The following is a 72,089-nucleotide window of genomic DNA, read 5'->3' as shown; positions in this document are numbered from 1 at the left end:
CAATTTTTCAATTAAGCTCTTGATTTGGATACTAAAACTAATCCAAAGTTTAATTAAACCCTAAAACTTCAATCATTTTGCCCTTAACCCAAATTTAATTTATTCTTCATTTTATTTGTTTTTTTATCATTATTTTTTCATTTTTTTTCATTTTTCAGTAAATAAAATAATAGTAGTAATAATAATAATAATAATTAATAATTAAAATAAAAGGGTCTAAAATTGGGTTATAACACCTACTAATAATTAAAATATAAAAAAGAAACAGAAAAATCTTTATTTAATCACAGCAACACGGATAATACCTGGCTAGTTATCACTTAATAAAAGACTACAAGTCTACAAGAGATGACAATAAGAGCAAGGCTGCTACAACTGGAGGATTTACAATGGAATTAGAAATAAAATTTAAGTCCAATTATTAATCGCTTGGTGTCTACTTGTCCATTCAATTGACCTCTTACAATCACATGATGAGCTTGTTATTGTGCTCAATTAGGGCTCGATCTTCAAAAGCTCAATCTTCGAATCTTTCTTCTAAAAATCTTTAATTTTGCTCTGATATTTATGAAAATGTAATTCATTATTAAACCCTAAAAACTTCTATAACTCCATTCTCAATCCCAAAATTTTGACTTGATTTTGTCATAAGTTTTGATTTAAATCAAAAGTTAATTCTAGTCAAAAACTTGTACCAAATATAATTTAAATTTTGACTTAAATCAAGATTTGTTATAAAATTGAGTCAAAACTTTACTTTAATAAAAAAATAAAATTTTAAAATTTAACTTATGATATAATTTTTTCTTGAGTAAAAAGTAAAAAAAAAAAAACAACTTAAATTAATTTGCAAAACTTAACCATATACAATCAAAATTTGGACTTAAATCAAAAGTTTGTTATTACACAGTTAATAATCGAAAGTTGCTTTAAATTATGACTTGAAGTCAAAATTTACTTTTCATAAATGTTGCCACAGATACCCTAACTTCAAGTCCACAAATTAACCAATGCTCTTCAATACTACAAATAATGTAATCAATGGTCGTCCTCTATCTGTAGCAATGGCAATGACAAAGACAGTTGCATTTTCTTGAGCATAGTTGTTTAATGAGGTTCGGTTAAGATATAAAGGAGAGATTTTGACGAGTAAGTCCAAATAATGTACTTTTTTATTGTAATTCCAAATAATGTCTTTTTTTTATTGTAATTTCAAATAATGTCCTTGATTTATGAATCTTGATGGAAATAATGAGTAATTTAGTCTTCTTCTTCCAATAACTAATTGTTCGTTTATATGAGGAGGTGATGGTATTGAAATTTATCATTATCATTTCAGAATAAGAAAATCAAAGATTCTGAATATAAAAAAGATTTTTTTATGTGATTGTTATCTTAAAAGTACTAAAATTTATTCCTAAATTATCACAAAGATATATTTATTTTTTATTTTTTTATTTATATTTTTTTAATCAAATATATTTGTATTTCTTGTCCCTTGAATACTAACCAAATATAACCTACATAACCATTTTTTTTATTTGATTTCTAATTTGTTTTTAAAGCATTTAATTATTACATCATAAAATAAAATAAAAGTTGAGTAAAAACAAGCACCCACACCCCTGCATATTAAAATGTGCTTATAAAATGGTTCATTAGGTAATTTGGGCCACAAATACCAAAACCAAAATAACCTCAACCAATATTCATTACTCCAAATTAATTTTAGAATTAGATTTATTTGACTTATATCTAAAAGATATTTATCTGAATTTCTTCCTGTAAAAATATTTGTGAGTGGAGTATTTCATGAAACCCGATATGTCTATCTTGATAGAAAAAATGAGAAATATAAAAAAAATATGAAAAATTAGATTATGACACCTACTAGTAATTAAAATATAAAAAAGAAACAGAAAAATCTTTATTTAATCAGAGCAACACGGGATAATACCTGGCTAGTTATCACTTAATAAAAGACTACAAGTCTACAAGAGATGACAATGAGAGCAAGGCTGCTACAACTGAAGGATTTACAAAGGAATTAGAAAATATAGAAAATCTACACTTGTTGACCTGCTTGCCCATCCCTTTTTTCTACTTCTTCCTGACCTCCTATTTGACTCTCATTCTCACTCATACAGTACTTCTTGAAGAAATAACCAAAACACCTCATCACGAAAGGCACTGAAGCTGCAATCAAAAGATACCGAAAACGCACAGATTCATTAGGAGTAACAGCAAAAACCGCAGATGCATAGGTTATCATCATTGAAGCTGTAGCAGCCCATATTTCAAGATGGAAAGGGAACCTCTAAGTGAGAGATGTAATGACAAGTATACAAGTGGAGAGAGCCAAAGTGTTTGATACCAAGAAAACATACAAAATGTTGTTACTCATTTTTTTGACCCATATTTTTGATATATTTTTAAAAATATTTTAAAAATAAAGAAAAAAAATGAAAATTCAAAAAAATATGTTTTTAAATATATTCGTGTCATTTTAGCATTTTCAACGTCGTCTAAAAAAAAAGAATTAAATTTTTTTTTTTTAAGGGTCTTTTGAACGCGTTCAACTTTTCACGTGTTATTTTTAAAATCATTTATTTTCCTCATTGAATCAACGTTGATATTTGCTCGTTTTTAAAAAAAACAAATAAAAAAAAATTAAAATTTACAAAAAAAAGTTAAAGGAACAATTTTGAGGCCGAAACAGTATTTTTGCCTATGTATAGAGAATTTTGAATATTGAAGGGAGAGGCAACCTAAGAGCTTTTTTTTCTTCACCCGAAACCAGCCGCTCCCCCTGGCCCAAGACCATTTTTTCAGCTGAAAATCAGGGACTTAGCCCCCCACCCATGTCTTCTTTTCCTTGTTTTCAGCCGACAATGGAGGCCCTCCTCACGATGAAAGCTCTTATTTCTTCTCATCCCCAGCTTTGCAAAAGAGAGGAAGATTGGAGCCATTTTGGCCGGATCCCAAGAGCAGTGGGCAGAGACCCACGGTCCCCAGCCCCTTTGGGATTTTCTCCTTCTCCCCCGACTGGAACTCCTTTTCACTACCAGCTCCACACCGTTTCCCCCCATCTTCTTCTCCTAGCCAGCCAAAGTTTGTTCCGGCCCCTTGGCTGAAACTGAACCACACACACCCAAACCAAAACCGAACAGCCCCCTTCTCACTGCAGTTCCCCCTTGACTTTTCCCTTCCCCGGTCAAAACCGAAACAAAACACAAGCCTCACTTCTCCCCCACACACTGCCTCCCTTTTCCTTGCATCTTCTCTGAAAACCGCCGCCCCCATCTCTTCTTCATCGGAGCCCCTACATTTGAACCCAGCCGGTCCAACCATCTCCTTCTCCCTTTTGAAACCGAAAGCCAGCAGCCGTCTCCCTCCCACATAACCCCGACCAGCTCAATCTCAGCCGGCTCCTGCCCCTCCACAGATCCTCCCTCTCAGCTGCTCCCTTTGCTCTTCGCAGCTCCTGAACCGGCCTCCATCTAACCCGAGCAGATCAGCCTTCATTTCCCCTTCAACCCACACTGGTCTTCTCCCATTTCCTCTCATTTTCAGCCAACAACGGAGAACCCATCCCCGGTTTGAGTTTTCTAAGCAACCGGACACTCTCTCCCTTACTGCAAGCTCTCAACCGCACGCCGGATAGGAGGGAGCTTCTCCTCTCGCCGCAGCCGCCGTCACCGATCGCCATCCCTTCCTCATCCGCCATAGCTGCTCACCTTCTTCAACCAGCAGCGACGACCCGCAGCCATCACAGCCCGATCCAGATCTCCACCAGCCGCCGCCGAACTACCCGAAGCAGAGGCGAAGACGGCGAAGCCCCAAGAACAGACCGGAGCAAGAAGAATGTGAAGTAGATAACGATGGAAAGCAGAGGAAAACAGATCTAAAAATTAATTAAAACCGACTGCTTGCTGTGCGTTTTTGTTCTTGTTGCAGGTGACAGTGACCCTCCAGTGGCATGAGCAAAACATTATTTTAATACACACATTATTTTAATTTCATATGCTTTGAAACTTTTTCCCACCAGTGGCATGAGCAAAACATTGTACTAGGCAGAGGAGTCAGGCCTGGTCTGAAAATATGAGTAGTCGTCAAACTCCAACGTGGCAAAGCTCTCTCTACAAAAATCTGTTTATGATGCTGCAAGTTGAGAGTGCAAGAGAAGATTTACTAATTGCATATGCTACAAATATTACTCTCATCAGTTTCAACACGAAGAAACTGTAGCATGTTGAAGAGCCAGATTTGGTTTGAAAAACATTGAGTAGACATCAAACTTCAACGTTGTAGAGATCTCTCGGCAGGAATCTATTTGTGGATCTGTAAATGGGAAATCCGAGAAGGGATGCAGTGGTTTCAGATTGTCCATAATTTTCTCCTACCAGTATTGGCATTACAACGCAAAAGTAGAGAGAAAAGACATGCCTAGACTGAAAAACATGAAGAAGACTGAAACTTCAACAGAGCAGAGCTCCCTCTATTGGTGCTTGTTTGCTGCACCGTTCGAGAGAAATCGAAGAAGAAATAGAGGAGATTCATGTTCATCGTTTTCTTCCAATAGAGACAATGTGTGATTCCACACGTCGGTAGTGGCGATAATACAAGTTTCTGGGCGCTGCCAAGATTACCAAGCTGTTGGAAAGTTTTCTAACAATCCTCAACCAACCACAACAACATTGGAAGATTGAAATAATGTTGTGAGGATTTGCCGAAGAATTGAACAAGCTATGAAGAGAGGAAAGATTGAAGGATCTACCATGGATTCCAGAACAATGATAAGAGGTGAATTAGGAGATGACTTTGACAGTGTGAAACCTTAATTATGTGGTCTAGCCAGGTCTCACGGTAGCATCAACTACTCCAATGTCTTTGCCAAAGATAGACATTCCTTTGCCATGTGGGTTTATTTACTAGCACTGCCAGATTCCAGACTTAGTGTCCCAGACATCGACAAATTGCATGCAACCACCGTGTTATTATTCAAACCAGATGTGAATATCATGGAGGGTTCCTGGACCATTTCAGTTGAACAGACACAAGAGTTTCAAGAATCGAGCTGAGTTTGCAAAAAATGATGTCATCAATCATTTTCAGAATGACAAGTGATCGGAAGTGCTTGGCAGAACATGGGGGCAAATGAGAGATGTTGAAGACACTAATAAAGTTAATGGATAAAAAAAAGGCTTAGAACAAAAGTCCAATGATTGAGAGAGGGCTGCAAGAAAACACATAACACATAAACTGGGGGCATATAAGAAATTTTGAGGAAGGCTATGAGTTGAAATTGCCGTCACTTAAAGACAAGTTAAAGATAAAGGAAGGAGAACGCCTATCAAGTCTATGAAGAGCAAAAGAAATTTCAATCAAGGAAAGACACAACAAAGGTCAATACCAGAAAAAGACTAAGCTATAAACGTGACTTTTGGTGTCCATTATAAAGCCTCTGATGTTATCAGATGATTAAGGTTGTTTATTCATCAAGGAAAGGTGGATTTGCATTATGACTTATGTTAAGAAAAGTCTGAACTTTGAGGATTAACAAGGTTATATGTCGTTTTCTCTACAAAGACAACAATAGAAAAGAGTTGATGAATAGTTGATGTTGATCCTAGGTCTTTGAAACCCTCAAACACCGTTTGAGCCTTTGAAATTCTTTTCTTTCATAGCCATGAACCATAGCCTGCATTACATGCTTTTAAAAGCCCTTTTTAATCAAGCAAGCAACTTGAAACGATAAATGCGCTCTCAAAACTTGAAGAGCTTTTCCATAAGGGTTGTGACTTCATGGATTAAGCTACTAGTTATTATGCATGCTGATAAAATAAATGCTAAGAAAAGAAATAACCTTTCTTGATAAAGCCTGAGCATCTTATTTTTGAAATTCATAAAAATGTCACCTCATCACAGACCATCAAAAGATATACCCAAAATCAGAGTTTAAAGTGGACACAAAGAACCATGAAAAAGTCATTTTAAATCTTACAACGGTTCATTTCTGTTTTCAAGATACAAGACAATCAAAGGACTGCATTGAATAGTGTGTTGGGTCTTTGACCAAAGAAGTTTGAATTTCAAAAAAAAAAATTTCAAAAAACAGACATCTCTCTTATTTCATTTCAACAATTAGACTTGAATAGACATGATCGTTGAAATGTGAGATTTGATTCCAGAACAAGAAAGATTTTCAAACAAGAACATTTATTGAGTTTGTGGAATCCTTGACATAAAATGACATCAACGCTTCTCAAAACTCCTTGAAAGGTTGACCACTTGGGGGCAATACAGTGGACCTTAAGAAGGAAAACATACAACATTCTGATCAGCTGGGGGCAAAGAAAGAATCAGATGATAAGTCATCAAAATCCCAGAAAGTTATGTTTAGCATCTGACAATGACAAAGGAAAACCTTCTTGAGTATAAACTGATGAACGAACCTTCAGATCATATTGGGGGTAATCCATGACCTAGTGCACTTCAACAACAATTGATGAGTAACGCTGCACTAGAAGGATATTTTCATATCTTCATTTTGGTTTATCATCTTCAACATGGCTATGACTTTTGATCGATGTTATCACATAGTAGCATGTGAACGAATGCTGGAAGGATGCACCCACCAAGACTGACTGTGGGACCATTTGTTTTGAAGCTCAAATGCACACTTCACCGCATGAATATGGGTGATAAAATGGATCATTGATGATGCCAACGCATTTCTTTTTACGATCTGATTTGACAAGCTAAGAGGAATTTATAGAGAAATACATCGCGCTTACAATGATGAGCTGTTTACTGCAAAGCATAAGATTCATGTCTGGATGACTTGGTAGTTCCATGGAGGCTGGTGACCATACATACTTGAATGGTGTTTCAACCGAAGGCAAGTTCATGACTGATTAACAATCTTGATGGGTGTTGGCATGATGCACACAATCAAATAGAGGATAATTCTCAGAAGAAGCCAGGAGAGAAAATCCTTCATGATGAATCAAGCAGTACCACACTTGGGGGCAGGGTCAAGCTGGATGAACGATGCATGCAGTAATTGTTGAAGACAGCCTGGGATGGGCACTGCATTTACAGCTGAGTGTATGGCCAGTACATGAATGAGTCAATGCCTCAGAAGAACAAAGAAAGCTTTGGGATGCAAACCAGGGCACCCTATGACGATGGAGCATCAAAGAGGGGGGGGACCTATATTTCAAATCAGGTAAGGATGCATGCATATCATCTAACCTAAAAAAAAAAAAAAGAAGCATTGTGGTGATGATAATGAAGAATCGGTTTTGATCATGGAATAAAAGGACGATGGGATGAACCCTACCATTAGGAAAATCCCAAAGAAATGAATAGATCAACCTTGCAACCGGGAAGCCTCGAGGTTTCAACCCTTGCAGTCAGGAAACACCGAGTTTTTTTTTTTTTCAAACCCTATGATCGGGAATTATCAGGAAGCACCAAGTTTTCCAGTCCTTCTTCTGTCATCCCTTCAGAACTTCACCAGGTAAGTCCTATTTTTCACCACTTCATCATATTTTTTCATCTAGGTAGGTCACCCATTACAATGAGACCACACTTCATATTTTTTCCATTTTTGGGTAGGTCACCCATTACAATAAGACCACTCTTTCCTTTTTCTTTGGGTAGGTCACCCATTACAAGGAGACCGCACTCCACATTTTTTCTATTTGGGTAGGTCACCCATCACAACGAGACCGCTTTTTCATACTTTTTCCATTTGGGTAGGTCACCCATAAGAATGAGACCATTCTCCATTCTTTTTTTACCTGGGTAGGTCACCCATAAGAATGAGGCCATTCCTCCCCCTAGGTAGGTCACCCAAAGAATGAGACCACTCTTCCTTTTCCCACTTGGGTAGGTCACCCATCACAATGAGACCATTATCTTTCCTGGGTAGGTCACCCATAAGAATGAGACCGTTCTCCATTTTTTTTTTTTACCTGGGTAGGTCACCCATAAGAATGAGGCCATTCTTCCCCCTGGGTAGGTCACCCAAAGAATGAGACCACTCTTCCTCTTTCCACTAGGGTAGGTCACCCATGACAATGAGACCACCATTTTTTCTGGGTAGGTCACCCATTAGAATGAGACTATTCTCCATCTTTTATTTTACCTGGGTAGGTCACCCAAAGAATGAGGCCATTCTTCCCCCTGGGTAGGTCACCCAAAGAATGAGACCACTCTTCCCCTTTCCATTTGGGTAGGTCACCCATCACAATGAGATCACCATTTTTTCTAGGTAGGTCATCCATTAGAATGAGACCATTCTCCATTTTTTTTTTTTTACCTGGGTAGGTCACCCAAAGAATGAGGCCATTCTTCCCCCTGGGTAGGTCACCCAAAGAATGAGACCACTCTTCCCCCTTTTCCACTTGGGTAGGTCACCTATCATAATGAGACCACCATTTTTTCTGGGTAGGTCACCCATTAGAATGAGACCATTCTCTATTTTTTTTTTACCTGGGTAGGTCAGCCAAAGAATGAGACCACTCTTCCTCCTTTCCACTTGGGTAGGTCACCCATTATAATGAGACCACTTTTTACACATTCTTTTGTTCCAGTTGAATGAGGTCGCCAGATGGGATCTCATGTAACTTCTCCCCCACACACTACCTCCCTTTTCCTTGCATCTTCTCTGAAAACCGCCGCCCCCATCTCTTCTTCATCGGAGCCCTTACATTTGAACCCAGCCGGTCCAACCATCTCCTTCTCCCTTTTGAAACCGAAAGCCAGCAGCCGTCTCCCTCCCACATAACCCCGACCAGCTCAATCTCAGCCGGCTCCTGCCCCTCCACAGATCCTCCCTCTCAGCTGCTCCCTTTGCTCTTCGCAGCTCCTGAACCGGCCTCCATCTAACCCGAGCAGATCAGCCTTCATTTCCCCTTCAACCCACACTGGTCTTCTCCCATTTCCTCTCATTTTCAGCCAACAACGGAGAACCCATCCCCGGTTTGAGTTTTCTAAGCAACCGGACACTCTCTCCCTTACTGCAAGCTCTCAACCGCACGCCGGATAGGAGGGAGCTTCTCCTCTCGCCGCAGCCGCCGTCACCGATCGCCATCCCTTCCTCATCCGCCATAGCTGCTCACCTTCTTCAACCAGCAGCGACGACCCGCAGCCATCACAGCCCGATCCAGATCTCCACCAGCCGCCGCCGAACTACCCGAAGCAGAGGCGAAGACGGCGAAGCCCCAAGAACAGACCGGAGCAAGAAGAATGTGAAGTAGATAACGATGGAAAGCAGAGGAAAATAGATCTAAAAATTAATTAAAACCGACTGCTTGCTGTGCGTTTTTGTTCTTGTTGCAGGTGACGGTGACCCTCACCGCCGGTGGAGGAAGGAAGGGGAGAAGAAGGTGCTCCCGATCCACTGTTTTTTTCCCTTCATCGGCGGCGGCGCGTGAACCCACGCGCCGCCAATGCTCCTGCTGTCCTTTGTCTTCACAGATCCGTCCCTGCACTGTTATCGATTTTTTAAGGTTTATTTTGTAATTTTTTTTAGTTGTTTGATGTAGCATTTGTTTAATTTGAATTTGAATTTGAATTTGAATTTGTATTTGTATTGTGATGTAAAAGAAAAGAAAAGAAAAGAAACAAAAAATAGTGAAAAGTGAATGTATTGTGTTTGTATTTTTATTTATGTCATTGAATTAGAAAAATAAAAAAAGACAAAAAGAATTAATTGTTAATTTAAATATAGTTAAATATCTCAAGGACAAATAAAATCAAGTTGTATGTAAGAATAAGTTTTACATATATTCGGGATTTAATAACTGATTTATTCAAGCCTTAGAATTTAATTAATATTTTAAATTTTCAAATCACATCAGAACACAAAGCAGCTTACCGGGTGCGTTAGGGGTGCTAATACTTTTTCTAACCACAACCAGTATCTTACCCGCGATCTCTGACAAGACCAGTACATCAGGTTTTCTAGTCGCCAGCCCGATGCCGCGCACCGGATTTTTTTGGGGTGCGACAGAAAGCACGCTTTTGAGATGCATAAATTGCTCTTCCTACACGATCTCCTTCTTGCCAGACCCCTCCAGGAGGGTTCACCCCAGCCTGGAAAGTCACTGCTGCAATCAAGGCCACAACTACTAGCAAAACATTTCTAGCATCGCTTGGTGAGTCTCTCACTTCATCATACTGAAATTTCTTGAACCAGCTAGCACTTCTTTTAGTATTGTTTTTTTTAGGTTGAGACACTTTTACTTGGGCAAAGATACGTGGGAGATACCAGCACTCTGGCTCTCAAGAAGTTACTTATAAAGAGCCTCCGCCTCCGTTCTATTTGAGTCCACTTATTTTAGTAGATTTTTTTTTATATATTAGCATACCAACTTTTTTTTATTTATTATATCAATTAAATACCTTTTTTCTTGTTTACTTTGATGTTGTAACTTTGATCCAATAAAATTGAGTTTGGGTTTTCCTATAGAATAAATAATTGTTTTGATAAATAAATAATTATCTCTCCATCACTAAGATGGCTGTAGAGACAAATTTGGTCAATCTTTTGGTTTTAATTCCATGGCTTTGGTTTGATTTATCTTTTGTTATTTTCGAATATCTTTGTTTCTTGATAGATTTTTTTTGTTGATATTTTGTTCCAAATAAAAATTGGATAAAATTTTATTTTTTATTTAAAATTAATTTTTTATATTTTTAAAATTTTTAATGTATATTAAAAATATTTTTTAAAAAATAAAAAAGTATATTATTTTAATATATTTTTACATAAAAAATACTTTAAAAAATAATTTTTTTTGTTTTTGTATTTGTTTTCTGGTTATATTTAATTTTTCATCAATATTCCTAAGATAAATTGCTTTGTATTTTGAATCTTGAAGGCCTAAGAGATGGTAGACAAAATACAAAAAGAGACAAGACAGTTCAAAAGAAGGAAAAGAAAGAACAATAGTGAATAATATTTTTGTATTTTTTGATGTGTTATGTCAAAATATTTTTTTAAAATTAATTTTTTTTTCATTTTAATATATTTTAAAAAATAATCATTATCCACCTTCAAATATCATTAAGATGAGGCAACCCTTCTATTGACTCGGCTAGCCTACTGTTCTGTGGGTATATTTTATTGCTGCATCATTTTCACTATAATTTTCATTATAGTGAAAATTTAGAATTATTTTAATGGATTTCAAATTCAACAACAAGGGTTATTTCCTGCAGCAAGGAGAGTTTCTGAATTTTCATTATTCATACATTGCAAAAAATAGTAAAGTTTCTGAGAATTTTCAAATCAAACTTGAATTAGGTTGTTGTTGCTAACTATTTTATTATCACTATAATTAATTGCTTTATCACGTTGACACCAGCAGTCAACAACTATCTTACATTCTCTTGGCATCAAATTCCATGCCTTTGCAAAATATCAAAGGCTCTAGTGCCTCTCTAGCAATAATTAATTTTATATTCCCCCAAATATTTATCAAAATAATTAATTTAACCACAAAAAAAAATAGATCCAACTACCATATCATTCCACAATTAAATTTTTTTTGAATAAATAACTTTTGAATCATAGAAAGAGTGAAGAAAGTGAAAAATAATCAAAGTGGTGGATAAGAATGTAATTGACCACATTTAGCGAAATAATTAATTTAATCACATCCTCTCTAGCTAATCTAGATTTTAATAACTGGTTGGTGCTATGTTCCAAATAAAATAGAATAAAATTTTATTTTTTTTATTTAAAATTATTATTTTTATTTTTTAATGTGTAATATTAAAATAATTTTATATTAAAATTGATTTTAATAACATTGATTGAATACACCATTAAAGAAGTAAAATGGATACGTGAGATCATTGCTATCAAGAGTTTTTTCTATAAGATAAGATGAGTCCGTGAGACCATATTACCCCGTAAGCTTTAGAAGGGATAATATGTTTTAATTTCAATAAATAAATCTCAATTTAATGCGTTTAAAATGCAACCACCAACTAATTAATGGACAATGAACCTTAGATTAATATACTATTATTTTTTATTGTATTTTTTTTCTAGTCATATTTAATTTTTCATCAAGCGATTAATATGTATAATTCAATGGATTATAATTCTTAACATTAAATGTTATGTATATAGAATTTTGATGGATTGAGAAATGGGAGATAAAAAGAGAGACAGAGCAGCTCAAAAAAAAAAAAAAAAAGATGTAACAAAAGTGAGAGAGAGATGAGAGAACATAAGTGTAACAGTTTTTATTAACTAAATAAACTTGTTTTAGGAAGCTATAATTATTAATATTAAATTTAAAATTCATATTGCAAATCCTGAAACATATCATGTGGTTTAATAGAAATTATTTTTATAAACATTATGTGGCTTAACATCATTAATCAAAAGCTCATAATTTCTTTCATTTTATATATATTAAAATTAAATATTAAAACCTATTATATTATTAATTCAGATGTGAATTATAATTCTAAAATGTTTTTTAAAAATTCTCTATATACTACAACTAGCTGAAGAAACTCATCTTCATCGGACCATACAGTACCAAAAATTAGAAAAAGAATTGCATGAAAGTAATTAACTGGAACTTATAATCCTTCTTCAAATGTTGACCAGAGTCAAAGTCTTTTTCTTAAGGGAAAAAAAAAACATGAATAAAATGTTAATGTTATGAGCTCACTTTCCATGATGATGATGAATATAAAGACTTTTAACTGTTTTTATTATTATTATTATTGAAATTACGTGTGGAAAATCATGCCTTTTGAATTTGATGGAAATTACATGTGAAAAATCATGCCTTTCGAGATAATTTAAATTACGGTAGCTGTTATTTTTGTTGTTATTATTATATAAAAAGAAGAGGATAGCCTAATTATTCTTTTTTAATAAAAAACAGTTCACTTCCACAAATATTTATTAGCATGCTACTCATTTATTATTGCCATACCCCTTTAAATATTCTATTTGCCCATTGTTACTGAAATGCTCGCGTAGGAGTTAACTTTGTTCTATTTGCTCATTTATTATTGCCATACCCCTTTAAATATTCTATTTGCCCATTGTTACGGTAGCCATGTGTCTATCATGACAGTAAGGGCCGGTGGTCCAGGGAGGGAGGGAGGGAGGGAGGGAGAGGGAGGGTGGTGTTGTGGTGCCGGTTTCCACATTTATGTGGGTTTAATGTCGTTATTCCAAAACAATTTATCCAACTGTTAGAAAGAAGAAAAGGATGAATGATACTGTATATAATTGAACTTACAAGGTTTTCAATCATTGTATAATTGAACTTTTTTTTAGATTAAATCAATTCAATTCATTATGTTCATTGCTATAAATAAAGTTTTCTAGTTGCGATATATATTTTAATAATAATTTTCAATGAAAAAATAACTGGCCATTCATTCATACCACTAGAAAAAGGGCCGATGATAGATGCTGGAGATAGTGCAATGTTACGTTACAGGCTGCCAGACAATTTTGCTGATAAGATTTTATATATTATAGTGATTATTTAATTTGTAAAATCCTTGTATTTTGGAGGTTTGTGAAGCTAGAAATTAATTAGTTGCTTTCTATTGATTACGTGGTGTCTGTCTTAGGGAAAAAAACAGGTATATATATAAAAAAAAAAAAAACATGACCTATTAAAAATAATAAAAATATCTATATTTAAAATTTTCTCGTTGTTATTCCTTCGTGGCTGTAAAAATTTTCTCGTTTTTACAACTACAATGACCAGGCAAAACATGACATTAATAAAATTTTAAAAAAAAAATTCCAAGAAAGACACAGATTTGGAAATAGAAAATCAAGCATCTCAGGCTATAAATGCATATGCATGTCTTAAATTGAGCCATGATTATTTGAAGTACGAGGAAACCAAGTTATGTTTCTTGCTATGCTGTTTATTTCCAGAAGTTTACGACATTCCAATCGAGGGGTTGACGAGATATGCAGTTGGCTACGGGTTATATCAAGATGTGAAGTCCATTGAAGGTGCACGGAAACGAGTTTATATGGAAATAGAAAACCTCAAAGCTTGTTTTATGCTGTTAGGAACTGAAACTGTAAAATATGTGAAAATGCATGACTTGTTTCGTGATGTTGCTATTCAGATAGCATCATCAGACCACAAGAATTCACAGTCTTACCAACGGCAATATTCCATCGGTGTGTGATTGATAGTACGTCGGTAAATTATTTACCGACTAAATTACCGACGGAATACGTCCATCGGCTTACCTTTCATCGGTGATTCCACATTCCATCGCTATATCGATCAGAAAAACAAAAAAACCAGTTACCGATGGTTTTACAGACGGAATTTGCGCGCAAAAAAAAAAAGTTTCCCGCTTCAAAAATACCTACGGATTTTTATTCCGTCGGTGATATCGCAAGTCATCGTCGGTTACTTTCCGTCGTTAACTTAGTTAGTGAATTGTTGAAATACCGACAGAATTTACCGTTTGTCAATTCGTCGGTAAGTTATAAAATCGACAAAATTATTCCGTCAGTACATCTGTTGGTGAGTCATGAAAACACCGACCGAATTTATCCGTCTGGAAATTTGTCGGTGATGGTCGCGGCTACTGTCTAATGCCGACGGATTTATTCCGTCGGTAAATCCCTTTGTAATTGTTTATTTTTTTATTTTTTTTATAATTATTTAGAATACATAATATAAAATGATATAAATTAATGGTAATAAAAAACCAATTATGCAAATAAAATTTATATTAAGCATCAAAAACAAAAAATAAAAGATAAATAATATTCATTACAAAATGAAATGTTTCAAAAAAACATTAAATGAAATTTTAAAATGTAAATAATGTTTATTAAAAATTAATATAAAGGAGGAGGAGGAGGAGGAGGAGGAGGAGGAGGCTGGCTGTTATACGGCCAAAAAGGATTGGGTGCACATGTTCCACCTTGTGCCATGTTCACCTTGTGCCATGTTCATGACTATTTGACGAAGCTCTTCATAGGCTGCTCTTTGTTGTTCAGAATATGCTCTGTATTGTTCTTTGAGTTGTGTGTACGCCTCTGATAGGTGGTCACCTTTTGCTGCAAGGCCACGAACTCCTTAGATTAGGAGCTCGATACTGATTGGGAGCTCCTGACGGTTGAAGCAGTACGGGTCGTCCCCAAGTTGTCGGTCGTAGTGTTGGAGAGCCCGTAAACCCGATTCTTATCGGGTCCACCTGACGATGTAGCCTCCATCCACAAATCCGGATGGGTCGAAGGATCGTCCCCGTATGTCTCCCTCAACCGATTATTATAGGTCTCCTGAAAATAAAAAAAAGTAATCATCATATTCAATTCAATAAACATAATAATAACTTCCAAAATAAAATGGTTGAACAAACATACCACAAAATGTTAAGCACGGCTGTCAACGAACTGTTTCACCCCTTTTTGGCGGTCTTGACTCCGCACGTGCGTCTCCACAAACAGCTCCATAGGGCTCGGCTCACGTCCAAGAGACGTAGCCTATAATGAAAAAAATTTATTAACAACAAATTAATTGAACCATATATTTCATTTAAATTAATCTTACCATCCATTTCGCATGTGTAGCAAACGGAATGGAGCCGCTGGTGTGCGCTGTCACCGAGCCATGAATTGGCCGATTCCGGTTGCCAGCACCGAACTGTGAGCGTCGTGTGAACCGCTCAGATGTCACATGCTCAAGATAGTGCGGCCATATATCCTCCGGGAAGTATATCGGTTTGAAATCCCTTCAAACCGCAACATCGTTCCAGCGTTGGAATCCCTTATCCCTCGCAGTGTTTTTTGCCTTTTTTGGGCTTCGTACCAAAAATCACGCAACTTACTTCACGCAAGAAAAAAATTACATTTCGAAACATAAATTTTTTTGTAAAAAAAAGTTGTATTGTTTTCGATGTTACCTAGTTGCCGCGTGATTTTCCCACACCCTCCTCACAACAGTGTTATGTTCCTCGTTCCAGCAGAATCGATTTTGTGTATAAAAAATAATTTTTTTAAAATCTTAATAATTTATTTACAATTATATTAAGAATTTATTAGAAAAAACCTGAAAATTATATATTAACATGAACCTGAAATCTGGAAAACCATGCATTGATTTCAGGCATCCATTCAAGATGCCTGGATATCTGACTCCATTGAAACAATGGAATCTCCATCGACGATTTAAATGCCGATGATATTACTCGGGTGGCCTCAATGTTTGTGAACCTGAAAAGAAATGAAATTAATTAAATAGTGACTTCATAAATTATGTTTTAAATTTTTTTTTTAAAAAACAAAACTAAAACCTTAACAAACTTACATTGAAAGATCGTCCTTCCATTGTGCCTCGTACTTGCGGGTCCATTGATTCCGCTGCGAAGGCACGCCGCTTCTGCGATGTGAAACAGCGCTGGAAGAGGCAGCATCAGCTGACGGCACAAGTGGTGTAGGTGCCTCTTCTTGAGAGGCACCTAAGGAAATATCTTCCTCGCTGCTAGACGAACTTGATGCGACTGAATGTGAAGCTCTGGTTTTTATTCTGTGCATCTAACCAATTTTATATAAATAATTATATAATTAAATTCAAATGTTAAAAAAAATTAGGCAACACCTCCCCTATACTTGGATACTACCTAAATCCACAAACCTGTAAATATTAACAATAGCCACAACCAATTGACCCAATCTATACTAATTATTCCAACATATTCAATTACTAATCCTAAGATAAATTCAACATTAACAATTACAATTCAACAAATTATTCAATAATTATGCAATACAACAAAACAATAAATTCAAAATAAATAGAAACAATTAAACACAAATCATGCGATAATAAAGAAAAATTAATAATTCTTCCAACATATTCAATTACTAATTCTATGGTAAATTCAACATTAACAATATTAATTCAACAATAAAATATATTCAATAAATTAAAAAAAGAATTATAAACTAACAATTAAAAACAATGAAAATAATTAAACACAAAATCATGCAATAATAGAGTAAAAATTACTAATTATTCCAACATATGCAATTACTAATTCTAAGGTAAATTCAACATTAACAACAAATATTCAATAAATTAACTAATAAACAATTATGCCAATACAACAATAAAAAAATATTCAATAAATTAAAAAAAAAAACTATAGACTTTAGGGAAGAAATATGCATACCTTAAATAATGTGTTGAAACAAAAACTTTATCTACATTACAAAACAATTCAACAAACAAAAAACATAAAAAAAACATAAAAATAACTATAAATAAAATAAAATGAAATAGAAAAAAAACACATACCCTTTAATGTGATGAAGATTCACAACCAAGCTTGCTAGAGATTCAACAAAACTTGAAGATTTGAGAGGAAAAAAACCGAAACCTTGAAGATTATAAGGTGAGAAAACGGAGGAGAAGAAAAATGAACTAAAGGGGCGGATGCAAGAAACTTATAGTGCAATTTTACCGACGGATTCACCGACGGAAATATAAAATTATTATTATTGAAATTAAATCCATCGGTAATGTGCTAAAAATCCGTCGGTTTTTTTTAAATTTCGCACCTAATTTTTTAATTACCCTCCATATTTTTCGCGGTCCGTCGGTGATTCCGTTGGTAAGCTGACACTGTCAGAGGTGCATTCAATTCACACCCTTTGGAATTCGCACATTCCTTCGGTATTTTTGTCGGTAACATTTGCCCACCGACAACTTACCAAAGGACCTATTTCGTTGGTATGGACGTCGATAACGTCGTCGGTATGGACGTTGGTGATTGTGGCATTTTGGTGTAATTATTTTCGAACTCTTTGTGAGATGCCAACGGACTACTGTCCGTCGGTATGGATGTCGGTGATTGTGGCATTTTGCTGTAATTATTTTTGAACTCTTTGTGAGATGCCGACGGACGGCGGTCCGTCGATATGGACGTCGGTGATTGTGGCATTTTGCTGTAATTATTTCGAACTCTCTGTGAGATGCTGACGGACTACTGTCCGTCGGTATGGATGTCGGTGATTGTGGCATTTTGCTGTAATTATTTTTGAACTCTCTGTGAGATGCCGATGGACTACTGTCCGTCGGTATGGATGTCGGTGATTATTCAATGTACAAGAGATGTTGTGTTTGTATTTTCTATTTACCTTCCAGCAAAAAAATCAATGATAAACTGTCCATCGCACAAAACAATAGCAACAATGCTTAAACAATAAATATATATTTCGTGTTACAAAATATATCATCCTTAATGTAAATTACATGAAGAAAAGGGTTTTACACAGGGCTTCGTTTTGATAGTTACTCAGAATTATCTTCTTCTTCATCATCAATTGAATAGTCATCACCTTCATCGCAATCTTCAATATAGATATCATCTTCTTCATCGACATTTGCTTGTCCGCTAGAGCTCAAAACAACGTTCAACTCCTCTACGTCAACATCAACAAGACTATCATCGGAAATACGAAAATTTGAATTTTCTTCCAATTCAATCGAAGGAGCAACTCGATATGGTTCAACCAACTCACTAACTTGAAAGACTTTATCCCGCACACTTGTTTCTTCGTTCTCATCCTGAACAACCTCAACATGACCCTGTGGTTTCGTTTTTAAAACGGACAACCAATCAACTCTTGATCGATCCTTTCTAAATGAAGGGGTGTATGTGTAATAAACTTGTTGACATTGCTTTGCGAAAACAAAGACATTGTTTATGTTGCGGAGTCTAGCTTTTGAGTTGATTTCGACCAGACCATAGTGCGTATCAACTCTGATTCCTCTGTCCGTCGTGTCATACCAATAGCATTTGAATAAAAACATTGTATTCTGCTCGCTATGATATTGTAGTTCGACTACCTCTTCTAATCTACCATAGTAGTCAACTTCTAACTCATTACTTGTGGATCCTTTAACACAAACACCGCAGTTGTATGCCTTTCTTCCTTGCCCGTATTCTTCAGTATGGAAAACATATCCATTGACAAAATACCCATTGTAGCACTTAACTTTTCTTTCAGGCCCGAGGCTTAGTGAAGACAATAACTTAGACGCACTTCTTCCCATTTGATAAACCTTGTATACATGTAATGTACATCAATAAACGGTAAATGAACGAGAATCTCATAATGACATGCATACGTACAGTAATTTTGCAAGTTAGAATGAGTTTGTGATAGTGCTTACATGTGTTCTGAACCATGTGGCAAATTGTTCATCTTGTAATTGAAAGATCTGGGAGTCGGTCAGCTGCGAGTTATTGGAGAGAAAATATTGTCGATGTTGCCTGCAAGTGATAATGAGTGTATGATTTCACAATATATAATTAGCAATATATTACTGACAAAGTTTAATTAGTATTACACATATATAAACTTACTGAATAAATGGTCTCAGCTCATCACAATTAAATAGAACATAGTTGTGTGCTTGTTTGAATTCTATTTCTGACAAATATCTTCCTCTTACAACATTTTTAGGTGTGGGTCGTCCAGTATTGGAGAATATTGACAAGTTCCCACTGGAAGGCACTTCACCACCATCATTATGCCGAATATCGAAGCCATCCCTTCAACAATATAGGCCTCAGATATCGAAGCCTCTACATGCGCCTTGTTCTTAACCTTTTTTCTTGAGATTAAACAAGTACCTGCATTGAATTACAATTCAAGTATTTCCAATTAAGAAAAACATATAAAATACTTTTAGATATGAATTTCATTGCAACTGTAATATCTAACCGTTCGAATGGGTACATCCATCTATACTAGACCAGTCCTCCAGCTTTTGCCTCGAATGGTAGATGTATAGGGAGATGCTCAATTGAGTCAAAAAATGAAGGAGGGAATATCATCTCAAGTTTGCATAGTGTCTCGATGATATTCGTTTAAAGCCTCTCAATGTGCTCAACATTCAACTTGTTGGAGTATATATCTCTGAAGAAATGACTGATCTCTGTCAATGCATCCCATATTCCCTTTGGCAATAAATCACAAAAAGCTAATGGGATGAGTGTTTGCATAAACACGTGGCAGTCATGACTCTTCATTCCATACAATCTGCAGTCCTCTATGTTAACAAGCCTTGATATGTTCGATGCATGTCCATCCGGAAAACGCAGACTCTTAAGCCATTTGTAGACTAGCAGTTGTGCATTTTTCTCTAACACGAAGCTTGCCCTTGGTTTTGCGACCCGTGACTCCTCATAAACCAACTCCATATTTTTACGGTTATAGTATAAAGCTATATTCAATCTAGACTTGATGTTGTTCTTTTCAAGGTTATGGCAGAGAAGATTGGTCTTCTAATAAGGAAGCTCCCAAAAGATACTTCGCTTTACCTAATTATAGGTCAAACCAAAACCAGGAAACTTTTTCTTACATGATTGAAGGCCAAACACAATGTCACCGTACTCTGATACAACATGATGCAATTCTTCACCAGAAAGACACGGGGATGCAACATCTTTTTCAACTCTGCCAACAAAAAAATCTTTTCTGTTCTTTCTGAACCTGTGATTAAGTGGCAAGAAGCGATAGTGACAGTAAAAAAAAGAAGTTTTACCTCCGCTTGTTAGCGTGAATGCCTTATTGTTTTCCATACAGTGTGGACATGCGAGTTTCCCATGTGTGCTCCAACCAGAAAGCATTCCATAAGCTGGAAAATCATTGATAGTCCACATCAAAGCCGCCCTCATAAGGAAATTTTATTTCCTCGATATATCATAAGTTAGAGCTCCGAAGAACCACAACTGCGCCAGCTCATCAATTAACGGTCGAAGACAAACATCTATATTCCGCCCCGGGCTGCTTGGACCAGGTATGACAGTAGATAAAAACATGAACTCCGGCCTCATACACATTCCCAGTGGCAAGTTATAAATTGTGAGTATGACCGGCCAACAAGAATAGAGAGCAGCAAATGACCCAAATGGGTTGAATCGTCTGTACACAACCCAAGATGGACATTCTTTGATTCAGCCGAAAAGTCAGGATGCACACTGTTAAAGCGTTTCCACGCTTCGCCGTCAGAAGGATGCACCATCACACCATCAACCGCATCATGTGTTTGGTGCCATATCATGTGCTCAGCAGTCCTTCGTGACATGAATAACCTCTGCAGTCTAGGTGTGATCGGGAAATATCTAAATTTTTTATACGCCACTAGAGTCTTTCCCCTGCCAGTTCTGGGTTTGTAACGGGAATGCCCACATGTCATGCACTCGGTCATCTCGACATTTTCAAAGTAGTATAACATGCAGAAGTTAGGGCATATGTCAATTTTCTGGTATCCTAAACCGAGGGGTTTAATCATGGACTTCGCAGCATAGAAGTTCTCTTTCAGCCTGTTCCCTTCAGGTAAAATGCTTCTTGCCCAATCAATAATTTTGTCATACCCGGCTTCACTCAGCCCGTGATCTGACTTGATGGTGAACACCTGTGCCACGACCGACAATTTACTGTGGTTTGTGCAGCCATTAGGTTCTTCTTCTACGATTGGACATTGACTGACATTACCTTGATTCATTCTCATTGCATTTGAGCCTATTTCAAAATATAATTAATATTATTTTTTAAAATATTTTTTATTTTAAAATATATCAAAATAATATCTTTATATTTTTCAAAACTCATTTTTTATATAAACACATTAAAACTGTTAAAAAATTAATTTTAAAAACAAATTCAAATTTTCATTTAAAAATAGATTGAATCGCAGCCCAAGCCCGCTTATAATACTTTCATTATAAAAACAAAAAAAAATGTTTTTATTGTTATCATCTTCCAATGATAGAAGTATCTAAAACTGTATACGGTAATATAGAAAATTGAAGGCTTTATGGCATCTTAAGATGCCTTAAATTGGTTTTGTACATGCAGCAGTAATGTTTTCGCTTACCCATGCAGCCATTGGCCTGCATGCACCCAATAAAATAAAATAAAATAATTGAAATGAGAATATCTCTTTAGCCTGCAAATGTTGATGTCGTTAGCTTACTTCATAAGTAAACCAAATTTGAAGCAAGGAATGCCTTCTTTTTTTTCTTTATGGGCAAATCATATTCCTTGAGTGGGATATAGGGACAATCATATAGCTCGAGTTTCATCCTTGGAAGTGCCAGAGAGTGTTCTTCATTTAATTAATTGTTGTCTTCTTTTCAGCTCCTTTCGTTCTTTTCCCCTAATCATCATTTTCAAAAAAACAAAAAAAAACCTTGAGAGATCATAATTATAGCAACACTACATACATTATATTTCCGTGATCGTGAAGCTTCCGTTCGTTCCTGTCTCTACTACAAGGTGTTTATTTCTACTCATTCTTGTGTTATTTGTTATTGTCTTTATATTATATATATTATATTATATTATTATTTGTTCATACATGTTTGCAATTATGATCCAGGAAGAAAGAAAGTGCAGTATTAAGGATTATATTTGTGGTTGCAATCGATTGATAGAGAGGTTGTGGGTGTCTAAGTGATCGTGAATCTTCCGTTCGTTCCTGTCTCTACTACAAGGTGTGTATTTCTACTCATTCTTGTGTTATTTGTTATTGTCTTTATGTTATATTATATTATTATTTGTTCATACATGTTTGCAATTATAATCCATGAAGAAAGAAAGTGAAATATCTGTTCAATTCAATCCCCATTTTCTCCTACCAGACTCACTCAATTTCTGTATACAAGTTTATATCGAAGTCTATCTCGTTATATGGTTAAATAATTGTAAATACAGATCAAATACCCATTATTAAAAAGATTACAGTGTTTTAATTTATTAGTCAATTAGAAAAATAATTAGTTTTAAAATCTTCTTAATAATGCATATATATAAAATTAAATTAAGACTTTAATCTTGATAGCTAACATTTTGAACTTTTACCTTAAATTTGATATGGATGTAAAATCTACAAATTCACAAGACTAAAATTTAAAGTAGGGTAGTGGTCTAAATAATATTACTCTTGTAAAAGTTGGATCTCCTTCAATTTTCAACCTCTTCTTTCTATTATAGTGAAAATAAAAATGAAGAACATTCTAATTAAATATAATGTTTGGATTTAATAGTGCATGACTCGCTTTCACCACCATAATTTGATCTTGACACCGTCATTCCTTTTTTTTTATTATTATTATTTATTATTAAATCACTTATGGTTTTTTTTATTATTATTATTGGAAAGCCAAAAAATCCACGAACTTCATAGTAGTAACAGACCTTCCCATTACTTAATAATTGAGGAAATTAGAATCATCTTCAATAGATAAAGCTATTATGTAATATTTGCTAGGCTAAGCGTATTTGTATATTCATAGTTCCTGTTAAATTCTACATACTATAAATCTACAAGGATTTGTATGATGTTAAGAGAAATATTCCCTTTTTGCTTACAATAGATAATTTATTGCGCTAAGTAGCGGGTTAAATTAATTTTTTTTAAAGTAAAACAAATATCTAGGTCTACTTAACATGTTTTCTAGCAGAAAAAAAAACTATATGGAGGTTGACCAAAGTCATTAAGTTGACTGTATAGATACAAAGACAACCTAAACAAGTGGTAAAAATATAATTTGTCTATATTGTAGGATGAAATAGAAAAAAAAATCATATATTTGATTTGAAGAGTAAAATTAAGAACTTTGAGAAAAAAGCCAAGGGAAAAAATAAGAAATCAAAAGTAGAAGGACTAGATTGAAAAACATAATTTACACATTAAAATTGAAGGGCTAAATTGTAAACAAATAAAGCTCATAAAAAAAAAGGACCAAAATAAAAAAGCCAAAACAAAAATGATGGATTTTGAAACACCAACAAAAAGGGACGAATTTAGAAGGACTAAAACTAAAAAGGAATAAAAGATAACAAATTAAAAGAATGAGAACTAAAATGAAACACGAAACATATAAGAAATTGTAATTGAAGGAAAAGATTGAAAAAAAAAAACAAAAACAAAACTTCAATAAAAGGAATAAGGACGAAATAAGAAATGAGTTTGACATGTTTGTCAAACCCAAGAAGCTTGGACATGGCGTCAACCAAGTCTAAAGTGTGTGGACATGGTGGTCAATCAAGTCCAAAGCAACGTGGGACTAACATGTTTACCAGGCCCAAGTAAACATGGGCCAGACATGATTGACAAACCCAAGTAAACGTGGTTGAGCCTGTTTGCCAGATCCAAGGCACTTGGACTTGGTGCCAGCCAAGTCCAAAATGCATGAATGTGGTGGTCAACCAAGTCCAAAATGTGGGACTAGTATGTTTATCAGATCTAAGTAAATGTGGGTTAGGCATGATTGTCAAACCCAAGTAACGTGGGTATTGTATGTTTCCAGATCCAAAGCGCTAGGATTTATCATCATCCACATCTAAGTATGTGGACATAACAAGCAGCCAAGTCTAAAGTAATGTGGGTCTAACATGTTTGCTAAATCCAAGTTAACGTGTGTCAAGCATGTTTGCCAAACCTTAATAACTAGTTTATCAAGCCTGCAAGTGCCTTACCTAGTTATTTTTTTTTTTTTAGTTTTTTAAAAATTAATGCAATGGATTTTTTTCAAATGAATTTTTGGTTTATATTTAGGTAGGTATGATTCATATGTGGTTTTTTCTTAATTTTATATAGATTAATTTTTTATATATTTATTTTTTATAAGATTTTTCATATGTGCAGCCTTGCATTGTTTTTTTAATTATTATTCAATAAATTTTATGTGTTATGTGTAACCTTGTATTGTTTTTATTATTATTATTATTATTATTGTTCAATAAATTTTATGCATATGTCGATATTTATTACAAATTTTATGTGTTTTTTTTATTACAAATTTATTTTGACAAGGGAATTTATGAAATATAACCAGATAAATTACTCGTGTTGTGATATTAGATATCTTGATCTTTTATTTTTGCTTGGTTGTTTAATTAGATGCATGTATAAGTTTTTTGATTTACACGTAGGAGTTTTTTTTTTTTTCTATGTGTGTGTGTGTGAAGAATCTGGTGGAGGAAACTATTGGTCAATGCTTGTCCAAAAAAGTTTAAGGGCTTTAGGTGCTCTTAGGGAAAAATTTACTTTCTAAGGTGAGTGTTTGAAATATGTATCATTCTCATTTTATACATTAGATCCAAACAATTAGATGGATATATAAAAATATTTTTGCAAACACCAGTTGTTAGGACTTCACTTTTCACTCAAAACTTGGGCTTTCATATTTTTTTTGTTCATCATGCCACTTTTTATTTTTGAGTTACTCAAACAATACCTGTATTAGATTGATATCCCTTTAAATTTTACAATTTGATTCTTATATGAAATTTAAGACAGTTTAAGTAAGCTTTTTGCATGTTACTTATCCGTTGCTTGAAAGCCAAATCATATACCTTTTAATGTTGCCAACTCTTGATTGCATGCTTAGAAAGTGCTTTTTTTTTCTTTTCTTTCAATTGTCTCACAATTAAAAACAGCACACATTTCCCAAAGTAGCCCGCAACAGCGCGTAAACAACCTAACTAGTCCTTGTCTAATTAAAGATAGACCCTAATAATGCTGAAAATTTGTTTAAAGAATATCGTTAATCGGCATATTTGAGGTCAAATTAAAAATGAAGTTAACTCACTTTTTAAGTTAAAACTTTTTTAAAATTTAATCTCCAACATATGCTTTTTAACATAGAGCATTAACATGATTTAAACAAATTATGGGCGGATGATAAATTGATATAAAAGAATCCTTAGTTGACATGTTTTATTGAAACTCAAAACTTTTTAAAGGTTTGTATCTCATATAGGAAAAAAAATAAAACTTTCTTGGTGTTTATAAAGTGAGAAGTTGGAAAGTTAAAATTGAGCCCGAATAGCACCGAAAAAGGAGAAGACCTAAGTAAAGTGGCATTTGAGTTTAAACATGCATGCGTTGGCCAAGCTTGGACTTCAAACTAGGTCTAGGTTAGGATTTATTGTAAAATAATATTTTGGACCACAACAGAGTAGTTTTTATCCATAAAACTTAAACCTTGTTTAGTCCATGAAGAATTATTTCTTCCAACCAATTATTTTTTCAAGTCCAGCCAAGAATGTTAACAGTCTTTTCCATAAGCATTTTATATAAATTTGAATCTGAAAATTTTTTTAACTATATAAATTTCAAGTCCAGCCAAGAATGTTCATATTTAATTCTTGATTTATAGTCGCTAATCAAATGTTGAATGGTGAGAATTATTTTTTTTAATATTTTAACTTTCAAAATTCACTATAAAAAATAAAGGTGAATGAAGAATTTGAAACAATGTTTTTCAAAATTTCTATACACTCGTTCTCACCTCATATTTTAGTGTTTTATTCTTTTTTTATGCTTTGGTTTTGTTTTAAAATCCAAAGCTTAAGTTCATCTTGTTAAGAAATATTCAAGTTGCATAATTTTTTGTTTAAAGACCTTGTTTAAAACTATATCTAAACTAAGATGTTATTGTTGAAATCTTAGGAAGCATATTACAAACATCTTAGTTGCATAAATGAGGAGTAATAAATTCAAAATGATTTATCATTGACGACAATAGAAGTTTTATTGCTTTAAAGTGCATTCAACAAGTAAGAACCTTTATTCATTTTAATTTAAGCATAGTTGTTGTTGTTGTTGTTGCTGCTGCTACCATGCATAGAGTACTTTGGTTTTATATCAATTGAAAATTTGAAATTATTTATTATAATTATGTTGAAATCATGTTTAACATGAGTTTTATTTTTCTATATTTATAGATTTATATTTTGAATGCTTATGTTATGATAAACTAAACATTATCATTCAATAATCTAATATATTTACAACAATGAAAAACACATAATAACTCTTCATCATGATATGAAGACAACAATTCTTGAGCATTTAAGATACAAGACATGATGAATATATTGATATCTTAAAATATTTTATATGTTATACAAAATCATTTAAGAGTAAATTAAAAAAATACTACTTATAAAATTTTAACAAAAACTAAAAGAGATTGTGTTTTTACTAGGCATCATCTCACGAAATACTATTCATTACAATATTATTTTTTTATGCTTTTTTTTTTTAATATATGTTTTTTATATATAATTTCATCCTTCAATATTTGATTTATTAGATATTGAGTTTCATAATTTTTTTTGGTATGCTTTCTATGTGTTTATTTTAGTTTCGTAACCTAAGTCATGGATTTAGCAGATCAACTAGATTGACTCGAGTTTTTTTTTTTTTTTAATTAATATTTTTTTTTAGTTTCATCCTTTAACATCTTTAACATTGGGTTTGATTAGGAACTAGAATTTGTTTTATTTATTTGGCTTTGTTTTTTATGAGGTTATCTTGATCTTATAACCTGGATCATGAGTTTTGTGAGTTAGCCCGGGTAAACTTAGGTTATTTTTATAATGTCATTTTTTTTTAATTTTATCATTCAATAATGAGTTTTTTGTAAATTATACTTCATAATTTATTCAATATGCTTTCTATGGGGCTATATCAATCTTATAACCTCGATCACAAGCCTGACAAGTTAACCTATAATGACTCGAGTTGTTTTCTTAGTTTATTTTATATGAGTTTATCTTGGTATCATGACTCAAATAATGGGTTTGGTGGGTTAACTTGGGTGGACTCGAGTTGTTGTTAGTATCTTTTTTTAAATCGATTTTTTTAAAATATTATTCATTCAACATTGAGTTGATTGAGAATTAAGCTTCATAATTTATTTCAATTTACTTTTTATGGGGTTATCCTATTCTCATGACCTGAATCATGGATTTGGCAGGTTGACTTGTATTTTTTTTGTCTCTTTCTTATTTTTTTTTTCAATTCCATAATTTAATAGTAAGTGGATTGAGAATTAAACTTTATAATTGATTTTAATTTGTTTTACATGGGGTTAATAGGTCTTATAACTTGGATCATGGATTTAAAAGGTTAACATGGATCAATCTAATATGTTGTTGTCGTCTTAATATTTTTTTAAAGGATGTTGTATTGAATCTTTTTTAGTCAAACTATGTTTTTGCACAATTGTCCAGGTTATTTTTGGACTCCTTGAGTTGACTGGATCAAATCAGACTAACTCCCACACAATTTAGTTTTTTTACTACAAAATATTAGTTATGCATGACTCTTTTTTATATTAAAATAAATTAATCTAGCCTACAACATAGCTTAAAACAATTTTCTAATGATATACTAAAAGTTTAATTGCGAGATACATGAAGTTATATAAGAAAAGTATACAAATCATGTTATTCATATTACTTTTACAGTTAAATGAATTTGGATATCTAAAGCTCAAATCATTCAGAAATTATGATGATAGTCATGAAAGAATTGGAAATAGTGTCGTTTTTTCTCTTTCAAATTAATTATTACCACATCTATTCCCTTTTAATTCGGTATTTAGGATAACATTCTACAATGTTAAATATAAAAATAATAATGTCATGTTTCTTGTAAAAATTAGAAGTAATAATTCCATTTTCATATAAAAGATTTTTCATAATAAAAAACAACCATCTAGGAGCCAGAAACCAAAAGAAAAAAAAAAATGGTGCAGCCAAACTGAGCACAAGTCTCAAGATGTGGGCAAAAGCGTAATTTCAATTCACGGGCGCGTGGGATTGGGTTTGTTCTGGACAGTGTTGTTGAGCAGTGTTTCTTGTAGGGACCTGAAATGCGGGTCCCAGAATAAGCACTGCGGGAGCGGGTTATTATAAATACAAGTGATGATGGTTGATTCGATGTATTTAATGGCTGTGATCAGCAGTTGGTGATCCGATGGTTGATCTTGAAGTTCATTTAACCGTGCCTTGATTGAGGTTTTGATGTATTAAACACTTCTTAAAACCTTCGTTGGCTTAGCCGGCACTTCTTGTGGCATTTTTTTAAAATTGTTTTGCCGTTGAAAGAGAGCGCTGGTCTTTATTTGAAAAATAAAAAAATAAAAATTTGTTGGTACTAACATATCAAAAGAGAAGCCAATAGCAACAAAGCAAGAGGGAGTTTGTTGAAAAAAAAATAAAAAATTAGGGACTTGGAATGAGTAAATTATGACATATATATAAAAAATTATTTTCGTTTATAATTATGAATTTTCTACCTCGAATAGATCAACTCAACTCCTTTAATTTTGATGTCAAAATCTTTAGGCAATTTGTCTATATCATGAAAAATTTATTTGGTGTAAACTAATTAAAACAATTCATGTATTTTAAAAATAATTTAAGTTTATTAATTTTTTTATTAAATCAATGATTTAAGAGTTACTTATCATTTACTAACAAAACATCATTTTTTTTAAAAAATCTTATTTTTGTTAAATATGCACTAAATAACTGATATTTTTCCATTAATTACATTAATTACATTCGTGTTTCATGTGATAATGTATACTATTTTTTTTAAATAATTTATTTAGAAATATATCAAAATATTATTTTTAAATTTTAAATAAATATTAAATATAATTGTTTTTAAATTCCATTAGAACTTGAAAAAAATCAAAATAAAATCATCGTTTGTTAATCACCATAAAAATTTATAATGATTAATTGTAAACTTTTAACTTAAATCTTCAGAAAACATTAAAAAAAACATTAATTTAATTTTTTAAAAAAATAAATTTACTTTTAAAGCACATTCAAATACACTTAAAAAACACAATATCAAATAGATACATATATGTCAAGATATAAATTGTTTTTAAAAATATTACCATGTAACAAAAAATAAGAGTACATTCTAAAAACATGTTGAATTAATTAATTTTTACATGATTTTTTTTAATTTCTTTAATTACATCATTTTTTTAATACAAAAGAGTTATTTTAACACAAAATTATCTTGTAAAGGCTGTATTTGTTTTTCATCAGCTTTTGCGTTTACGGTGAAACAAATGCAGTAAGGTGTTTGGTAACAAACTAAATTATGTTTGGTATCATGGAGTCCACTAAAAAATTGAGCTTAAAATGAAGTTTTTATGCAGCAGTTTTTACATACCTTTTTAACTGAGTTTCATGAAACCTTGTTTGTTTTTGCGTTTCAAAAGCGATTTTGAAAAAAATTAAATTTAATTTTTTTATTGCTTTAAATTAATATATTTTTGGTGTTTTCAAATTATTTTGATGTGCTGATATTAAAAATAATTTTTTAAAAATAAAAAAAAAAATATTATTTTGGTGCATTTCTAAGTACAGAACATTTTGAAAAGCAACCGCAACCACACTTCCATCAAACATTTTATACTTGTTTTTTTGCTACACATAAACTTACCAAACACGTATCTAAACCCAACTAGTCACAGCTAACCGCACTTTTTTAAAACTTATTTTTTTTAAATCACAAAATTACCAAAAAAACAAAACACATTCTAATACAAACTAATAAAGTTTTGATGAAGTGACATTTATAAATTAAGTTTGAATGTTGATAGCAATTGGGGGTTATGGTGTGTTTACTTATAGTAATTATCAAAGAATTATTTTAAAATATTTTGGGACTATTTAGAAATGTGGTTAATGTTATTTTTTAAAATATTAATACTTCTCTTTGAATTTTTTCATTTACCCTTTTTTTAAATCTCCTTTTTAATTTTCTTGTTTTTTAAGTATTTTGTAAGTATTTAATTTTTAAAGAGATTTTTCTAATTTATCTTTATTTTTAAGAATAAAAATATTTATTTTTGGATAATATTTTTAATGAGTGCAACCTTGCAAGATATATTTTTTTATTTAATTTAATACAATCAATTTTATGTATGTTTATTTCTACAATCATTTGATTAAACAAAAAAATTAATTTTAATAATCAGAGTCATTAAACACAATGAGGTAAATGAACCATATTATGAAATTAAATATTTTAATCTACATCAGCTCCTTGACTTTTCCAGATTTGTATTTAGTTATTGTTAATGTCTTTTTTTATTATTTGTTGAAATAGATGGTTCTTAATTTATTTAATTAGATGCGTATATATTTTTTTTAATTTACACTTGATTTGTTTTTATGTAAGAAAATATATAAAAAACTTTTATATGTTTAATTTTTTTTGTTGATAAAAAAATACCCGGTCCTTAGCAAAGAGTGAGTAAAATAGCCATTATTTATAACCACTACTAATAGAACTCTCTTTTCTCTCACTTAAAAATACCCTAAAACCTACCTTTTTGTTTTGTAAGCAACTGTAAAATAACTAGCAAATAATTTTTCTGTAAATATATTACTATTTTTGTTTAAACCCAATAGAAACAATGTAAACAGAAATAATTATAATTAACAATTAATACATCAACAATTACGATAATATAATTAAATTACCAAACAATTTATAATATATAAATAGTTAAACGATCAAAATTATTTCACTTCCATAATACAGCGGCAGACGTCTAATTAATTTGTGTGCTTTTAATTTTCTTATTTCCTCTGTATTTTATTGTACATGCAGCAGTAATGTTTTCGTTTACCCGTGAAGCCATTGGCCTGCATGCACCAAAAAAAAAAAAAAAAATTGAAATGAGAAAGTCTCTTTAGCCTGCAAATGTTGATGTAGTAGCTTACTTCATAAGTAGACCAAATTTGAAGCAAGGAATGCCTTCTTTTTTTTCTTTATGGGCAAATCATATTCCTTGAGTGGAATATAGGGACAATCATATAGCTCGAGTTTCATCCTTGGAAGTGCCAGAGAGTGTTCTTCATTTAATTAATTGTTGTCTTCTTTTTCAGCTCCTTTCGTTCTTTTCCCCTAATCATCATTTTCAAAAAAAAAAAAAAAAACCTTGAGAGATCATAATTATAGCAACACTACATACATTATATTTCCGTGATCGTGAATCTTCCGTTCGTTCCTGTCTTACTACAAGGTGTGTATTTCTACTCATTCTTGTGTTATTTGTTATTGTCTTTATATTATATTATATTATTATTTGTTCATACATGTTTGCAATTATAATCCATGAAGAAAGAAAGTGAAATATCTGTTCAATTCAATCCCCATTTTCTCCTACCAGACTCACTCAATTTCTGTATACAAGTTTATATCGAAGTCTATCTCGTTGTATGGTTAAATAATTGTAAATACAGATCAAATACCCATTATTAAAAAGATTACGGTGTTTTAATTTATTAGTCAATTAGAAAAATAATTAGTTTTAAAATCTTCTTAATAATGCATATATAAAATTAAATTAAGACTTTAATCTTGATAGCTAACATTTTGAACTTTTACCTTAAATTTGATATGGATGTAAAATCTACAAATTCACAAGACTAAAATTTAAAGTAGGGTAGTGGTCTAAATAATATTACTCTTGTAAAAGTTGGATCTCCTTCAATTTTCAACCTCATCTTTCTATTATAGTGAAAATAAAAATGAAGAACATTCTAATTAACTATAATGTTTGGATTTAATAGTGCATGAATCGATTTCACCACCATAATTTGATCTTGACACCGTCATTCCTTTTATTATTATTATTATTTATTAGTATATTATTTATGGTTTTTTTTTAGTCTAAGTATTCACTTTGCTTCATTTTTAGACTTTTTGATTGATTTTTCATGAAATCATTCATACTTATTGATGTGATTTTTGTATGAAACATGTTTAAAGCTTATTCTCAACCAATCATATTATTAGTCAATTTTTTTTTTTTTGTTATCATCAAAACATATAAAAATATGAATGTGTAACTCTAAAGGTCAATAACATCACCACCATTTAGAGTAAAAATATATCTAGATTAGGATTTGCTATCATCAATATATAATTTAAATCTAGCATTCGAATATCTATAAACTACCAGTTCATCTCCTTCATAGACTATATAGAAATTCTTAGTTCTTTTTAACTACTTAATAATATTCTTAACTATTTTGGTGATCCTCACTTGAATTAGATTAATATTTACTCGTTATGATCAAAATATAAGATAAATTTGATCTTGTATATAATATTTCATATATAATGGATCTTATAGTCGAAGCATAGAGAATCCTTTCAATCCTCTCTCTTAATTTATGTTTTAGAGTATATATTTTTGGAGAGACCAATCCTATGTGAAATAGATAAGTATCCTCATTTAAATTCTTTCATGCTAAATGTTGAAATATTTTAGGGTATATGTTTTTGGAGAGACCAATCCTATGTGAAATAGGTAAGTATTCTCATTTAAATTCTTTCATGCTAAATCATTTCAACATTTTGTGTGTACGTGTGTGTGTGTGAATTGGGATAACCAAATAACCTTTTAGATATATCTCTATAAATCTTTATTCCTAATATATAGATTATTTAACTCATGTTCTTTATAAAAAAATTCTTGGTGAACCAAATCTTTCCTAGTTGAAGTAAAGATATGTCATTTCTTATTAAAAACATGTCATCTATATATAACACTCAAAAAAATGACTCAACTTCAATTAAAGTTTTTATAAACATAAGGGACATCAATATTTTTAATAAAACCATTTTTTTAATTATCTAATCAAAATAGATATTTCAACTCTTTGAATCTTGTTTAAGTCTATAAATAAATTTTTACAGCTTGCATACTTTTTTGTAATATGCATATCTTTATGAATATTCCTATAGAGGAATGCAATTTTTGACATTCATTTGCTAGAATTCATAATATTAGCGTGTAACTATAACTTTTGATGTATAGAGTTTTTATTTATTGACAATACTGATGACAATTTATTAACAACATTGTGACAATTTAAAATTAATAACAAATTAATTTAAAGATATTACAGATGAGGGGACAAGGAATTAATTGCTCATTGGTATACTTATTCCTTGCCTTGTTGCTTTTGAAGCTGGATTCCATACAGAGCTGAAGGTCTTCTCCTTTTGTTCCTCCCGCTATTTTATTGCCTTTCGCACATATTTTCCCAAATTAAGGTAATAAAATTCCTATTCTCATTTTCTCAATGCCTATTTTACTTGTAATGTCTCACTCTCATAGTCGGTATCCTTATTTCTCTGATTTTCAGACTGGTGGAAAATGGCTATTGAAAGTGTTGGTGAATCCATTGTATCTAAGATAGCAGAACTCTTGGTGGAACCAGCGATAAGGCAGTTCCGTTACATGTTCTGTTTCAACAATTTTGTTCAAGAATTCAATGAACAAAAGAAGAACCTGGCTTTGACACTAGATCGTTTGCAAAAGGCTGTTGAAGTTGCTGAAAGGAACGCTGAAGAAATTGCGAAAGATGTCAACAAATGGCTGGAGGATGCAAACAACGAAATCAAAGGTGTGAATCCTTTGGAAAATGAAACGGGAAAAAATGGCAAATGCTTTACTTGGTGTCCAAATTGGATACGACAATTCAAGTTAAGCAAGGCACTGGCGAAGAAGACGGAGACTTTGAGAAACCTTGAAGAAAATAGCAAAAAGTTTCCAACAGTGTCCCACAAAGCACCTCTTCAAGACATAGAATTTCTTCCATCAAAGGGATTCACACCCTCAGAATCATCAAAAGAAGCTTTTGAACAAATTATGAAAGCTCTCAAAGATGACAGTGTTAATATGATCGGACTGTACGGCATGGGAGGGGTTGGTAAAACCACCCTGGTGAAAGAAGTAGGCAGGAGAGCAAAAGAGTTGCGTCTTTTTGATGAAGTTTTGATAGCCACGGTGTCCCAGAATCCAAATGTCACAGACATTCAGGATCAAATGGCAGATAGTTTAGGTCTGCGTTTTGACGAGAAAAGTAAAAAAGGGAGAGCAGATCGATTATGGCAGAGACTGCAGGGAAAGAAGATTCTTATAATTGTAGATGATGTCTGGAGAGTTATTAACCTGGAAGAGATAGGGATCCCATTTGGTGATGCTCACGGGGATTGTAAAATTCTTCTAACAACACGTCTTAAGGATATATGTTCTTATATGGAGTGCCAGCAAAAAGTATTGTTAAGTCTCTTATCTGAAAATGAAGCATGGGCTTTATTCAAAATCAATGCAGGTTTACATGATGAGGACTCTACCTTGAACACAGTGGCAAAGAAGGTTGCGAGAGAATGTAAAGGATTGCCTATAGCACTTGTGACAGTGGGAAGGGCTTTAAGAGATAAATCTGCTGTTGAGTGGGAAGTAGCGTCTAAAGAGCTCAAAAACTCTCAATTTCAGCACATGGAACAAATTGATGAACAAAAAAATGCATATGCATGTCTTAAGTTGAGTTATGATTATTTGAAGCACGAGAAAACCAAGTTATGTTTCTTGCTATGCTGTTTATTTCCAGAAGATTACAACATTCCAATTGAGGACTTGACGAGATATGCAGTTGACTACGGGTTACATCAAGACGCGGAGTCCATTGAAGATGCAAGGGAACGAGTTTATGTGGAGATAAAAACCCTCAAAGCTTGTTGTATGCTGTTAGGAACTAGAAGAGAAGAATATGTGAAAATGCATGACTTGGTTCGTGATGTTGCTATTCAGATAGCATCATCAGAAAAATACGGATTCATGGTAAAGGCTGGCTTTGGGTTGAAGGAGTGGCCATTGAGCAATAAAAGCTTTGAAGATTGTACAGTAGTTTCGTTAATGGGCAATAAACTAGCAGAACTTCCTGAAGAATTGGTGTGTCCACAGCTCAAAGTTCTTTTATTAGAACTGGATGATGATTTGAATGTTCCAGAGAGGTTTTTTGATGGGATGAAAGCAATAGAAGTTTTGTCTCTACATGGAGGGTGTTTGTCATTGCAATCACTTGAACTCTCAACGAACCTTCAGACTTTGCTGTTGAGAAGGTGTGAATGCAAGGACCTCAATTGGTTGAGAAAGCTGCAAAGACTTAAGATTCTTGTTTTCATGTGGTGCGACTCCATTGAAGAATTACCTGATGAAATTGGGGAGCTCAAGGAGTTAAGGTTGTTGGACGTTACAGGTTGTGAATTGCTAAGAAGGATTCCTGTGAATTTGATTGCAAGGTTGAAGAAGTTAGAAGAACTGTTGATTGGGGATGAGAGCTTCAAGGGATGGGATGTTGTTGGATGTGACAGCACAGAAGGAATCAATGCAAGCCTAACAGAACTAAGTTCGCTGTCTCATTTAGCTGTATTATCATTGAAGATACCGAAGGTTGAATGCATTCCCAGAGATTTTGTTTTTCCCAGCTTGCTCAAATATGATATAGTGTTAGGGGATTGGTATTCAGAACTCGATAAAGAATACCCAACCTCGACAAGATTATATTTGGGTGATATAAGCGCCACATCCTTACATGCAAAGACATTTGAGCAGTTGTTTCCTACCGTGTCTCATATTTGTTTTTGGAGAGTGGAAGGTTTAAGAAATATAGTATTGTCCTCTGATCAGATGACCTCCCATGGCCATGGGTCGCAAAAGGACTTCTTACAAAGATTAGAATATGTCAAAGTGAAAGAATGTGGGGATATTCGCACTCTGTTTCCAGCAAAATGGCGGCAAGCTTTGAAAAATCTAAGGAGAGTGAAAACTTATGACTGCAAATCATTGGAAGAGGTATTTGAATTTGATGAGGCTGAAGAAGGAATTAACGAGGAGAAGGAGCTGCCGCTACTGTCATCTTTAACAACGTTACAGTTGAAAGATTTACCTGAGCTCAAATGTATATGGAAGGGGCCCATTAGACATGTCAGCCTCCAAAGTCTTATTTATCTGGAGTTGTTGTCTCTTAACAAACTGACATTTATCTTCACACCGTCCCTCGCTCGAAGTCTTATTCATCTGGAAACACTACAGATCAAACAATGTGATGAATTGAAGCGTCTTATCAGAGAACAAGATGGTGGTGACAGGGAAATAATTCCAAAGTCTCTTCGCTTCCCAGAATTACAAACTCTCTCTATAGGTGAATGTGATAAACTGGAACATGTCTTCCCTGTCTCCGTGTCTCCAAGTCTTCTGAACCTGGAACATATGATGATTTCTTTTGCTTATAATTTAAAGCAAATATTTTATAGTGGAGAAGGAGATGCACTCACTAGAGATGGAATCATCAACTTCCCTCAGCTAACAAAATTGTCTCTTTCAAGTTGCAGCTTTTTTGGTCCAAAGAGTTTTACTGCCCATTTGCCTTCTTTGCAAGTGTTAACAATTCAAGGCTACGAAGAATCGGATAATTCGTTGGCACAACTACAAGTACGTCCTTTATTTTTCTCCCCTGATTTTTTCCTTTTAAATTTAAATTGTCAAATTCAATACATCGTGATAATTTCTTATTTCTTCCTTTAGATTTCTAAGACTAGAGTAATGTATACATGCTAGCAAATCCTTTAGCCATCCACTGAATTTAAAAGGATTGAAATTGAGGCTCTTTCGCCTATTAATGGAAAGTATTTGGACAGGACGATAAAGCTTCATCTGAGAATATTGAGTTTTTTGTTTCACTGCTGCAACTTATGACAGATGGTTCAAAAAATTAATAAAAAATGGTTTTTTTTATCCAATTTTCTAAACAATTAGAGTCAAGAAGAAAAATTGAAACTTTCTCATTAAAAAACTTCAAAAGCAACAAATTTGTATTGAGTTTGAAAAACATATATTTTTTATATTTTTTCATGTTTTTTCTTTACATTTTTTTCACCTTTTCATATGAAAAAATAATAATTATAAATGATCAACAATAAAGCATTTTTATTTTATATACACATACAAGAAGTTTTACTAATATGTAAGATAAAAAATATTTTCTCTTATATTTTTATTTTTGGTCAATGTCATAATTTTTTCTTATTATAAATCAATTATAAAAAAAACTATTTTTTAAGTTAATAAGTAGAATTTTTTCTTGATTGCTTTTAATTTAACTAATATAAAATAATAGTCCCAAACTGCATAAACATTAACAGTAATTATATCTAACAAATTGTACCCTTAATTTCTTTTGATGCAGGGGTTAACACGTTTGGAAAAGTTATATTTGTACTTTGTGTATGAACCTAACATGAGCTGTATATGGAAAGTTCTCCCGCTGAGCAATTTGACTATTTTGGTGGTGAGGAACTGTAAGAGACTGAGATATGTATTTACAGACATCATGATTCCTAGTTTAGTTCAACTGAAAGTTCTAAAGATATCAACTTGTAAGGATTTGGAGCAAATAATTGCTAAGAATAATGATGATGAAAAGAATCAAATATTGTCAGGAAGTGATCTCCAATCTTTATGCTTCCCCAATTTGTGTCGACTTGAAATCAGAAGATGCAACAAGTTGAAGAGTCTCTTTCTAGTAGCCATGACTTCAGGTCTCCCAAAGCTCCAAATACTTAAAGTAAGTGAATCCTCTCAACTAGTGGGAGTATTTGGGCAGGATGATCATGCTTCACCAGTTAATGTCGAGAAGAAGATGGTGCTCCCTTATCTGCAAAAGTTGTCTCTAAAAGAATTACCAAGCATTGTCTGCTTTAGTCTTGGGTGTCATGATTTCTTATTCCCTCGTTTGGAGAAGTTGGAGGTGTATGAATGTCTAAAGCTGACCACAAAATTTGCTATTAGAACAAATGGTTCAATGAGTGCTCAATCAGAGGTGCTGCTTATTTGACTTGGTTTCTTACCTCTCTTTTAGTGTTTTTTTCTTGTTTCTCTCAATAATAAGACTTACAAGTTAGAATGTGTATGCCATGCTTGAATCGGTTTTGCAGGTATCTCAAGTAGCTGAGGATTCAAGAACTGGTTTCTTCATGCCAACCACCACTTGTAGAATGGGAGGTGGAAGAGGAAGAAGACGAGGATGGAGGTGGTCATGATGATTAAGTCAGATGATAAGTCTGGCATTAGAATTTGAAAAACAAGCTAATAATTAATTCTTGAAGGTAATATGACAATTATTTATCTTCTCTCCTTTTCCTCCAACTTTAAATGGTTGAATTAAATCATCATATGCAATATGCCTTGATGGTCGTTGTTCTTCATGTTTGCATCAGGTTGGTTGGTTACCTATTACATGATCACCTCGACATTTGGTGATTTAACGGAGATTCATGTCTTTGAGCTGTGGTGCTGTGAATGTTTTTTAATTCGAGGAAGTGATTTCCACTGTTTTATTGGCAATGACATACAATATGGCTTTGTATTGTAATTTAATAGAACTCGCAAAAGAACAATATTGACTTATCTATGTGTTTGCTGTGTGAACCTTCAAGAAATAATGCCTTTGTGGGTGCTTATTGTTTAATGTGTGGATTTTCTTTCTCCTTCCTTCTCAAACTAATGGCTTTAAGACTTGTGTACTTGCCTCATCACCATTTTTTTTCTGTGATTTTGATGTTCTGTTTCTATTACGATTCTTTATGTGGTTTTGAAATAGGCCTAGTAATGATGCTTAAGATCTTGAATAAATGTTGTTGTAAAACACTATATATATGTTTTTACAAACACATGCACTTATAATAACCATTTTATTATTATTATTATTATTATTATTAACGTAAATATCCGGGTCAGCTTGTGAGTACCTTGACTAATTTCACGGGCTCTGAAATTAACGACCATGTAAGTCTCCAGTAGCCCTGAGGTTTGTGAGACTCGAACCAGTGACTTTTAGAAAGCAAACTTAGAATCTGACTCGTTAAGATACATCTTTTAGGATTATAATACTCATTCTACTTGTACAAGTGTGTGCATATATTTAGATCACTTTGTTTTAAAAAAGTTTAATTTTTTGAGAAAAACTAAAAATAACTTCTTTTTTTTGAAGTTTGTGTTTTTATATATAGCAAGTCCCTTGGTTAATTAGTGTGTATGTGTTACTGTACAATAATATGGTTTTTAAATGGATATATAAATACATGTGAATGAATATATAAAAAAAATCAACTTACAAATTTATTGACAGGATATAAAATTTCATGATGTAAATTGAGTAAAGGATAAATCCTCTAGCCTTGAAAAAATTATTGTCTGCCTTCAAGTGCTTGCAATTGATTGTAATAGTTTTTCTTGGGTCTTTTCAATCTTTTATTTTTTACAACGCAAACAAGAATATACAGCAAACTAAATTTATAAACGTAATTATCTCAAAACAATGGCGAGAAGGATAAAAGATTAATTGAAGAAAAATAAAATAATAGAGTTTTAAAAAGCAAAGAGTTCATTTTTTATACTTATTATAGTATTATTTTATTTAAAAAATAAATCATTTTTTATTTAATAGACACAATTCTATTGTTGAAAAAAAAACTAAATCCAACATCATCAGTCATGAGGCCAAAAATTAAACCAAAATAGGAACCCAATGCAAGAGGCGTATAACAGGATGATGTCTCCATTTAAGCACCTTCTCCACCGGAAAAAAAAAAAAAAAAAAAAACCTTGTGAATTATCATATGAATTGGCTCCAGTAACTTCTTCAAAGTATCAAACACGCTTGTAAATTGGACAGAGATCCTTACTTCTAGATCAAGAAATTCATTTGTAAGTGCCTTTTGCATCCCATCAAGACATGGACATCATGGCAGCAAGCTTACTGTTGGACATAACTTCACAATCTTGTGGGGTGTCCTTGATTTTGCTTGGATCATACCCAAAGTTTGCCAAATAAGCTTTGTATTTTTCAATGAATGCAGCTCCAGGGTTAGGTGTTCTTGAGTGTATCTGTAACATTGATGCCAAAACACAGCTTTAAGTGATCAATCATATATATAACTTGATGCAAGGCCTGGTTGATGCATCTCAGAGCTCAAACGGCAGCTAAAGAGTAGAAGAATACATGTAAAAGTTTGTTAATTAGTCCCAAGAGTAGGAGCAACGTCAACCCCAATCAAGTCAAAGTATAGTTCCACGTTCAAATCATTGTTATTAAAACCGGCCTAGCCCAGTGGGTCGACCCGGTGGCTGGACCGGGCCAGGTTAAATAAAAAATTGGATGAGGCAACAGCCCGGCCAAACCTGGACGACCCGGACAAAACCCGTTTTTTTTTCTTTTTTAAATGTGAGATTTAAAACCCGTTAGTATATATACTCTATGTTCCAAGAAAAAAATGTTTTTTCAATATGGGATAAAAAAACATTTTGGTTTAAATACTTCAACTTAAAAGGATAACATAGTATCTTTTCAATTTGGGATTTGAAACCCTTTTGTATATATGTTCCCATGAAAAAAATTATGTTTTTTCAATGTGGGATTTGAAACCCATTAGTATATATACTCTATGTTCCTAAGAAAAAAAATCATGTTTTTTCAATGTGGGATAAAAAACCTTTTAGTTTAAATACTTCAACTTAAAAGGATTTGAAAGCTCTTTCATATATATACTCTATGTTTTCATGAAAAAAAGTTATGTTTTTTCAATGTGGAATTTGAAACCCATTAGTATATATACTTTATGTTCCCAAGAAAAAAATCATGTTTTTTCAATATGTGATAAAAAAAATTTTGGTTTAAATACTTCAACTTAAAAGGATAATATAGTATCTTTTCAATATGGGATAATTTTTTTAAAAAATATTCTTTTAAATTTCATTGTTTACAATATGTATAACTTATATTTGCATGGATTTCTTTCATATGAAATATTTTATTTTTAAAAAACTTTCCGGGTTGACCCAAGTTGAACCGGGTTAACCCATAAAACTCGGGACCCGGTTCCTTGGCCGGGTCAACCCTCGGGCCGGGTTTAATAACTATGGTTTAAATACTATGAGATATTTAGTTGTTGCAAATTCATAAACTAAGGTTCTATTTGGTATGACATTTACAAATTAATTTAAGTTGTTTTTTAATTAAAAAAATTCATAAGTATATATTTGCAAGAAATAAGAATATGTTTGGCATATTTTTTCAATTATGAGTTTTGACTTTCAATTATATTTCAAAAGTTATTTTTTCATAGATAAGTATTTGTGACAAAAAAGAGTTAAAATAGCCTTTAATTTAGAAACATGTTTGATAAAAATGTAACTTTTTTTTAATCAAAATTTTGACTTGACTTTGTAATAAGCTTTGATTTAAATCAAAAGTTAATTCTAGTAAAAACTCGTACCAAAGATAATTTAAATTTTGACTTAAATCAAGATTTGTTATAAAATTGAGTCAAAATTTTATTTTAATAAAAACAATTAAATTTTAGCTTATGATATAATTTTTTCTTGAGTAAAACATCAAAAAAAAACTTAAATTAATTTGTATATTTATTTTTTTAATCAAATATAATTTAACTAAAATTTATTCCTGAATTATCACAAATATATATTTATTTTTATTTTTATTTTTTAAACAAATATATTTGTATCTCTCGTCCCTTGAACACTAACCAAATATAACCAACAAAACTATTTTTTCATTTGATTCCTAATTTGTTTTAAAGTATTTGATTATTACATCATAAAATAAGATAAAAGTTGAGTAAAAACAAGCACCCACACCCCTACATGTTAAATGCGCTTATAAAATGGTTCATTAGGTAATTTGGGCTGCAAATAACAAAACCAAAAAAACCTCCACCAACATTCATTACTCCAAATTAATTTTAGAATTAGATTTATTTGACTTATATCTAAAAGATATTTATCTAACTTTCTTCCTGTAAAAATATTTGTGAGTGGAGTATTTCATGAAACCCGATAAAAGAAATTCTACTTCAATTTTTTTGTCAAGATATGTCTATCTTGATAGAAAAAATGAGGAATGTATTTCTCCTCCATCCAATACTCCAATAGTATAGGTTCAAGCCCCATTCCCTATGTAGAGGGGGAGACTGTTAAACTTGATGATAGTATTTAGCTATTATTTTAGAATATAAAAGGATAAAGATAGTGAAAATGGAGAAGACATGTTTTCATATATTTTTTGTTTTAAGAATATAAAAATTCATAAAAAAAATTATTTCAAAAACAATTTATTTTATGTAACTATCTTCATTTTCTTCAACAAATAAATTTTTGTCTTTTATGTGTTTTGTTTATTCTAACTTAAAATACTAATTAAACACGGTCTAATATTTTAATTTGATTTGTGAATTTTTAAAAAACCATTTGATTATCACAACATAGAATAAAAGTTTAAAAAAGAAACATTCACAGGCCTACACAACACATGAGCTGATTAAATGGCGACAATCCCATTAGCAAATTTGTGCTACAAATGACTTAAAAAAAATGAACTCAGTAAACAAGACCAGTCCTAATTAATTTTTACACAAGTATGTTGTCAACTGTTGGCCTATTCTAAATTGAGAAAATTGAGTTAGAAAATAAAGGGAATTTTTTGAATCAAATTGAAAAAGTAATACTCATAAATTGAAAAATAACTTAAAATCAAATTATAAAAGTAATACACAATATAACTTAAATTTAGCTTATAGTATGCTTCTTATTCTTACCCATAAAAGTGGCAATTTCCTATACAGCATATGCTTCTTGTCGCACCCCAAAAATAAATTAGCGCGCGGCATCAACTGGTGATTTTTCGTCTCGTTGTTGTATGCTTGAATTTGGTTCGTTGGAGTCGCCACCTAGTAATTGATTTCGGGCTACTAGGAAACCAGATGTACTGATCTCGTCAGAGATTCGCGGGTAAGGGACTAGTTGTGGTTAGGGAAGGTATTAGCACCCCTAACGCACCCTACCTGAGGTAAGCTACTTCGTGGCTTTGACGTGTTAAAGAAGTTTTAATAATTGTCTTTTCATCGGAAATTAGAAATATCACTTATATATAAGTTAATAATTCTTAACCGTGATCCGATCAAAAAATTAAATTCTTCTTTAATATATTTGCAATTTTATCATTTAAAAATATATACAAATAAATAAAACAAAATACAAACTCACACACATACACTTCCACTATTTTTGTTTCTTTTCTTTTTTCTTTTCTTTTCCTTTTACATCCATATTTATAAAATACAAATAAAAATTCAATAATAAATAAAAAAATTACATCAAACCATTTAAAATTACAAACTAGACCCTAAAACATCCTAAATTTTCTGGAATCCTCAGGAACAGTGCTCGGGAACAGTGGCGGGAAGGTTGCTGGGGCAGAAATCAGTGGCGGCGCGTGGGTTCACGCGCCACCGACAAGGCTGGAAACCAGTGGATCGGGAGCACCTTCTTCTCCTTTGTCTTCGTCCATCGGCGGTGAGGGTGGCCGTCGCCTGCAACAAGAACAAAAACGCACCACAAGCAGTCGGTTTTAATTGATTTTTTAGATCTGTTTTTCTTGTTTTGCAGATCTGTTTCTCTTCCTTCGCTGGTTGCAGATCCGGTTGAGGAGTGTTCGGTGGCGGTGCTGTGGATGGCTTAGAGGAGCGCCGCCGAGATGGAGAGGGTCTGGTGCTGGTTGGCCGAAGAAAGAGACCGTGGGTCTGCGAAAATGGAGAACGGCTCTGCCCGTTCTCTGATCGGTGGAGATGGGGGTGTTCGGTGATGCTGGCCTAGCCGCTGGTCTGTGGGCTGAAAGGATGAACGGGCCGCCGACGGGGGAAAAGGGGCAGATCGGAAATGGTGTGGGGGAAGGTTTCGGTGCTTAAGGTTGAAGTGAGGGTGGAGGCTGGAAGAGAAAATGAGATGCCCGGGAAAGTCCCAACCAAAGGCTGCGGGACTGAGGGAGAAGAAGGTAGGGCTACGGTGCAGAGAAAAAAATTCCAAGCTGGAGGAGGCGGCGGCTGATCTGTAAGAAGGAGGAAAATGAGCGGCGGTTTCGGGGGGGAAGGGGTTGTTTGGCTGGTTTCGAAAAAAAAAATGTCAAGGGTGGGGGCTGCTGCCTTGAGAAAAAATGGGGGGAGAAGATAGGTTTAGGGTTTTTTCTTTTTTTGTATTTTTCTGGTGTTTCCAAAATTAACCCCCCCTTTGCAAGTGTTGGAAACCAGTATTTATAGGCAAAACTTTTGCTAGGTTTTTCAACTTGGTCCCTCAACTCTTTTTTTTGTAAATTTTGATTTTTCTTATTTTTTTGTATTTTTTGAAAACGAGCAATATCAACTTCGACTCAAATGCGGAAAATCAATGATTTTAAAAATGACGCGTGAAAAGTCGAACGCGTTTGAAAATATTTTAACAATTTAAATTCTTTTTTTAGACGACGTTGAAAATGCTAAAAGGACGAAAATATATTAAAAAAAAACATATTTTTTTGATTTTCATTGTTTTTCTCTATTTTTGGATTTTTTGAAAATATATCAAAAACATGGGTCAAAAATTGGGTAGCAACAGATGCCCCCTCTTTACAATGCTTACGAAGCGAAAATCCTCAAAATTTTGCATAGTAAGCTTTGTAAAGAAAACAAAAGGAAAATGATTTCATTATCTTGGGCAACCTGCCTACACATACTCACTCTAGTCTATTTTCACGGGCGACTGACCCACACTCTCCCAATAGTCTATTTTCACGGGCAACCTGCCCACACATTGGGTTTACCTGAGATCCCATCTGGCGACCTCATTCAACTGGAACGAAAATATTGTGTAACTCGGTTAACCTGAAATCCCATCTGGCGATTCCCTTTAACCAAAGCTACATGAGATCCCATCTGGCGACCTCATTCAATTGGAACGAAATATGCGTAACTCGGTTAACCTGAAATCCCATCTGGCGATTCCCTTTAACCAAAGCTACCCGAGATCCCATCTGGCGACCTCATTTAACCAAAACAAAAGAATTGTGTGAAAAATGATCTCATTGTATGGGTGACAAACCCAAGAAAAAAATGATGGTCTCATTGTATGGGTGACGAACCCAAGAAAAAAAATGATGGTCTCATTGTATGGGTGACGAACCCCAGAAAGATGATGGTCTCATTGTATGGGTGACGAACCCAGAAAAATGATGGTCTCATTGTATGGGTGACGAACCCTAGAAAAATGATGGTCTCATTGTATGGGTGACGAACCCCAGAAAAACGATGGTCTCATTGTATGGGTGATGAACCCCAAAAAAAATGATGGTCTCATTGTATGGGTGACGAACCCCAGAAAAACGACGGTCTCATTGCAATGGGTGACCTACCCAGATGGAAAAAATATGATGAAGTGCGGTCTCATTGTCATGGGTGACCTACCCGGAAATGGAAAAAATATGACGTGTGATCTCATTGTAATGGGTGACCTACCCAGATGGAAAAAATATGAAAAAGTGGTCTCGTTGGGATGGGCGACCTACCCAGATGGAAAAAAATATGATGAAGTGCGGTCTCATTGTCATGGGTGACCTACCCGGAAATGGAAAAAATATGAAGTGTGATCTCATTGTAATAGGTGACCTACCCAGATGGAAAAAATATGAAAAAGTGGTCTCGTTGGGATGGGCGACCTACCCAGATGGAAAAAAATGTGATATGACACGTGTGAAAAATAGGACTTACCTGGCGAAGTCTTGAGGAGATGACAGAAGAAAGGCTGGAAAACTTGGTGCTTCCTGATAATTCTCGATCATAGGTTTTACAAACTCGGTGTTTCCTGACTGCAAGGGTTGAAAACTCGAGGCTTCCCGATTGCTAGGTTGATCTTTCCATTTCTTTGGGATTTTCCTAATGGTAAGGTTTATCTCATCGTCCTTTTATTCCATGATCAAAACCGATTCTTTATTATCATCACCACAAATGCTTCTTTCTCTTTCCACCATCTTGCTGGACCTCATCAAGGATTTTCCTGTAACAATTCAAAAATATGTGCAAATGGTTTTTTTTTTGTTTTTTTTTTTTAGGTTAGATGATATGCATGCATCCTTACCTGATTTGAAATAATAGGTCCCCCCTCTTTGATGCTCCATCGTCATAGGGTGCCCTTATTTGTATCCCAAAGCTTTCTTTGTTCTTCCGATGTATTGGCTCATTCATGTGTTAGCCATCCACTCAACTGTAAATTCAGTGCCCATCCCGGGTTGTTTTTGACAATTACTGCTCGCATCGTTCATCAAGCTTGACCCTGCCCCCAAGTGTGGTGCTGCTTGATTTATTATGAAGGATTTTCTCTCTTAGATTCTTCTGAGGATTATCCTTTGATTGATTGTGTGCATCATGTCAACACCCCATCAAGATTGTTAATCAGTCATGAACTTGCCTTCGGTTGAAACACCATAAACACCATTCAAGTATGTATGGTCACCAGCCTTCATGGAACTGCCAAGTCATCCAGACATGTATCTCATGCTTTGCAGTAAACAACTCATAATTGTAAGCGCGATGTATTTCTCTATGGATTCCTCTTAGCTTGTCAAATCAGATCGTGAAAATACCCGATAACATCTGTCCGGAGTCATATCCCTGTTTTACAAAGTAACCTAAGATGAAGATATGAAAATATATTTCTAGTGCAGCGTTGCTCATCAATTGCTGCTGAAGTGCACTGGATCATGGATTGTCTTTGAACAACATTGGCCCCAGTATGATCTGAAGGTTCATTCATCGGTTTATACTCAAGAAGGTTTTTTTCTTTGTCATTGTCAGATGCTAAACATAACTTTGATGAACTTTGACGACTCATCATCGGATTCTTTCTTTGCCCCCAGCTGATCTGGATACTGTTTGCTTTCCTTCTTAAGGTCCACTGTATTGCCCCCAGGTGGTCAACGTTTCAAGGAGTGTCGAGAAATGTTGATGTCATTTTTGTCAAGAATTTTGCAAACTCAATTGATGTTCTTGTTCGAAAATCTTTCTTGTTCTGGAATCAAATCTCAACATTTCAACGATCATGTCTATTCAAGTATAATTGTTGAAATGAAATCAGAGAGATATCAGTTTTTGAAAAGTTATTTTTGAAATTCGAGCTCCTTTAGTCAAAGACCCAACACACTATTCACTGCAGTCCTTTGATTGTCTTGTATTTTGAAAACAGAAATGACCCGTTGTAAGATTTAAAATGACTTTTTCATGGTTCTTTGTGTCCACTTTAAACTCTGATTTTAGGTATATCTTTTGATGGTTTGTGGTGAGGTGATATTTTTGTGAATTTCAAATGACTAAATGCTCAGGCTTGATAAAGAAAGGTTGTTTCTTTTTTCAGTATTTATTTTATCAGCATGCATAATAACCAGTAGCTTAATTCAATGAAGCCACGACTCTTATAGAAAAACTCTTCAAGTTTTGAGAGCGCCATTTATCGGTTCAAATTGCTTGCTTGATTAAAAAGGGCTTTTAAAAGCACGTAATGCAGGCTATGGTTCATGGCTATGAAAGAAAGGAATTCCATAGGCTCAAAAGGTGTTTGAGGGTTTCAACGACCTAGGACCAACATTAACTATTCATCGATTCTCTTTCTCTTGTTGTCATTGTAGAGAGAGTGACATATAACCTTGTTAATCTTCAAATAGAATTCTTTTAACATAGGTCATAATCCAAATCCAACTTTTCTTTGATGAATAAACTAATCTAATTATTTTTTGAAGACATTAGAGGCTCTATCCAAGACACACCAAAAGATATGAAGCATCGATTTTTCTAGTGTTGACCTTTGGCATTTGCTGTCTTTTCTCAATTGAAAACTGTCTTGCCTCTCTTAGAATTGATAGGCATTTTCTTTCCTTTCCATTTTTTTTGTTTTTTTTTTTTTTGCATAGCCTTCCTCAAAGTTTTTCTTGGATGACCCTCAATCTATGGATTTTCTTCTGCTAGCCCTTTCTCAAACATTGGACTTTTGTTCTAAGCTTTTCTTTGATCCATTGATTTTATCAGTGTCTCCAAAATATTTCTCATTTGCCCCCAGTGTGGAGTGTGATCCTAGTCAAGGTTTCTTTTTGAAAGAAAATATCTCACCAAGCTTAAAATGGGACTACAAGGGATATAATTTTTAGAAAGTGAAGAGATATCAAAGATGACCTTTTCTCATTTCAAGCAAGGTCGGTTAGAACCGATAAATTTTGACCTCATCTAGTGTAATGATTTGTACTTGCAAGAATCATGATTCACGAGTCCACTACTATTGAATCCACTACATGTCATTATGCATACTGCTAAAACTTAGCTATATGATGTGTGGTTCAGTTTCAAAAGGTATGAGTTCAAAATTGTTTGGTCAACTCATGTCATTTTCAAGCATAGAGTCATTTCTGTAATCAAAACACTTTTAATCTTCCGGATTGATTAACCTTCATCGCATGTTGGAGTTTGATCAAAATATTTTGTCAGGATAAAATGCTAAACATCTGTTGATTTCAAAACAACAAAGAGACAAAAACAAGGCATATTTCGTTGAAGGATGAGATGTGATCCCAAAACAAAATGCAGAATTCCATAACAATATGATTGACTGTTCATCACCATTCTTGAATCAGCTTTTCTGGCAATATTTGCGTTTTGTCAAGCACTTTCAATCAACATGTCATTCTGAAGATGTTCGGGGAACAATATAGCTAGTGACACCCTTCTTCAACGACTCCACTTGTCTCTTGCTCACCAACTTTCAAACTCAATTCTTGCAATTCTTGAAATTGCTCAATTGAAATGGTTGAGGACCCTATCATGACATCACATCTCTTGTCTGGATTAAACCACCCAGAAAATGGTGGTTGCATAGGATTTGTCGGAGTCAAACAAAATTCTGGAATCTGGCAGATGCTGGTCGACAAACTTAAATGGCAGAGGAATGTCCCATCTTGGCAAAGATATTTGAGCAATTGATGCTACCGTGAGACCTGGCTATACCACATAATTAAGGGCTCACACCGTCAAAGTCATCTCCTGATTCACCTCTCATCATTGTTCTAGAATCCATGGCAGATCCTTCAATCTTTCTTCTCTTCATAACTTGTTCAATTCTTCGGCAAATCCTCACAACATTATTTCAATCTTCCAATGTTGCTATGGTTGGTTGAGGATTGTTAGAAAACTTTCTAACAGCTTGGTAATCTTGGCAGCGCCCAGAAACTTGTAGTATCGCCACTACCGACGTGTGGAATCACACATTATCTCTATTGGAATAGCACCTGATGAATCTAAAACTCCTTTGTCCCCTCTTCGATTTCTCACTAACAGTGCAGCAAACAAACACCTATAGAGGAAGTCCTGCTCTGTTGAAGTTTCAGTCTTCTTCATGTTTTTCAGTCTAGGCAAGTATCTTCTCTCAACTTTTGCATTTTAATACTGACACTGTTGAAGGAAAATCATAGATGATCTGAAACTACTGTATTTCTTCTTGGATTTCCCACTTATGGATCCACAAACAGATTCCTGCCGAGAGAGCTCTGCTACGTTGAAGTTTGATGTCTGCTTGTATTTTTCAGACCAGGTCTGGCTCTTCAACCTACTAAGATGTCTTTGTGCTGAAACTGATGAGAGAAATATTTGTAGCATATGCAACTTATAAATTCCCTCTTGCATTCCCAATTTGCAGAGCCATAAATGGATTTTTATAGAGGGAGCTCTGCCGCATTGAAGTTCAGTGTTCAATCATGGTTTTTCAGACCATCTTGTGCTGCTGAACTGGAATTGAGCTCATAATTGGGGTAACTTCAAAGCAGACTAATGCACCATGAACAGGAGGTTAGTAGTCGTTTGGTTCCATTAGATGATGTGGAGGCGATGAATACTTAACAGCGCAACTGGACAGGAATCAGAGTTGTCATTAGTTGATGACTGAAGGCGTTGTTGCTGTTGTTCATGACTGAAAAGGAAAGGTACAACTTCAATTGGACGTGAACAAGCAGTGTTCCCACAGAAAACTGTGCAGACATTCTCTTTTCATTTGATGCTCAACACTTGTTCGAGCAGATCTGAGTCCCGCTACTTCACTCTTGATGCTCTCAACCTTAATCTGATACTGAACCTATATCTGACTCCTTTGTTCACTTCCATTATTTTTCTTCAATCTCGTGCAGCACAACTTGTACAAGGGACCTACGTTTCGACCCGGTTCATGCATGATAAATGTATGAACATGTAATCTATATGATGAACTCTCCTTTCGAGAGGTGACAATATGGTCGTAACTCTTGTATGATGGACAAGAATCGTGATTTTTGCCCAAACTCTACAATGAAAAGTTTCGGAGCAACGACCAATGTGTCACCCACAAGTCTTGAGTTCAAGATGCTTCAAGAAGGGTTTGCCCTTATGCAAAAAACGATAGCACATACAACCTAAGGACATGTTCTATTCATTATGTGAACATGGGTAAGTTTTCTATCTGGTCTCAAAAGGGTCTCATATCTGCCCAGTGACGTTCTTCGTAAAGACAGTATGGGGGCGTTGCAAGGAATGGTTAAGGCACATATACCCACCATTACCAAGCAAGCACTCAGATATGAGTTGGGTGTTTCACACATCTGAACCCTGACCAATAGTCTTAGGGCAGATCGCTAGTTCCCCACCTAACCTAGAAGCTTGTGTGTGCTTTTAAAAATAAATACAGGTGATGCATGAGACAATTCTATAAAATGCATGGAAATAAATATTAACAAAAAGATAAAAATGCAAAAACTTAAACACATCAAATACACAAAGCTTAGTCCAATAATCGAAAAAATACCTTCCCTAGTGGAGTTGCCATTCTGTCGCACCCCAAAAATAAATCAGCGCGCGGCATCGGCCGGTTATTTTTCGTCTCGTTGTTGTATACTTGAATTTGGTTCGTTGGAGTCGCCACCTAGTAATTGATTTCGGGCTACTGGGGAAACCGATGTACTGGTCTCGTCAGAGATTCGCGGTAAGGGACTGGTTGTGGTTAGGGAAGGTATTAGCACCCCTAACGCACCCTACCTGAGGTAAGCTGCTTCGTGGCTTTGAAAACTAGTATTTATAGGCAAAACTTTTGCTAGGTTTTTCAACTTGGTCCCTCAACTCTTTTTTTTGTAAATTTTGATTTTTCTTATTTTTTTGTATTTTTTGAAAACGAGCAATATTAACGTCGACTCAAATGCGGAAAATCAATGATTTTAAAAATGACGCGTGAAAAGTCGAACGCGTTTGAAAATATTTTAACAATTTAAATTCTTTTTTTAGACGACGTTGAAAATGCTAAAAGGACGAAAATATATTAAAAAATTTTTTTTTTTTGGATTTTCATTGTTTTTCTCTATTTTTGGATTTTTTGAAAATATATCAAAAACATGGGTCAAAAATTGGGTAGCAACACTTCTTATTAATAAACACTAATGATCCAACAATTGAACCATGTATATATGTTATTAAATGAATTGAAGCTCCTTTTGAAATTTGAACAAAGAATTCGGACCTATACTTGCTAACTACAGTAGCATGTTAACTCTAGTCCTTAATGCCATAGTTTTTAAACCCGGCCCGGCCCGGCGGGTCGACCCGGGACCCGGCCGACCCGGGCATGAAACCGGTCCGGGTGAAGGCCAAAACCCGCTTGGGAATTGGCCCGGCCAAACCCGGTCAACCCGCCGGGTCGACCCGGGACCCGGACGACCCGGGCAAACCCGGGTGAGACCCGGCCACTTTTTTTTTTACTTTCCTTGTCATTAAACGGTGTCGTTTAATGACATATCCTACTGACTACTGAGCACCGAAGCGAAGACAGAAGAAGATCGAAATCGAAGAACTTAACCTAATCTCTCTCGCACGAATTGAACGGAGCAGAAGAAGAACGAAGCAGACGAAGAACGAAGCAAAAAATATTAAACACCGCCTTCAATCCACGCTGCAAAAGGTTTGAATCTCCTTCTCACTCTCTGTTTTGTTTATTGTTCGTTGTTTTCTCATTTCTGGGTTCTGGCGTCAATTTCAGTTTCAAGTTTCAACCCGATTCAAGATCATACTTCTTTCCCTCGCTGCCATCGATCTCACAGAAGAAGAAACCTCAGCCCTCAGGTATGTTTCTCCAACCCGATTGCTGCTACAATGTCTGTATTTTCTTCTACCAGTGACCTCTGTTTCAATAGCTCTGTTTCTTCTATTCGTGTGTGTTGTTTGTTCGTTCATTTGTTTGATGCTGCCAGTGGACTTAAATTGATGCAGAAATGTTAGAATGCTCTCGGATTAGAAATGTTAGAATTGATGCAGAAATGTAGGATTAGAAATGAACTGAGAAATGTTAGAACTGAGAAATGTTAGAGCTGAATTTCCTTGAACAATTCACACCCCTCTCATGTACTTCATTTGCCTTGCACAATCCATTTATAAGAGTATTATATATGACAACATCAGGTAAACATCCAAAACTCTCCGTGTCCTTGAAAAATTCAAGAGCTCTATCCACACCCCCTACTCTGCAAAGACCTCGGATAAGAATATTAAAAGTCCAAATGTCAGGAGGAGATTGCATTACCAAATACTCTTTAAACAAGTAAAGAAATGGGATGAAATTTAATTTTTCATGATTGTTTACTAGAAATTCGAGCCTTGTGCAGGATTATGAGAAATTGTTATGGAGATATTGTATATCGAATTGGAGTGTTGAATTGAGAATTATTTTTGTCATGCATAAAGTTTATTTATATAAAATACTTCATGCATAAAGTTGAATTCAGAATTATCAGTGATGGAAAGTTATGCAATTCTATTGCATTATGTCAGGTTTGAAAATGTCTTCACATGATGGTAGTACTCCAAGTAGTGATCCTTCAACGGCCCAATCATCTCAACCTTCAATTTCCATGTCAAGTGGGTAGTAGAGGAAAAACAGATTTAGCATGGGGTCATTGTAGAGAAGCTCCGAACTTAGTGTTGGATGTAAAAAAACTAAATTAGTTTGTTTATATTGTGCTAAAGTATTTGCGGGTGGTGGTATTAATCGATTTAAGCAACATTTAGCTGGAGCTAAAGGAGAAGTTGGACAATGTCGCAAATGTCCTCCTGATGTTCGACATCAAATGCTTTTGAACCTTAAAGGAAATGTTGAAACGAAAAAAAGAATTAGAGAAATGCAAGCAGATTTCAATCCTTTAATGCACAACAAAGGAGCATGAAAAATTGATGATTAGGCAATTAGAATATGATGATGGTGATGATGATGAGGAGGAGGAGGATGAGGATGTCAATACTAAAAAAACATATGTTACCACCGAAGGTTGCAAAAAGAAAAAGATTCAAAGCACCGGTACTGTAAAACAATCAACTACAAGCTATGGAAAGCAGAAGAAATCTGCAACATTAGGGACATATTTCATGCCGAGAACAACTCCTGGTGCTCAAAAGTCTCTTCAGAATTGTTGGCAAAGGAAAGAAGCAGTTGAACGGTGTGATCTTGCTTTAGCGAAGTGGATGTTTGATGCATGTGTTCCATTTAATGCTGTTAACTCTGTGTATTATCAGCATGCCATAGATGCTGTAACAACCATGGGTCCTGGTTATAAAGGACCAAACTTGCATGCTATCCGTGGTTATTACTTGGCAAAAGCGGTTGATGAAGTGAAGATTTATGTTGAGAGTTATCGGGCGATTTGGAAGAAGACTGTTGCACATTAATGGCTGATGGATGGACAGATCAGAAGAGGAGGACTTTAATTAACTTCTTAGTATATTGTCCTAAAGGAACAGTTTTTTGAAAACGGTGGATGTATCAGATGTCTCAAAGACTGCTAGATTGCTGTATCAGTTGTTTAGAGAGGTTGTTTTGTATGTTGGGGTAGAAAACATTGTGCATATGGTGACTGATAATGCTGCAAATTATGTTGCTGCTGGCAGGTTATTGATGGAAGAATTTCATTCAATATTTTGGTCTCCTTGTGCTGCTCATTGCATCAACCTCATACTCCAGGACATTGGTAAATTGCAGTCAGTTGGTTCTGTTGTTGAGCATGCTTCTGGTATCACTAAGTATATTTATAATCATTGTTATCCATTGTATTTGATGAGGAAGTTCACTGGAGGAAAAGAAATACTTCGTCCAGCTCCTACTCGTTTTGCCACCAATTTCATTGCATTGCAAAGCATTTTAGCTCATAAAGATCAGTTGAGAGCTATGGTGACATCTAGGGAATGGGTCTCATCTGCTTATGCTAAAGATATCAAAGGAAAAAAGTTTGTTGAAAGTGTGCTAGACTCTTTGTTTTGGGAAGAATGTGCAATAATTGTGCGAATGAGTGAACCTTTAGTTCGAGTTCTACGATTGGTTGATGGTGATGCTAGACCTTCGATGGGATATTTGTATGATGCTATTCATCATGCAAAAGAAGAAATGATGAGGAGATTTCAAAAGAGAAAGCCTACAGTGAAACCTTTCATAGACATTATCAATAATCGGTGGGATGGACAATTTTTATAGAAATCTTTATGCAGCGGCATTTTGGTTGAATCCTCGATTTCAATATGATGCAAATATAATGGATAAACATATGAGCACCATTTCTGCACTTCTAGATGTTCTTGAGAAGTATGCACATGGAAATCTACCATTACAAAGTAAGATTACAAGTGAGATGAAGTTTTTAGGAATGCTGAACATGACTTTGGCCGAGTGTCCGCAAAAAATAATCGCACTCTTATGCCTCCAGGTATATAATTTGTATATTTAAAAATATTATTTGACAGTCTTACACTTTTACTTATTATTTTTTTGTATAGATGAATGGTGGATGACATATGGAACCAGCGCTCCAAATCTACAACAATTGGCTATACGAGTGTTAAGTCAAACTTGTAGTTCTTCGGGATGTGAGAGAAATTGGAGTATGTTTGAAGATTTATTAGGTGTTGACGATATTGGCTCCATTCCATCGACATTTGATCCAAATTTTTCTTCCATGGAGACAGAATAACTTAATGTGTTAATTCAACATAAGTGAATGTGTTGTTGTTTTAAATTTTGATGTTTTGCAGAATAACTTAATGTGTTAATTCAACATAAGTGAATGTGTTGTTGTTTTAAATTTTGATGTTTTGTTTTAAATATTTTAGAATTTATGTTGTTGGAATTTATGTGGTTGGATGTTTTGTTTTAAATATTTTATAATTTATATTTGGTTTGTATTTTGGATATTGAATTAAATTTATGTTGTTGGTTTATAATTTAAATTTGGTTTAAGGAAGTGTTGTATTGTAATTAGTTATGTGTTTTTTTTTTTATATAGGTTTTTTTGGGTTGACCCGGGTTAACCCGGGTCAACCCACCTGACCCGTGACCCAGAAGGTCGACCGGGTCAATGACCGGGTCGGGTTTCAAAACTATGCTTAATGCTTTCAACTCTTTTTTTAAAACAATTTCTTTGACACAATAAATTGTACTTTCATTGAAATTAGGCTCTTTAAGTTCAAAATTACACCATTATAGATATTCACATAAAATGGCCCACTCAGTCACAGCTTTGTAAAAGCCTAACAAGTAGCTAGCAACTTAATGGCTTAATCGACAAATGCTCTCAATCGAGTAAATAAGTTCGGTGTTTAGTTACGCTAGAATTCAATTACTCAATTTTGAAAAAAGAAAAAACAACGAGTTTTTTCTTTATATTATACTAAAAAAAATCAGTCTTTCACCATGAAATTCACATAATGAAAGACTGGTTTTATCTTTTAGTAGACAAAATAGCATGCCTTAGGTCTAGGGGTATTGTCATAACCCATTTTTTGGGTTATTCTCCCAAATTCATTTTTTTCTTCCAAAAAATCAAAAAAATTATTCGAACAAAAAAACAAAAAATCCAAAAAAAATAATAACAATAAGAATAGGATGTCAGAGCGCCCAGAAAATGGCTAGAAGTTGGTTGAGGAGGCTCAAAAATTCAAAAATTAAAATTTGATTGTATATTTTTTACAGATGAATAGTCCTGTTGATAAAGAAAAATTCAATTCAAGGAAAAAAAGTTCAAAATCAAATGTTTATGGACTCAATTAAATTTTATTGGAGGTTTAATTGAATTTATATAGGGTTTGATTACAAGAAAAATTATTTTTTAAGTCAATTTAGGCTTTAATTGGAAGAAATTAAAGTTCTGCGGTCAAAATAGAATTTTTAAGAGTTGATTTGGTCAAATCAGGGCCTTAATTGCATGGATATTGAAGTCTGATGGCCAATTAGGGACTTGATTGAAGAAATCCAAAGCCAAGGACTAAATTGAAAAAGGTGCGTAATAAAGGGGCTGAAATTGACCAAATTAAGGGTCAAATTGAATAAATTGAAAGTTCATTGATCAATTAAGGGTCAAATTGCATAAATCTAAAACCAAGGACCAAAGAAAAAAATGCGCTAAAATCTGGAGTTGAAATTGAAGTTCTTCATGGGTAAAAATTAAACAAAATTAAAAGTTTGAAGCCAATCAGGGGTGTAGATAGAAATAAATCACAAATTGAAGGACTAAATCGTAAGTACTATTCATCTTCTTCTCCAACAAGGCTGGTTGGGTGGCCACCTTCCCAAGGCATTTGGCGCCTCGTTTTCGTCACCAAATTGGATGAAACGTACACGCAAACGATCCTGTGATCCTGACTACACGCTAGCGTAAGCCGTTCGGGCTGATCGAAGCTGCAAAACTGACAGTTCATGATTGCTGCTTTGAGCCAATGATTGGGATGCTTTCCGGTCGAATCAAGGGCTGAGATTTTGCACCATAAGAGACAAAGTGTCCCTCTTCCTCAGGTGAACCCGAGTTGACTCGAGTTATTTGTTTTTTTCTCTCTTTTTTAATTATTTTCCTTTTCAATTTCATTCTTCAACATTGGTTTAATTGGGAATTAGATTTCATATTTGGTTTTGATTTGCTTTCTATGAAGTTTATTTTAACCTCATAATTTGGGTCGCAAATTTGACATGGTAACTCGAGTTAACCTAAGTTGATCAAATATATTTTTGTCTCAATATTATTTTTTAAAAATATGCCTTCTTGAATTTGTTTAGTTAAACTATATTTTTAACGGTTGTCCGATTTGTTTTTAGACCTGTCAAGTTGACCAGGTCACATCGAGACAATCCTTACTCAAATTTTTTTTATTAGAAAGCACACTTAGCAAATAATAATTTAGTCTTGATAAAACTAATTAATCAATTCCATAGTTTCAATAACAATATGTTTAAATTCTTATTTTTAGTTATATATAGTTTAGTACTGTCAATTTCAAGTTCTTTTACAAGTTTTTTTTTTTTTTTTGCTTCCTTCTTGAAAAAAAGAAAAAGGAAAAGAAGAAGCAGCTAGTTGGGGAAATTTCATTAGGAAGGAAGGTATTTTATATATATAGTTAATGGAATGTTTCATAAAATATACTACAAGGATTAAATAATTAATTTTAATAAATTACAGCGCTAATTAGTTATAATTAAATCTTCATTGACATATAGGATTTTATTATTTGTTTTTTGAAGGAGAATATGTACATGCAACAATCTTTACTGTTCCATCATTTAGGAATATAGAATTCAAATATGGTTTTAATAGTATATTTGTAGGGTACAAATCTGTTTGTATAAGCAATATTTTCATAAATTTATCAATTCTGCAACTGGAAAAAAGAAATAGACTCAATATTCCACATGAGAAAACCAATAAAATGAAAGAAAAAGAGAATTCTTTCTTTATCCAAAAAATGCTTAACACAATTTAGTTACAGCACTACAACTCAACTGTTATATTATCTTAATTAACAAAAAAATCCATCATATAATAAGCCAAAAAAAGTCCATTCATAAGCTATTTCCCGGGGCATAGGCTGACAAATTTTAAACCCCAGAACCGAACACAAGTTGTAGGATTCAAGTGTTGCATTTTTTATTATATAATTAAATAAAAATAGCATTTGCTTTGTTTTCGAGTATTAATTTTTTATCATATAATTAAATAAAAATAATTTTATAAAAAAAATATTAAACTAAATGGAATTTATGATCAAGAAAACTCTTAAACAATTTGATTTGAATTCCTAGTGAGATAAATAATCAGATTAAAAGATTTCAAGATTAACTCATTAGACCGAGTTTAATAATTAGTCAATAAATTTTTCATTACCTAAATATTAATTTTTTATATTAAATTTTCTCTTATCCAACCAATAACATAATGTTAACTAGTTCTATTTCTATTAGTTGAAGAACAATGCTTTTCTATGGAAAAAAAAATATTTGTAGGCCCTTGGGTAATAAAATACTTAATTGAAAAATCAAAATAATTTAGTAATAAAATTGATATAAAAAATAAATTGGGTGCAAAATCGATAATACTCAAGTAATTTAATGGTATATTTAATGTTTGCCCCTGTTGAGATTACGAAGAGACCGAATATAAAAGTATTTATAAAAAGATTTTGGTTTTGAAGTTTTTAAATCGATTCTGGAGGACCACAATATCTTAGAGCACCACATCAAAAGATAAGAAATTCCTCGAAGATCACCATATCATGGTGTGTATCTCGGACACGCGGAAAACACTTGTCGCCGTTTTGCCTTTTAGAAACTCTAATGCTCCAATACTTTCGGTGGAGTTTAGCTTCTTTTTTTTACTTAACCTTCAGCTCTGCTACAGTTCAAGGATTTCTATCCCTAAATGAAAAATGAATTTTTGAGCATAAAATACCCATAACCTAATCCGTCATTAAATTCTAAACAAGCAAACAATGCCTCATTTTCAAATGTAATTGTAGCAATACATTATTATTTTTTTTTCTTTTATAAAGAAGAGATGATATGTCTTCCACTTTTTAATATAAAAAATTAAAAAGTCTGGCCCACGAGGGAGGCCTTTTCTTTAATGAGTTAGGTACATAGACCTTTAACACTTTAATCATTCTAAAGGACCAGTTAAAAAACAATTATAACTTTTTTATCGGATACCAATACCATTGAAATTTCAATTTTTTTTTTTTTTTAAGATTGTAACCTTTTTTCATATTATTTTAGCAACATTTCTTTCTTTACACCCTTTCATGGTGTTTTTTTTTTCTTTTTTATATAAAAACATTTATTTGATTGATAAAACTTTTTTGTTTGTTGTTTGATTAAATACCGTTTGTTTTTTTAATTTTTTATAACATTTGAAGGCACTATTTTTTTTGTTACAAACCTCCTGTTTGGTTTTCCTCAATTAAACTTTATTTGATAGCTTTCCTTTGCATGCCAACTTTTATTATCTTATAGTTAGAACATAAATACAAAAAAAATACGTTATTAATGCCATATATGCTTATCCCAAATAACTCAAATCTATAAAAAATATTATCATTTTAATATATATATAAAAAAAAACTTAAAAAGATATCGTTTTAAATTTTTTTCTGTAAGATCACATGTAGACTCTTGTCCTGTTTAATTTGAACTCAATCCATGTAAGAGCTCAATTTAGAAGGTTTCTTAACTTCTCAACTTCATCTTTTATTATCGTTAACAATTCTTTTTAATTTTTAATTATGTCTTGATTATTCCATAAACATATGTTTTATTAAATAGATGTGATACATTTTTTACTCATGATCAATAACCCAATTTTTACTCCCTTTAAAAAACATTTAAATTGTGCATCAAAACATTTTGTAAACAAAATTGAACATATTTTTTTAAAAGAAACAATTGTGAAAAAATATCAAGAATTCAAAAAATCACAAAAAAATAAAATAAAAATAAAAATTATGATTTGGGATGAAATCAAACAAATAAATAAATTTTAAAAAGCAAGAAGTCAGGCCAACTATAATTTTGAGGACCAATTAGAAAGTTTAATTCAAAAGAAAATTGAAGAAAAAGGTTGGATTAATTTGGCCACTACTTTCGGTGGGTCAAGGATTTTTATGTCCAAGGGGGGGTCAGGTTTTAAAAAGAAAAGGCAAAGAAAAAACTGGCCCGGCTATCGTATCAAAATATGAGCTTACTTTTTCTTTTTTCCCTGTCTCTCACTTGTTGTTGTTTTCTCTTTTAAAAACTCAAATTAATATTAAATTAACAAGAAAAAACTAAATTAGGTGTTTTTGCCTCTCCTCACAAATTAGAATTTGTTAAATTAATATTTTTTATTTTTTTAATTAATGTTTTTTTTATAAAAACAATTTATTATTTAATTTTAAATTTATTTTTTATTAGATTATTTAACTCCTATTAGATGAATCACATGTTTTGGTGGGTTAATACAGTTGACTCGGATTTTTTTTTAAATTAACTCTCGGTCTTGTTATTTAATATTAGGTTGATTGATAATTGAGTTTCATAATTTGTTTTTATTGGGTTATTTCGACTTCATGATCCGAGAATAATGCTTAATGAGTTAACCCGAGTTAACTTGGTTTGTTTTTTTTTTTTTTTCATTGAATTTTTTTATAATTTTATTATTTAACATTGAATTAATAGCTTTACTTTGCATGTCAATTTTTATTATCTTATAGTTAGAAAGTAAATACAAAAAAATAAGTTATTGATCGCATCCATGCCCATCGCTCAATTTGCGGATTTAGTGACTTCGCCCGAGATAACCCAAGTCGATAAAAAAAATATCATCTTAACATATATATATAAAAAAATTAAATATCATCTTGAAATTTTTTTAAAGTCACATCAAGTAGCCTCTTACCTTGTTTAATTTGAAACTCAATCTATATAAGGGTTTATTTTGAGAGGTTCCTTAACTTCTAAACTTGGTCTTTTGGTATTCTTAACAATTCTTTTTAATTTTTAATTATGCCTTGAATATTTCATATATTTTATTAAATTGATGAAATACATTTTTTACTCATGGTAAATAACCCAATTTTACCCCTTTAAAAAACACATAAATTGGGAATCAAAACATTTTATAGACAAAATTGAACATATTTTTTTAAAAGAAACAATAGTGAAAAAAAATATCAAGTATTCCAAAAATCACAAAAAATAAAATGAAATAAAAATTATGATTTGGGATGAAATCAAACAAAAAAAAAATTAAAAAGCAAGAAGTGGTCTAAAACAAGTACAATCATGCCAGCTATAATTTTGAGGATCAATTAGAAGTTTGATTCAAAAGAAAATTGAAGAAAAAAATTGGATTTGTCGAAATTCCTCGAAGATCACCATAATAAGATGGTGTGTATCTTGGAAAAGTGAAAAAAGTTGGATTTGTGGAAATTCCTCGAAGATCAATCATGTCCCTGTTTTGTCTTTTAAAAACTCTAATATAATTAAAAGACCTCTAAAACGCGTGGAAAAGCACTGTAGCTTCTCCACGCTTTTTAATTATACTTATATATAATAATAATAATTATTATTATTATTATTATATATAATAATTATTATTATAATTAAGTGATATACTAAAATGAGTAGTTTTTTCACTGTAGCTAAAATTGTTTTTTTTTATAGTTTTTATTTTTATTTTTTTTCTGTGGTATTTTTTTTTTGTTTTTCGTTTTTTTTTTCTGTAGCATTTTTTTTTTTTAAAAATATTTTTTCACTGTAGCAGTTTTTTTCTCGCTTTTATTTCTTCTGTTTTTTACATATAATTAAGTAATATACTAAAATGCGTAGTTTTTTTTACTGTAGAAAAGTTTTTTTTTTTGTAATTTTTTCTTCTGTACCATTTTTTTTCTGTAGCAGTTTTTCCTTTTTTTGTTTTTTTTTTACATATTTTTTTAACGCGTGTGTTTTTCATTGTAGCAATTTTTTTTCCCTCGCTTTTGTTTCTTTTGTTTTTTTACATATAATGTATCACTATGCACACAATGAAACACTTGACTTTTTTTTTTTGTTTTTCCCATGGGTTTTTTTTTTGCTTTTTTCTTGTGTGTTTTTTTTCTTTTAATGAATTTTTTTTTGTTTAATTTAGTTTGTTAATGTGAAAAAAAAAAATTTAATTTAGTTATCATACTTTGATTAAACTGATTGAGAACTTAGCTTTGTAGCTTTTTTCAAAAAGAAAAAAAATACTATGGATTACTACAGTGTTTCTCTTACATGATTTTTGTTTGGATGCAGTGTTTCCCTCACATGTTTATTTTTTAAATTATCTTTGTTAAATTTGTTTTTTTAATATTGAGTTGGTTGAGAATTTAGCTTGAGCTTTATCTTTAGCTTTCTCCACGTTTTTTCATTATAATTATTATTATATTGTATTATATTATATGACTGTTTTTTTCTTTTTAATTTTTTTTAATGAATTGTTTTTGTTTGATTTAGTTTGTTAATGTTAAATTTTTATTTATTTAGTTATCATATTTTCATGATACGAATCTCGGTTTTGATGGGTTAACTTAATTTGGCGAGTTATTTTTTTCATTTAGTTTAGTTTGTTAAAGTTAATGTTCTTTCTATTTAATTATCAGACTTTCATGACACGTATCCTGGGCTTGACGAGTTAACTTGGTTTGATGGGTTAACCCTGTTAATTCTGGGTAAACCTGTCATTTTTTTTTCTATTTAGTTATCAAACTTTCATGACGCAAATCTCAGGTTTTACGGGATAACCTGGTTTAAAGTGTTAACCCAATTAATTCAATTTCTTTTTCTTCATTAGTTTTTTCCTTTCTGTTGATTTTTTTTCTTTGTTTTTTTAATTAATCTATTTAATTATCACACTTTTATGACACGACCTTATAGCCAGACCCACATCCAATATTCTTGGATCCGGTGTTATAGTTAGGCTCACTTATCTTGGGTCATGCAAGTTTAATTTTATTATTAATATTATAAATATTACTCTTAGGTCAGGCATTGCAGCCAAACCCAAAATTTTTGGGTATAACTTTGCAGAAAAACCCAAGATTTTTAAATTTTTATTTTTTTTAATATTTTTTATATAAAAAAAAAGACCTGCGGCATCGCGCAGGTATCAAAGCTAGTGCTCCAATACTTTCGGTGGAGTTTAGCTTCTTTTTACATAACCCCTTCAACTCTGCTACAGTTACTGTGGGGTTCTTTTAAAAACTGGCACCATATCAAGTACAGGCAAAGAAAAACTGGCACCATATCAAAAGATGAGCGCTTACTTTCTCTCACTGGTCCCCGTCTTCTTTTCTAAAAACTCTAATTACTATTAAATTAACAAGAAAATACTAAATGAGAAGGAGTTTTTATTTGATTATTATTTTTTTATTTTTTTATAACTTCTTCTCACAAAACACTATTTATTTGATTATTAATTTATGTTTTTTAATTAATTTTTTCTTCTCATATAATATTTAGATTGATTGATAATTAAGCTTTATAATTTGTTTTATTTATTTTTTATTGGATTATTTTGATTTCATGATCCGAGAATTATAATTAATGGGTTAACTCGAATTAATTCGATTTGTTTTTTTAATTAATTTTTTTTAATTAATTTTATTATTCAATATTAGATTAATTAAGATTTAAATTTTATAATTTTTAAAAAATACTATTTATCTTGCGGCAAATTACAGGTAAATAAAATAATATAATTTAAATCTTGAAACACACGTTAGTTGAACTACTTCATGATTGATATGCTTTAAATGAGCAATTAAAATATCAAAAGATTTCTTTCTGAGACACTCCCAAATGTTTAATTATTAGAAGGTTAATTTTAGTTACTCGTCTTTTGATGCAGTGCTTGCTGTTTTTTCCAGATTGATGATATCTTCTTATTGTTGCTGGTTGTAGATTTCCTCCTTCATCCACCTTCATGACTGCACTCATATCAAATGATTTGCAAACTAACTTCATGTTTTTTTTTTTTTGAAGTTGAAAATTCAGTTGAACCGATCAAGTCTGATTTAGATTTGATGAAGTTAAAATTAAGAATTTTTTTAAGAAAGAAAAAAAATACTACTTTAATAAAATTAATTAATCTAAATTGATGCAATAATCCAACAACCCATGAATTTAAAGTATGTTTATAAATATGATAACGGTTGTTTTTTAAAATGTTTTTTATTTGAAAATACATCAAAATAATATATATTTTTTAAAAATCATTTTTAACATTATCATATTAAAATGATAAAAAAATATTAATTTAAAATAAATAAATAAATATTTTTTTTAAATACCTAAAATATCTAAGTAATCATTCAAATTATTTTATTTTCTTAAATGGAAAAAAAAAAAAGTTGCGTACGAGAGAACCAGTGTTATTAAATATCACATGCAAACTTTTTAAAACATTATTGTAATCATTATTGTCGAAAATCACCATTATTATCTTTGTTATTAATATCAGATGCAAAGTTTGTAAAACAATATTATTGTCCTCGTGAAAATGACAGGGAATTGACCTCTTCTCACCATTATTTCCTTGCTTTCGTCAGGACCGCTGAAATAAGGTAAAGTTTTTTTAGCTCTATATTCTATCTCGTGCTAAGAGGAACAGGAGAATGTTTTGAAAAGCAAGAACATGATTTTATGGCCTCAATCAGAGAGGTAATGTGTGGTGCTAAAAGATAAGGCAGAATAAGGTGTATACTGGAAATAGACTCTACCTAATCCCTAGTTAATTTCTATATTTTCATCAAACCTATAGAAAGTTATTTTCATCAAATAATGGATCGGTTGAGACTTGAACTTCATAATTTATTTTAATTTATATTTTACAAGGATATTTTGGGATGAAATAAAAAAAATAAAGAAATTTTAAAAAGCAAGAAGGGGTCTAAAACAGGTACAATCGGGCCAACTATAATTTTGAGGACCAATTAGAAGTTTGATTCAAAAGAAAATTGAAGAAAAAGGTTGGATTAATTTGGCCAATACTTTCGGTGGGTCAAGGATTTTTTTTTCCAGGGGGATCAAGTTTTAAAAAGAAAAGGCAAAGATAGCCACCATATCAAAAGATGAGCTTACTTTCTCTTTTTTCCCTGTCTCTCACTTGTCCCCGTTTTCTCTTTTTAAAAACTCTAATTAATATTAAATTAACAAGAAAAAACTAAATCAGAAGGTGTTTTTACCCCTCCTCACATATCACTATTTATTAGATTAATAATTTTTATTTTGTTAATTAATGTTGTTATAAAAACAATTCATTATTTAACTTTAGATTTATTTTTTATTAGATTATTTTACTCTTATTAAACAAATTACATGTTTGGTGGGTTAATCCAGTAGACTCATGTTTTTTTATTAACTTTTTCTTTTTAATCTTGTCATTTAATATTAGATTGATTGCTTCATAATTTATTTTATTTATTATTTATTTGGTTATTTTGACTTTATGATCCGAAAATGATGTTTAATAGGTTAACCTGAGTTAAGTTGGTTTGTTTTTTTTTTTTTTGTATTTTTAATTAAAATATTTTTATAATTTTATTATTCATCGTTAGATTAATTGAGACTTAAATTTATAATTTTAAAAAAATTATTTAACTTGCGGCAAATTACAGGTAAATAGAATAGTATAATTTAAATCTTGAGACACTAACGTTAGTTGAACTACTTCATGATTGATATGCTTTAAATGAGCAATTAAAATATCAAAGGATTTCTTTCTGAGATACTCCCAAGATATTTAATTATTATTAGAGGGTTAATTTTAGTTACACGTCTTTTGATGCAGTGCTTGCTGTTTTTTCCAGATTGATGATATCTTCTGATTGTTGCTGTAGATTTCCTTCTTCATCCACCTTGATGACTGCTACTCATATCAAAGGATTTGCAAACTAACTTCATCAAGTTTTAAAAAGAAAAGGCAATGAAAAACTGGCCACCATATCAAAAGTCGCGTCCGAGAGAACCTTTGTTATTTAATATCACATGCAAAGTTTTTAAAACAACATTATTGTACTCGTAAAAATGACAGGGAATTGACCTCTCCTCACTGTTATTTTCCTGCTTTCGTAAAGTTTTTTTTAGCTCTACAACATTATTGTACCACTATAAAATAAAAATAAAATAAAATTATTACTGTGTATCTTGGACAAGCGGAAAGCACTTGTCCCCGTTATCTTTTAAAAACTCTAATGCTCCAAATACTTTCGGTGGAGTTTAGACTTTTTTTACATAACCTTCAACTCTGCTACAGTTGCTGTGGGGGGTCAAGGATTTCTATCCAAGGGCATCAAGGTTTTAAAAAGAAATGGCAAAGAAAAACTGGCCGACCACCATTTCAACAGATAAGCTTACTTTCTTTCTTTTTTCCCCGTCTTTGTCCCTGTTTTGTATTTTAAAATCTCTAATTAAAAAAAAAACTAAATGAGAAGGGTTTTTTTTATTATACCCTTCCTCACAAAACACAACCTTGAACTCTACTATAGTTGATGTGGTGGATCAATTATTTCTAACTAAGGCATTACATTATCAAAATAAATTAATAAACCGTTAGGTGATTTTATGATGGCAACATTCACTATGAACCCTCTCACATTTTATCATGAACCGGAGTAGTGATTTTTTTTTTTTTAATGATCGAACATTTTTTCTTTTTTAATTTTATCATTTTGTGGTCAAATTGATGGCCAATTGTTTTTTGTTTGTTTTGAAAGGGTAAGATTAAAAGTCGGGGACAAAAGAAAAAAGAATAAAAAAAATAGGTGGCAATTTCAAAATTAACATAAAAAGTTCACTTTGTTTGAATTATAATTTTTAAATCCTTTTAGTTTTAGAAAATTCATTTTTTTATTGAATTTTTTTTATTTTCAGTTATTGATTTGAAAGATGAGAGAAAAGGTTATTGGACTACAATTGAAGAAAAAGAAAGTCATTAGTTGACATCGATCCTAGCCATGTAAAAGGTCGATTTTGGTGCAACGAGATTCATCCGATGATAAAAATTCTACTTAGATGTTCTTCATCTGTCTCCTTAAAAGTTTTACTTATGTGTTTTTTGTCTTTTCTAAATCAAAAAAGGTTAATTCATGTTGTTTTTGGGTGTTTTGACCGCTTACTGGGTTATTTAATGCTATAAATAGATTTATCAAAGCTTTTGTGATGTTTTCTACATGTTATGAGTTAAAAATAAAATTAAAAAAAAAACTTTTGGGTATAAAATACCCTTAACCTAATTCAGTCATTAAATTCTGAACAAGCAAATGAAATGTCATTTTTCTAATATAGGTGTAGCGACTCATTCTCCATGTCTTTTTTTTTTTAATAAAAAGTGAATAACATGTAATTCATCCTTTAATAAGAGAAATTAAGAGAGTTTACCTTCTTTTTTTTTTTACATAACCTTCAACTCCGCTACAGTTCAAGGATTTCTATACAGGGGGCATCAAGTTTTAAAAAGAAAAACCAAAGAAAGACTAGCCCGGCCACCATATCAAAAGAGGAGCTTACTTTCTCTTTTTTCCTTGTCTCTCACTTGCCCATGTTTTCTCTTTTAAAAACTCTAATTAATATATTAAATTAGCAAGAAAATACTAAATAAGAAGGGGTTTTTATTATAACCCCTCCTCACAAAACACTATTTATTGGATTAATATTTTTTTAATTTTTAATTAATGCTTTTTTATAAAAATCAATTTATTTTTTAATATTAAATTTGTTTTTTATTGAGTTATCTCACTCTCATTGCAAGAATCACAGATTTAGTGAGTTAACCCGATTGACTTGAGTTGTTTTTTTTTCTTAAGTAACCTTTTCTTCTTAGTCTCATCATTTAATACTGAGTATATTGATAATTAGGCTTCATGATTGTTTTATTTGCTTTCTATTGAGTTATATTTAGCCTCATGATACATGAATAGTTCATAATGAGTTAACCCAAGTTAACTCAGCTTGTTTTTTGTGTCTTTATAAATTGAGTTTTGTTACAATTTTATCATTCAACATTGGATCGGTTGAGACTTAAACTTTCATAGTTTATTTTAATTTACATTTTACAAGGATATCTTAGTTTCATGATCAAGGTTGTGGGTTTTGACATTTTAAATCGATTTTTTTACTTTCTTTCTAAAATGTTATCTCGGTCTCATGAATTGAGTCATGGGTCCTTCAACATTGGATTTACATTTTATTAGTTTATCTTTGTTTTGTGACTTGGGTAACAGGTTTGGCCGGTTAACCAAGTTGACTCTTTTTTTTTCTTTTTTTTATATAGCTTTTTTCCCCTAATCTCATTATTTAATATTCTGTTTGATTTGAAATTAGAGTTCATGAATATTTGTTTTAGTTTTTTTAATAAAATTAGATAGTTTTTTCAATTTCAACCTCCTTTAGTTTTTTTTATATGTCAAATTCAGTCACTTTTCTTTTGATTTCTATTTATTTTATTTGAGATAATTTTTCAAATTCATCCCCTAGTTTTTTTTCTTATTAGATTTGATCCTCAATTTTTTATTGTTTTTTTTTTAATTAATTATTTTTTTTACTTCATCCTTCAACATTAAATTAGTTGCGAATAGAGCTTTTTTGATTGAGCCAAGATAGAATTTCACGAGTTATGAGCTTGGAAGATTAACATAGATTTAAGAGATTTTCTCGAGTTTGCTTAGTTTTTCCTCCTTTTTAAGCTTATATTTTTTTAGTTTTATCCTTTAATATTTATTTAATTGAATATTTGACTTTATTTTTTTTATTTTCTTTGATTTTGAAAATTTTACATTGATAATTAAATTTTATAATTTTATTCAATTTAATTTTGATGAGGTTGTACAACATCACAACAAGGTCATTGATTTTATATGCTAACCCGGTGGAATCTTTGTTATTAATATCATATGCAAAGTTTGTAAAACAATATTATTGTCCTCGTGAAAATGACAGGGAATTGACATCTTCTCACCATTATTTCCTTGCTTTAGTCAAGGCCGCTGAAATAAAAGTTTTTTTAGCTCTATATTCTATCTCGTGCTAAGAGGAACAGGAGAATGTTTTGAAAAGCAAGAACATGATTTTATGGCCTCAATCAGAGAGGTAATGTGTGGTGCTAAAAGACAAGGCAGAATAAGGTGTCTAGTGGAAATAGACTCTTCCTAGTCCCTAGTTAATTTCTATATTTCCATCAAACCTATTTTAGGGTTTGAACTTGAAACATCTGAAGAGGTTTTTTTTCTTGAATATTATTGCTTTAATAAAAATAACAAAAAAGAAAAGACAAGGATAAAAGTAAAACCAGAGAAAGATTAAGAATGCCAACAGAGTGTGGGATTGATATTGTAATATAATATGTTTTTTAAAAGTATTTTTTTGCTTAAAAATATTTAAAAATAATTTTTTAAAATTTTTATATCAACATGTTTAAATCATTAAAACAAAACACTAATTTGATATATATTTTTAAAAATTTATATTCGAACAAAACTCATCCAAACCCAATTAAAAAAAAACAAAAAAACAAAATGTTGCCAAGTTAATTAACTGGGGAGAGTATTAAAATCAAGAGCAAAACAACACGCTATTAAATCAAATTAAAAAAAACAATTTGAAGCATCAAAGGGTGAAATTTTAAAAATGGAAGGACTGAAATAAAATAAAACCACAAAAGAGGGTGAAAAGACAAAAAGGAGTTGGATGCCACCAATAGCATTTGCCTAAGTTTGATCCAGCTGTTAAGTTCCTTGAAAGTCTCGTTTTCTCCTTATTCATAATTTTTTAAAAAAGAAACAAAAAAAATAAACCGATCATAGCTTTACATTAATAATTATATCCGTTATTGGAAGCGAAGAGGAGCTAGTATCATTCGTGCAGGTGTCAAAGTGATCATCATCAGCCTTCCATTCCTTTCTCTCTTTAGGGTCTATAGAAATAGAATATCTCTTTTAAGTGTCAAAGCATCAAAGTAACGCCACATAATCAGAGTTTAACTTGAAATAAAAAATTACAACAATAACAAAATTAATTCTTTTTTTAAAATGCAAATTCTAAGAGATTTATATGAAAATTTCTTATTAGCCTAACTGACGTATAAAAAACAACTTCGGCACTTAGTTTATAAATAAAATTAATTGATTTCATCTTCTAATATTTAATTTTTTAGGAGCCTGTGTCAAGAATTTAATGAATTGCAAGTTTAATAGTTTAACCCGAGTTTATAGGGTTTACTCAGATTTCTTTAGTGTTTTGTTTCTTTTTTTAAGATATTTTCTTTTTTTATATTTCAACCTCTAACATTTTTTTTTACTCTCTTTGATTTATCTTTCTTTTTAAAATAACAAGGATTGCTTAAAAGTTTTTTTCCTGATGTTTATTAAATTGTGCTTCTTTAAAAGGAATGTTTTTTAATTAAAATAATTTTTTTAATTTCATTCTTTTTAATTTAATTTGAGGCAATACATGAGAGAATTTTGTTTTTTTTAATTAAGTTTTTTGAAAATTGGTATTCTTTTTTTCATGTTTTTTTTTCTATAGAGTTATCTTGATATTATGTCTCAAGTCATGAATTCAATATATTTACTAAGTTTGACTCATGTTTTTTTTTCATTTCTTTTTATTTTTTTTATCTCGAGTTAATGATCAAAATCTTAAAATTTTTTAAAAATTGCATCGTCAATAGTGTTTGTTTTACTTGGTTTTTTTTCTTTTCTAAATCTATATATATTTCTCTAATTTCATTCTTCAACATTTAGTTTATTGGAGACCGGGTTTAATAATTTATTGTAGTTTGTTTTATATATGGTTAACTCAGTCTCTTTACACTAAAACTAAAAGAGGTGGTAAATTTACTATTTACCGCCTCACAAAACACTATTTATTCCAATAATTTTTTTTAAAATTTTTTGTATTCTAAATCTATATTTCTTTCCCTAATTTTATATTTTTAACATTTAGTTTATTGGAGTCGGCTTAATAATTTATTATAGTTTGCTTTATATATGGTTAACTAAGTCTAATAACTCGTATTATGGGTTTGACGAGTTAGCTCAATTTTTTTTTATCTTTTTATAATTGGTATTTTTTTTCAATTTTATGATCCAACATTGGGTTGATTATGAATTAAGCTTCATGATTTATTTTGGTTTGTTTTTTTTATGAGGTTATCCTGATTTTATGACTCAGGTCGCGTGTTTTGTGAGTTAAGTCGTGTAGACTCACGTCTTTTATTGTATAATATTTTTAGATTGATTTTTTTTTTAATTTCAACCTTTAACAATAAATTTATTGAAAATTGAGATTTATAATTTGTTTTGATTTACTTTCTATAAGATTATCACAATCTCATGACCTTGATTGCGAGTTTGACAAGTTAATCTAGGTTGAGACTCACACTATTTTTTTTATTTGCTTTCTATGAAAAATCAAAATAGTTTAGTAATAAAAGGGTGCAAAATTGATAACATCCATGTAGTTTAATGGTATATATTTTTTTAAAAAAAGTTATCATTTTGAAAGTTTTATTAAAAGTTAATTTATGTTTTTACCAATCATTAAAAATGTATTTTGATCCATAAAATCAATCAATTTAATTTAAGCTAATTTTTATGTTATTTAATTAAAAACTTGAG

General features: G+C 32.2%; 1 protein-coding gene and 1 long non-coding RNA gene across 2 annotated transcripts; both read left to right on the top strand.

The window, feature by feature from the left end:
• The first annotated feature begins 33,131 nt into the window (after positions 1-33,131).
• Positions 33,132-44,381, top strand: LOC118040409 (probable disease resistance protein At4g27220). Its single transcript, XM_035047336.2, has 8 exons — positions 33,132-33,207; positions 33,872-33,956; positions 34,049-36,317; positions 36,423-37,182; positions 37,937-38,569; positions 38,685-38,751; positions 43,981-44,118; positions 44,212-44,381. Exons 3-8 carry the CDS (start codon positions 34,060-34,062, stop codon positions 44,379-44,381), a joined length of 4,026 nt encoding a protein of 1,341 aa, XP_034903227.1. The 5' UTR covers positions 33,132-33,207; positions 33,872-33,956; positions 34,049-34,059.
• An 8,061-nt stretch (positions 44,382-52,442) lies between these two features.
• On the top strand, positions 52,443-56,038 carry LOC118040412 (uncharacterized). The gene is made up of 3 exons (XR_012169863.1): positions 52,443-52,581; positions 52,660-52,742; positions 55,943-56,038. It is a non-coding gene; the product is annotated as an uncharacterized lncRNA (long non-coding RNA).
• Positions 56,039-72,089: the final 16,051 nt, after the last annotated feature.

This window comes from Populus alba, chromosome 1 (genome assembly GCF_005239225.2).
Source record: "Populus alba chromosome 1, ASM523922v2, whole genome shotgun sequence".
NCBI classification, from domain to species: domain Eukaryota; kingdom Viridiplantae; phylum Streptophyta; class Magnoliopsida; order Malpighiales; family Salicaceae; genus Populus; species Populus alba.
Note: the sequence above shows the minus strand (reverse complement) of the source record. Positions and strands in the feature narration are given on the sequence as shown.

Excerpts from the sequence above, each read along its gene's own strand:
- LOC118040409 (XM_035047336.2), top strand. The coding sequence starts at position 34,060 with ATGGCTATTGAAAGTGTTGGTGAATCCATTGTATCTAAGATAGCAGAA. Across the intron at positions 36,318-36,422 it reads GAGCAGTTGTTTCCTACCGT|ATTAGAATATGTCAAAGTGA; the intron begins GTCTCATATTTG and ends CTTCTTACAAAG. Across the intron at positions 38,752-43,980 it reads CACCACTTGTAGAATGGGAG|GAACAGTGCTCGGGAACAGT; the intron begins GTGGAAGAGGAA and ends TGGAATCCTCAG.